Source organism: Hermetia illucens, chromosome 4, assembly GCF_905115235.1.
Source record: "Hermetia illucens chromosome 4, iHerIll2.2.curated.20191125, whole genome shotgun sequence".
NCBI classification, from domain to species: domain Eukaryota; kingdom Metazoa; phylum Arthropoda; class Insecta; order Diptera; family Stratiomyidae; genus Hermetia; species Hermetia illucens.
The window spans coordinates 42,390,425-42,462,513 of record NC_051852.1 but is presented as its reverse complement, the minus strand read 5'-3'; the positions used below and the strand labels follow the sequence as shown (position 1 = coordinate 42,462,513).

General features: G+C 44.0%; 2 protein-coding genes across 2 annotated transcripts; one reads left to right on the top strand and one right to left on the bottom strand.

Annotated features, from left to right (window-relative positions):
* Positions 1 to 1,977: 1,977 nt before the first annotated feature.
* On the top strand, positions 1,978 to 12,324 carry LOC119656099. The gene is made up of 2 exons (XM_038062409.1): positions 1,978 to 2,489; positions 11,332 to 12,324. Exons 1-2 carry the CDS (start codon positions 2,342 to 2,344, stop codon positions 12,201 to 12,203), a joined length of 1,020 nt encoding a protein of 339 aa, XP_037918337.1. The 5' UTR covers positions 1,978 to 2,341; the 3' UTR covers positions 12,204 to 12,324.
* Positions 12,325 to 25,498: 13,174 nt separating this feature from the next.
* Positions 25,499 to 63,927, bottom strand: LOC119653864 (receptor-mediated endocytosis protein 6 homolog). The gene is made up of 11 exons (XM_038058921.1): positions 63,500 to 63,927; positions 47,061 to 47,231; positions 46,841 to 46,993; positions 46,307 to 46,740; positions 45,073 to 46,230; positions 36,776 to 38,692; positions 36,594 to 36,708; positions 35,890 to 36,461; positions 26,707 to 26,877; positions 26,544 to 26,640; positions 25,499 to 26,273 (listed from the first exon to the last, which is right to left on the bottom strand). The coding sequence occupies exons 2-11, from the start codon at positions 47,205 to 47,207 to the stop codon at positions 26,133 to 26,135; spliced, it is 4,905 nt and encodes a 1,634-aa protein (XP_037914849.1). The 5' UTR covers positions 47,208 to 47,231; positions 63,500 to 63,927; the 3' UTR covers positions 25,499 to 26,132.
* Positions 63,928 to 72,089: the final 8,162 nt, after the last annotated feature.

Genomic DNA, 72,089 nt, shown 5'->3' with positions numbered 1-72,089 from the left:
GTCATCTTTCCCAGGTTTCGGTATGAAAACTACCTTAGCCTGTTGCCAAGAAGAAGGCACGTAGCCCAGAGCAAGACATCCTCGAAAAATATTTCTTAGAGGTCGCTCTAAATGCTCCATACCCTCCTTTAGCATTGCCGGATAGATGCCATCCATGCCAGGTGCTTTGAAATGTTCAAAGGACAGTATGGCAGCTCTCACCTTTTCATGGGTAACAACCGCTTTCGCAGTTTTCCAGTTCCCCTTGCAACGCTTGCTTGTTGAAGGGGTTGCAAGAACCGTCAACTCTCCCCCTACCACTTCTCTCACCCGTTCTCCCGGGTGGTGTACTTCCAGGAGGGTCTGTACTGAGTCCAGTCTGGAGCTCGTGAAAGTACCGTCGGATTTTCTAAGAGAATCTAACTTGGCTGACTCATCCCTTTTGAGGACTCTGCACAGCCTTGAAGTCTCTCTTTCGCCTTCCAGTTCCTCACAGTACGCTCTAAAGGAGTCTCGTTTCGAACACCTAACAAGCCTCTTATATTCACGTTGTGAGTTCCTGAAATTTAACCAGTCTTCGTTCTTGTTACTTTTGCAAGCACGATTTAGAAGTCGCCTGGTTGATTTCCTGAGTTTTTGCAGTTCTCGGTTCCACCAAGGAACCGTCTCCTCCGTGTCCTACTAGGGTTTCTAACCGCCAGTACCGTAAACAGTTCCTTTCTCTTTCCTTCAATGGTTGGCTTATTTTCCTGGATGTCCTTTCCGTTGCCAATTAGATCCGCTCACTGGACAAGGGCAAATCGCGTACGTCGATATCCAGCAAGAACAACTGTTTGCAAGCAGTCATTTTCGCATCAAGTGCTATAGTGCACCCCACTTGAGAATGCGCCTGTTATGAGAATGGACGAGTTCATACAGAGGGATGCAGAGGATGCTTGCAACAAACGAAATTTGCTCTCCTTCCGCAAAAGCTCCATTCCTGAAGAGCCCATTCTTAGAAGTTTAGTGCAAACTCCATTGTTGACTATAACATAACTGTCAACACTTTCACCCTAAAAATCACCATAATCATCGATGAATAATTTGGCGGAAAGAAATTAATGAATTCTCTGTGGAATGGATTCTGACTGAGCCAGGTCGAGATAAGACGTTACACAATAGTTATGCAAAAATGAAGAAAACCTCCTACGAAAAAAATTCATTTGGTATTCATGCTGGCTGTGAGCCGTCTCTGATAACAGATCGCGGAATATTTTGCGTTTTCTAGCTGTGCGTCCGCGAATGACTTAGTGCCAAGAACATACGCAAGCAACCTCTTCGCATTTCCGATCGGTAACTAGTTTTGATCTTGATTCTTCTATAATCCGAGGCGGGTGGACAAACATACGCGAGAGATGTCTACATTTTCATATGCAAATTTGTGGTCAGAGGATGTAAATGGGACTCAGATCCGCATGGGTTACGCGTTGGGTACCAAGTCCAGCACATTCAACTCAAGTGCCTGCCCCTTAGTAGACGATCTAAAGGATCAGTTAGAGCTTGGAATTGTTCTTTATGATAATGGGGATGGGGTGAAGGATAGTTGTTCCTGACTCGTCTTACAGGTTTGGACGCTTCTTAATTACTCCGTTGCGAAGTGGTTCTGCTCCGCTTTTCGGTGCACCATCAGTGGGTCTTCGAGATCCGGCTCCGCAGTTTTTTCCAACACTTTGAGGCAATTTACGTAGGCACGACGCCGTATACGGATGGTCCCATTCACTCGGGGCTTGGGGACGTGGGGACAGTAGACTAGTTTGCAAGCTCTCCCGTGCCCATCATGTGCCCCATGGTTGCATCGTAGCGTGTAGGTTCTCACGTCTCCGTGCGCGATCCGCACTTCGACCACTTTAAGTATGATTGCGATTTCGCGTCTTGCTGCCCCCAAAGATGAGGCCCAGAGACGCTAACTGGCTCCACGCGGTTTTGTTGTTTGTCTGCTTTTTTTCTGCCTAATTCCCAGAGAGGAGCACCAACTGGGAGCGTGTCGCCGTTGTGTACGCAAAACGGAACGAAATTGTTTTTTTTGTGCACCAAAAGACGGCGATCGTGCAAAATTCGATCTACGCTTTTTCATACAAGTATAGGGGAATGTTGATGGAAACTACGGTCGTCTGAATACTGTGGGTACCCGGGGGGACGAAAAGTTCGTCTCCATCGATACTCTGCGCTCTGGCGCTTGGGGCTCGACTTAGAATCGTGAGCGAGGTGGGCAATGCATTTGCGTAGCGTCCGCTTTTGCGGTTCGACGAAAGTGAAAATTGTACTGCACAATTACTTTGTTTTGTAAATACGGATTAAGTGTGTTTATTGCGGGCTCAATTCAATGGCTAAGAAGTCGATGAACGATGACAAACTGATTAGCTTGGTGCAGGCTCGGAACGTGATCTACGACAAAACGGATCGATTTTACACGAGCAAGACACATGTCCGGAATGCGTGGAAGGAAATTGCCGTCGAGATGAATACAACAGGTAAGTGGAGTTCTTATCATTTCTTCACCAACAATGGAAGGGACGAAATACCTCTTCCTGGAGCCTGGAAATTTGTTCACCTTGTTCAGGCATGTTGCCGGTACAGGTTCCAAATTTGTCTTGCGAGTGTAAAGGAGAGTGTTAGTCCTTTTTCGATTTGATCTTGAAATGACGCTCCTCGCTGGCATGAAACAATTCGAACTTAGTAACGGCCAGCACGAGAGGCCTGGATCCCAGTTTCCATTTAATTCCAATTGCTTAGTTGCTAGGGCATTACATACGCATGCGTTCCGTCGGTATCGGCTTATTGGGGGTATGCGATTAGTCGCAAGTGAGGCCTACATGACGAATTTTCTTATTCACTTATTTTTGTTAAATATTCTGCCTCTGATTTGGCCGTTCACGATTAAAGTTAGATTAGTCACACTTCACCGAAGATCCCTATTATGCCGCCTTATCAACACTAAATGCTTGGCGGCACGCAATTCATTTGTGATGTGGATTATGTGGATTATTGTGTAGAAAGTAATATCAGGAAAACTGAATGCGTAGTGTTACATATGCCGATGAACAGCACAGCTTTGTGTAAGATTGGTTATCAAATTAAATGTGTAACCTCCTTCCTCATGCTCTGACTGGAGATTTTTTCAATTCCTATTTGGCCAGAGACTATAGGAGTGAAATACGTACAAATTTCGATACTGTGGGAGGTGCATTCAAGATGGAGATACCACTCCGATCTGCACCAAGTGCTCTGCTCTGGGATCGAATCCTAATTTTTGTCTTTCTTTGTTCTGCATGTTCATCATCTGTACATCATTCATTTTAACACAATGCGAAACTGGAGATTATCTTCGATTATGGTGTAGCAATAATAATAGCATAGCCTTCTTAGTGGTTTCAGCAGTTCGTATTTCTGGTCCCCTCTTTTATAAAGAAATCTGTAGTACCTTTCCAGCCATTCAGCCAAATCGGGTTGACAAATTGTCCTAAGTACTGGCCTCGAGAAAGCTTTTCGATGAAGAGTGAACTGTGAGTACCCGAGACACATCGGGACACTATAGAAGCCTCCTGAACTGCCTGCAGTTCTCTGACAATGCGAGCCTGACTCTGCCTAAGTGGTAGTAGCACAACTACTACATCAGGAGCGAGACCATCGGGACATTGGTCGGGTAGTATGCACTGAATCGTTATAAGTACATTGCGTCGACCAGAGGGAAAACTGATCCGTCCATGACTTTCGGGAGTGTAGATCAGACCTCAAGGTGTTGGGATAAGTCCTTTGTCCTTGAGGCTATTCCGGCTCAATCTTAAATCGTATAGATCATATAAAAAAATGAAACCGAGGAGATAGTAGAGAAAGACGAAGAGTTGGCTGCATATTCGTAACGTCCAGTGAAAGAAGTATCAATCCCTAAAATGCACGCGAAGTAATGCGACTGCCGCCGGAAATATAATAACTTCTCTACTATTCAGTGCTCCTATTCCAGAAAGAAGTCGATAGGAGATTGTTGAAGCTAGGCAACTGGCTTTGCAATTAGGCTAAGTTAGAGCCCATCTTTCTGCTAGCTATGCAGTGGAAAGGCTCATTCGGAAATGCACCTTAGTTGTTGAACACTTACAGTCTGCAATCTTCCCTAACATTCATTAGCCGTTAAGGCACCGAAAAAGCGAAAACGAACAGAAAAAAGACAATCCAAATGGCGAAGCAACAAAAGCAAAGCCGAAGACGTGTAGAAAGACTAGGCCACCAGCTCCGCTAATTTAACCGATGGAGCGTAAAATTTTGAGGAAGTCCCCGGTGAAATCCGCCATAAGACCAAGCCCTAGTGAACCAGAAAGGTCTTCCATAGGGAAAACTGAATTCGTCGAATTAGGTCCGAAGACAACAGCCAGGGGCACGTTTTGCGATACGCTCAAGAGACTGCTAGAAGGGAAGACTCTGGTTTCTAGTAGCTTATGTGCCCTCTGGAACGGCGAGATCTGGTATGTTTTACATAAAAGACCTAAGTGGAAGAGGCATTCCGATAGGCATTGTGCCTACGAATTCTCTGAACCAAATTTCTAAATGCGTGAAAATCAGAATTGTTTGTGGTAATATGTAGGATCCGAATATGGGGAACCTTTCAAAGTATTACAGGTGTTCAGACTAAGAGTATATAGTACATTCACAACATGCCGGGGATCTGACAGGAGGACAGCATGCCGTAGATGGCGGCAGGTAGATAACAAATCGAAGGCTCGCAACAAAAAGAGACTTATGTTCTCTATAGGGATTGTGGCGGGGCTGGTGAGAACGTTACATATACTGGCATCTGGGGCAGTCTCTGGTCTTCATGGTGGAATTGGAGACACGTGCTCCGAAGAGCAGCTGTTCAGGAGTTGCTAATGCGGATTCCGATTCTGCAGAAGTAAAAGCTGCAATAGTGCTAATCAGGGAACAGCACCAAGACGAGGACATGCTAGCATCCAGGTTCAACTTCGGATTCGGGCCAAGGAGATTGCTTTGTCTGAATACAATATTTTTGGATAATCTTTTTCAGCATCTATGCAACGGTGAATGAGACGATGCCGGGCTTTCGACGCAGGCTGGAAGTTGAGCACGGAAAGACGGATCTGTTTAGGGGAGGCTTTAGTGCCGGGACACTTGAATGGCCATGCCACGTCCAAAGTGTGGAGGCAACGGCAATATTCCGGCATCCAGGCTGCGAAGAAATCATTTCGGACTTAAGTTTTGCGGCGGAATCTCCGAAGTCGTCGGTGGAGGGATGTCGAGTTCAGGAAGACTTCTTGGCAATCGACGACCAATGCATAATGTTCGAAGTGGTTGAAGCTATCTATTGGGAGAATTGTCGAGGCTCTTGGGACAAGCAGAGAATTGCTGGAAAAATCGTGGCTCTTCGGGAACCTTGTCCACTTAATGCTAAATAAATGGATCACATGGTGTAGCCCTGATTCCCGCGCGTCTTATTCAGATTCATATTAACAGTGTGAATGGTGAAATCGCGGCTACTCGGAAACCATGTTCACTTAATGCGAAACTCATAGACTTGCGCATCCCGTTTAGGTTGATATCAGGAGCGCGTAACCGCCGACAAAAGCCTACTGTTTACCATAAAAGAGCAGGAAGGGACATTCCTTTCTATGAAAAATAATAAACCGTCAGGACCCAATGGTATCTCGATAGTGGTGTAAAAACTTGTGTTTTACCATGGTTGAGCTTACTGCTTGGCGTATTCAACGTTCTTAGGAAAATTGGGTCAAGCGGCAGATAAACTGGGCAGCTTATCGGAACCTTAGGTCCGAAAACTTGATGAAATTTGATTATTTCCTTGCTCGGCTTCTAAGCGGACATTGAGATTGGTAAGGCATGATCTGCTGACTTCGTATTCTGCAATAGACTGGTAGACGATGTCAATCGCACTTGTTGTTCTTGTGGAACATGGGTTGGATTCATCGACAACCTCATGCAGACACAGGAGACCTTTCTCTGGATAACATTTTCAGAGATGCTGTGGAGCGTAGACAGATGGAGCCGTGTTCGACATTATGTTCGAGTTCTTGTACCGTCGAAAAAGATTGAGCTCACCCGATGGAGGGACCGAATGGTAGGGCTCTTCATCTTATCTCCCGCTGATGAAAGATATTCCTGATTTGAATGCTTCCTAAGGCGACCGAGACGGAAGCAATGTGTCAAACAATTTCAGGCTAGTCCTCTGATGACGGAAGGTGGTTATTTCGGAATCCGACGGCTTAACTTTGCGAAAGTATACAAATGCATCCTCGCACACACGAAAGAAAGTTTGATTCAAGTAGAGTTGTACAGTTTCTGGTCCATAGAACGTTTGATGTGCTGCACAGCACTTAATCCTTATCAGTCGACTTTTTCAATAGTACAGACTAGCAATAGGAGGAGCGAATTGAACTTTGCGAAACCCTTAGAGTTACCGCACTACCCCCCGATATTCCCTTATCACTCATTCGCAAATCAAGTTACACTTCATTCTGTTAGACAAGGCTGTAGTCCTCTAGAAAGCAGGCATCTTTCGTTCACCTATTCAATGAGAGGTACTGCATTTATATATCAACGCCAGTGTGATTTTCTTTTAATTTACCCCCTCTGGTAATGAATTAGGTTCACCTGAATCGGTGCCGCTTCTCTTGGTCGAGAGTTTGATCTGGGTGAAGTTAAAAAGTTGTCAAACCACGGTTTAGCGTGTTAAGCCATTATAGTTTCCGGGCTTTAGGCCGTTTCCAGCCAATTTTAGTGAGTCATCAGCGCGGATAACTTAGCCGTACTAGTGAAGGCATTTCTCTCAGAAAAATCTATACTGTACTGTAATGTAATATTTTCTTCATTATCGTAAGCAGCGTTTATTACCTATGGTCGTAGTAAGAGTAGTACTGCAGTAGACTTTGGATTTACGACCTTGGATATACTACGCGATTGTGCAGAGGGGCGAAGCAGCATGTGACAGAAGTAACTGTAGACCGAAATCAATTTGTATTCAGAATAAAATCGAGGGGATGAAACTTTTGTTGTAAATTGATAAACATTTCGTTTTCTTCCTTCGCTTAGCACAGATTTGTGGTTCTGTTGGTGTACATCTTGAATCCCAATCCTCTCGCCTCCTTGTCCAAATAAAAAGCCACTTCGCTATCGTCTGTGTTTCGGCGAGGAAACAAACTGATATCAACAGCCTAGATGAGGCACCTGGCGCCCGTTGAATTCTTCCGCGATTTTTCGATTAAGGACCAAGGACGACAATTACAAATGGAAGCGGCGATAGAATGCAGACCTGCCGGATTCCACTTTGGATTTAAAATTCTTTTGAGATTTTACCTCGATGAAGCGCGTGACGTTTTGCATCATCATATGTCACACTGATAATTAATAACAGTGTTGTCGGACTGTCCCTTCAAATGCGCTTCTTGCTGGCACTGTTAAAAATCTTCCTGACATCAATAATTAAACGAGAAGGATTTAAAATGTATGTATTGCTATACAATCATTTAAAAAGTGTTATAGTAAGGTCAGCACAGGAGTATTAAGATCGGAAAATAGCCTATTCTCTGCCAGTTAGGTGTTCCTTCAAGTTTTTCACGATTCTTTCAATCATTACCCTTGCGACGGAAGGGAATACGCAAATACTCCTCCAACTATCATACTTAAGATCTTCTCTCCTCTTCCACCCCCTAGGAAAGGTCTCAACTTTCCACGATTTTAAGCTGAATGAATGAAGCTATTCTGTAAAGTTTGCTGGGGCTCTAAATCAATCCCCAAGACTTTACTTCCCTTCAGGTCGTCGATTTCAGTGAATATTTGCAAACCAAATTATGCCATTGGATTTATGATGATGAAATTTCAACTGATATTCTACGATCAAAAACCGTCGCGAAAAGCTCCTTGCACCTCTTAGGCTGCCCATTATCGTGAACGTCTATCATCTTCTACCCTCCTTTACGCTTTACCGCGTTATCTAGTTTTAGCGTGTCGTGCTCACCTGTATTCACACTAATCATTGGAGCATTCAGCCTCCACTATTTCGCAGTCAGACAGATTTTTTGAAACCCCCTTGTGATCATAAGATCATGTCTTTTCATCATATGTTCGGTTCCCACCTACTATGGCATAATGCTAGGGACAAAATACTCCACAGTAAAATGGTGCTGATTCTTGAAGAAACTGCAAGCAAACTGGACGATTAGGATTTGAAAAACAAATGCTTGGACATTACAAAAGCTGTGAATCAAACTGACATGGAGAGCGATCTTCTAATCTCTCGTTTGGCGAAAATCCCCCAACTTAATATTCAGAGCTTAAATCAAATAAATCTAATATTGAATATTTTGAATAATTAGGACATTTTAACGTACACATTAAAACAGACACCGCTTTCGAAATACCTGATTATTGTATGCATATTGCCCTCCCAATGTCTCGAAAAACGATTTCGTAAAGATTTCAACAAGTTGTTTCTTTTACGAAAAGTACAACCATGTGTTCATTACGGATGACTTCAATGCAAGATCCAAGAGTTTCTGTGGTTATATCACACAACTGCTCCTAACTCCGCCTATAGATTTCTGAACAGTGACAAATCCCCCTTTATCAACCTTGAAAAAACGTAAAGGCTCGGTAATGGACATAACACTCACCAACTCACCTTCTAGCTTCCGACGCTTGCGTCGCACAAGATGGAAAAGCTGAAGTTTACGGGCGAGCTATTTGCCATATATCACGCCATAATTAAGGCCCTCAGAATGGGCAGTAACAAGGGTACCATAATCTCGAATTTTCTGCATGCCTGTAAAATCCTAAAACAATCACATCACATTATTTCGCAAATCGAATCCATACACTTATTTTCCACCCCATTTTCACTGGGGTGAGAGACCCTATCCTTAAATCGACTTCGTTTTTTTTGTTACTTGTTGGATGGCTTTACTTATTTGTAGTTGCAGTTTCTAGTCAACCATAAATCGAGAGCTATCCCAAAAACAAGAAGAAAATGTTGACCGTGCAGGTCCGCTAGTACCTAAGTTCAGCTTCCTTTTTCCTTTAGGTCTTTAGGATAGCTCTACTCTCATCGACGATCACAGCCGTACATTACAAACTTGGGAACTTGCACTGTTGCACTTAGACTGTTGGTAGCGTTAAAATCAATAGGCATACATTTACGTACACAGTGTTAGACTGCGGGACGGAGGCACGTCCAATTTGACTAATTTATTTATCAGCGGAATATTAATCGAAAAAAAACGGGAAAAACTAGAAACGCTGATGACGGTATTCACGCCAAATCATCGGAAGCTATTCGGTGTCGTTAAGCCAGACGACCTCTACTTTGGCTTGCAAGCGAAGATGGAGGTGGAGTTTTAGGCTTGGATTGCCAGCAGGTTAACGACGCGAGAAGGAGAAGGTGGTCATATTGAGATGTCTCCCAGCACATCAAGTCCCAAACACGAAGGAGTATCTATCGGCAACGTCATCGTTGGAGTTGGAGGATTAGCATCTTTTCCGACTACCGGCATATACACGGAGGAGAAGCAAAATTACGGGTGCTCGGAGTACCTGCCAAAATCCAGATCAAGATTCTTTCTTTTCTGGCATCAGCAAGGAATGGTGCCAGTTCATAGAATTATTGACAGCCTTTATAGGCATCAATCTCTCCTTTTGAGAAATGCAAAAGTTGCAGTACTTGCTGGGATACCTGCAAGGAGGAGCGAAAGGTACCGTATGCCACCCGTAGCTGTCTAGAAGCAACTATGAGTCTACGCTCCTGATATTGAAAGAACGGTTTTCTAATAATCGAAAAGCTGCAATTCCTGATTTAAAAAACTTGGTTACAAATCTGCTAAGGACATGAAAACGATGTATAATATAATACGGAACTGCTTGGCTCGGTTTAGAAACCTGGGGTAGACGATATCTCTTTGGGACCCAATGATAATCCGTGTCATAATGAGAAAGTTCAATAACGATACTCTTGCTGTTTTAAAGAACACATCGAAGGTAGCAAGGAGCTACCTCCTGTGGGTAAATTACAAAAGATTCTTCCTGGAGAGGTATAAGCTGCTTTTGTCCATCCAAATCCAACCTTCATCAGCTCAGCGTACGAAGAAAAAACCTTAGCGTCACAAATGAAAGGTGCATACATTTCAAATGACGAACTCAGGAAGCTATCCAAGGAAGAAAGAAACTACTCGGTAAAGTAGCGCACTTATGGAAGTGCAAGAGCAAAGTGCGATGTTTGGAGTGCAATAGAGAACATCATACCATGCGACGATATCATGACCATCTGATTGTGCACGAAATCCGGCTCAAAAGGTTGCGGCGGACGAGTCACTTAATCTGTATGGATGAGGATGATCCAGCCCGGAAAGTCTATAAGGGCAATATCTATGGTAGAAAAAGACGACGAGGTCGACCTGCCTGAGATGAGAGGATGACGTAGGCCAGGATGCCAGACAGTTTTTAGGGATATTGAATTGGGTGAACCTCGGCGCAGAACCGACATGTCAGGAGTTCCTTACTAAGGTATTCCTAGACCGGATACCGATTATTGCGCCGTTGACGATGATGTTACCATGCAACGCCTTGAAAAAGCAGTAAGTACGAATTCAGCCCGTCAGCTACCGGGGAAATCAGGCACCATATCCGTACTGCTAGCAACTGCTTTTGTAACGGCGAAGGGGCCAACTGGCAAGAGTTCAGTACTTCGAGCTTTGGTCGATCCTAATTCCCAGACACCATTTATCGCGTTAGCTGTGGCAAACAAGTTAGATTTGAAGTACCTGGCATCGGTGGTGTGCGACTGTCAGGGAAACCGCCGTGCTCAAGATTAAGCCAAATTTTGCATCCAACTTTAAGCTAGCGATTGAGGCTTATGTGTTTCCGGCGCTAACAACCTTACTAAAGAATGAAGACATGAGCGAAAACTGAGCGGAATGGATGAGAAAGTTACAGCTTGTTGACCTGAGATATAACTTTAAGGCAGCCATTGATTGGGTGCTGGGAGCTGAAGTATTTGAAGAGATAGCGAAGCCACGAACCAAGAAATCATTAATGCCCAGAAGAGGAATTTAGGCAGGCTTTTCTCGGGCAAAGTCCCTATCGGGTCATCTGAAATCACGACGTGTAAATCTAATATATCCACGGCGAAGTTAATCAATTAGGATGGATTGTCTTTTGGAATGGACTAAGTTTCACTTGGGAAACGGGCATATACATATTCCATGAGCTTCATGGATATAATCAAATTATATTTCAAAATCAGATACTCTTCCGTAGCTTTTCATGAAGTTATACCTAATAACGCATCTGATTCCTATTTTTCAGCTATGGCCTGCCAAAAACGATGGCGGTACTTACGCGACTACTTCGTTCGTCAACTGCATACGCTTCCTGAATCCAAACTGGCTGACATTAACTCATCAACTAATAATGGTAAAAAGAAGACTCTTTGGTTCCTATACGATCGCCTGAAATTTCTCGCCCCTTTCTCATCCACACGTCGAGGACGGTCCAAACTTGAAAACCAAGATCCTAGCCAAGAATTTCAAGCACCACAATCAGTAGCACTGTTGAGCAACAGTGCCAATTCACTCTCCAGCAATAACTCCGGGCAAAACTCCTATGAACTAAACTACCTCCAGTTGTTGCAATATCAGCAGCAGCTTGGTGACTACCTGCGATCATCCGATGCTGACGCCGATAATGCACTTTCAGATAGAAGTATTCAGGAAATGATCGTAGATGTGGACCAGTATGACGACGAAGATGAGCAGGAAGAACAGGTGGAGGGCGAAGAGGATGAGGAAGCGGTTGCTGGAATTCAACAAACAGCAAGGTCAGTCGCAAATTCACTAGAAGACAGCACAACTCCTTCTCTATCTACATCGAATCATATACATAAGCACTGTCGATCAGATGGATACAATGAGTTGTTGGATCTCTTAAGGACGCAACGGCATGAAATGGAACTAGACGAACACGAGCATTTTTTCAAAAGTCTTCTAGCAAGCGTACGGAAAATCGACGAGGATCACATCATGTCGTTCCGGACCGAAGTAATGCAGATCGTGACGAAATATTTGTATATGAATAGCAGCGGTAATGCCGTGAGAGCGAGGGAGGAACCATCGCAGATTGTAGTGATTGAGACTGACCAATTGCATTGGAGAAAGAATTTAAGGAAATATAAGGTTTGAAAGATGCCTCAAGTCCAAATTTTGGTGATTTACTTAAGCATAAGATATTAGGATGATCTCTCTTGAAATACGTATTGGTTTATACATTCCTACGTTGTTGTGAAGAAAAAACAGAATAAAATCGATAATCAGTTTGTAGATAAGGTGTTTCAACTAACATCTTGTAAGACACTTTGACTTAAAAGTTTACATAAATGTGGTTAGTCCTGAAGGTTAATAATAATAATAATCGTTGGCGCAACAATCCATATTGGATCTAGGCCTTGAAGTGTGTTAGAGCACTTCATTCAAGACCGTTACGGTACACTGCAGTAGACTGTAGGAGGCAATGTGGTCAGCATTGCGCTCGCCCGAGATTATTACCCTGATTTGACTCAGGTACTCATTCACAGCTGAGTCGACTGGTATCCGAGGTCAAATCACGATACAAATTCCACTGTCACCAGTGAGATTTGAACCGCGACCTTCCGTACGATAGCCTAGTGCTCTAACCACTCAGCTACCCGGACACCCATCCTGAAGGTTGTTACTAGGAAATTAGATCTGCTACAAAACTCAAACGATGCAATAAATGATCCTTCAGACTGTGCCTTCAGTATACACAGTCCTGTATGAGTGGTGTGCAGTTTATGGCTGCACAGCCCTTCACTTGCTAGTTGAGGAAGTGAGTAAATGGTGCTTAGTAATTATGAGACTTACGGGTTTCCACTCGAATGAATTCGTTGCCTGGCCTTTTCGAGATGGACCTATGTGGAGAGTGTTAAAATTATACAATTGGATCATTTTCTCGGATTTTCTAACAGGCTCAATTCATCACTCCCACCTTATGGGAGATACTTGCCCCAGGTCTTGAGTTGACTCTAACGTTTTTGAACTATTTAGAAATGGAAGTGAAAGTAATCATCGTCATCAAAGGCGCAACAACCGGTATCCGGTCTAGGCCTGCTTTAATAAGGAACTCCAGACATCCCGGTTTTGTGCCGAGGTCCATCAATTCGATATCCTTAAAAGCTGTCTGGCGTCCTGACTTACGCCATCACTCCATCTCAGGCAGCGTCTGCCTCGTCTTCTTTTTCTACCATAGGTATTGCCCCTATAGACTTTCCGGGCTGAATCATCCTCATCCATACGGATTAACTGACCCGCCCACCGGGGGGCCAAAAATTCTTCGGAGGATTCTTTCCTCGAACGCGGCCGCGAGTTCGCAAGTGAAGTGAAAAAATAACACAAAAATAAAAGGGTTATCGCGGAACTTATTCTGGTGGGTAAAACTAATGGTTTTTTCTAAATGGAAAAAAAATATTTATATATCATTTGATGAAGTCCACAGGCAGTTCATTGCAAAGAGTTAAAACAGAGACCCTCTAAGCCTTTGTAGCTACAAAGGATGATAATTCCATAACTATCGAAGGACACTCTCTTCCATGATCAAAATGCTATCAGACTTTCGAAGTAAACCTCGGAGAAAGTGAAGAGACGATTGTAGTACAAAAATGTAGTGGGTGGAGTGACTGCATGATAATTGCGCCTACCATTCTCTAGTAGAGGCAAAGCGTCTGCAGCAGGAGGTCCTTTTAACCTGTTGCTTAAAGCAAAATCTCTGTAAGCGCAAGGGAGGTGGTTCCTCGTGAAAAACGGTAACATACACTGAAAAAGTGGAAAATTTCTTGGGGAACGAGGGGTGGACTGTGCGGCTAATCTGCGACTTAAGTCCTTGGTTGAACCGGAAACATGGTGAGATTATTTCCTTACTTAGCTTCGCTGCGGTCGTGGAGGTTTTCAGTCTTACCTGCATAAAATTGGGAGGGCCCTTGTATTACGCTCGCATCTTTTTTCTCTTGAAGAAGATTGAGATTCGCCGGCGGAGGGACCGGATAACCAGTATTGCTTGAATTAATAATTCCCTTTCGCCTGTCCCCTTCCGTTGGTGAAAAAAAATCCCAAACATGAAGGCTTCCTAATGGCGAAGGGTGGGAGGACTAGCACAAAGTAATGTGTGAAACGGCTCCAGGCTAGTTCTTTAATAACAGGGATGTGTTTAGTTGGTAGTTCGAAGGCGTACCGTTGCTTTGCCCAAGATTCAGTGCGTAGATGCATTTGCCCACCCTACCCAAAAAAAATTGGCCTGTGTAGTTAGAAGAACTGTCCGGTCGAAGCGGGAACCTGGAGTAGACTATTTCCGTTGGTCACACGTTGTATTGTGACGAAAATCGCTTTGGAAAATTACGTGTGACGTCAAAGTAAACCGTAGTTATGACAATTAGCCAAGACGCCAAAACTGTATAAGAGTAAAGCGAATATTTTGTTACGATAATTGTTAACAGATGACTCTAATGTCGGTAGAAAGATCTTGTCGCAAAGTAGATTTCTGGTAAAATGTTTACATGCCTTTTTGGAATGTCCCGCGAGGTATAAAAGGGCCGGAAATCCGCCCACAAATTCATTCAGTATCTCGACGCACAGTTTTCAAGACCCAGTTCAGTCGTAGCAGCAGCCACGTGCAGACGTGGCTCCCCGGAACTAAGAATTAAAATATCGCCGACTGAGCACCCAGCAACCAGAGCCGACTTCGGTCGGCAGGAAGCCGCAACCAACATTGGGGACTTCTACGAAATCCAACACTATCGACCGACGTTAATCGGACAGTTACGTCCATAGTGTTTAACGTATGTACCTGTCGTGAGACTTAATCCTACGGTCCTCTTCAGACACGGATTGATTTTGTGACCACAATCAGAGCCCCACTGAGACAAGCAACAACGGTACCAGTCTATACCAAGTGCATGGCTTAGCATTCATACTGGTGGATGCAAGAATTACCTAAATCTCTACCGAACTATGGAGTACGTTATCCGTGTTGATACGCAACACCACGCCGAGGCCCGAAGGTCTCTTCTTGCTTGAGCACAACCACCATGAAACTCCCACTAGGGGGGCCAACCGCAAGTAACCGAGCTGTCCTCACATACAACAGGAGTTCACCCGAAGTATGTGAGTCCAGGGGCTTTCCCGGTTCCCATAGTACCAGTATACCCCTGATAAGGTTTCGTGACCAATTTACCACTTCAGATGAGTCCCCGTGCAGACTCGGGTCTGATCGGATTTGGAGCATTCGCCTACAGCATCACGGCCGGCAAGCCAAAGTGAGTACAGCGTCTCCCGGTGCCACCACTATGGAGGTTCTCCTCGGCTACTTGGTTTTGGTATGGCCGATAGGGTTGCCGCCCCATCTTCCTCACCGCCACCGCTGAGCACCCGTTAGCCGGACAGGTAATTTTTACGTAAATTATTTTTTTTACCTAGGATGTCGAGCTGGGTGACAGTGAAACGTAAGAAGCGCGCTACCGCGCCGCCTGAAGATGAGGCCACGGAGGACATCGACACCGTGGAGAAAGAGGAGCAACGAACAACGAACGCTACAGACCGGAACGATCCGGCAGTGACGATCCAGTTCCTGATGGCGCACATCCAACGCCAGAACCTGACGATCCTGGAACTTCGAAAGCAGGTGAACGAAATGGAGAGCGCACGGACTACTCCATCTACTTCTCAGCCCGACTACAACACACCGTGCACTTCCAAGACTACGTCAGCGAACACCGCCGCCGCGAGTACCGCCGACAACAGCATCACCACGACGAAGCAGCACCCGCATCAAGCAATAAGAAAGTGCGAATTCCGCCCATCATCCTGTGTGAGGACGAGGCAGTACTGCCCGCCATTATCTCAGCAGAGCACCTCGAGTCGCTCCCGGATAAGTATACATTGACGAAAAGTGGCGCTAAAACCGAAGTGCTCTTGAACTCACTAAGTGACTTCAACGAGACACGAGACTATCTTGCAAGAAAGGAGAAGAGCTTCTTCTCGTACACCCCGAAGAGCTCGAAACCGGTGAATATGGTTATCCGGGGCTTGCACCGATTCCATCCGAGAACCGACGTTATGACGACTATCGCGCAGGCCGACCTATCCGAGGCCACAGACGTCAGGGAGTACGCGACGCTCTCTACGAGAAAATCGTTCGCTCGACCTCTGGCTCATAACGTTCAAACCAGGGTTCAACACGGCGAAGCTCGCCCGTGTAAAGACACTCCTTAACACGCTCGTTAAATTCGACCCTGTTCGAAACAGGGAGGCGACGCAGTGTAAGAACTGCCAGCGGATCGGCCACGCTGCGATCAATTGCAGCATGCCCTATAGGTGTGAAGTGACGCACTTCACACGCGCCAGGCAAATGCCTTAAAACGCAGAAAGAAAAACCCGCCTGCAATAATTGTGGTTCAACAAAACATCCGGCCAATTATAGGAAATGTTCCGCCTTCTTAGGGTTCAAGAACGGCGCAGGAAACCATCAATCTTCGAAAGTAAGCCCTGGCGTCTCCTACGCACAGGCCATCCACGGCATCCCTTTAAGGAAAAGCCAGCAGACGCCTGCTCAGACACCAGCCTCAAATGCACATGAGGTCATTAGCAGCAAGGCGCAGGAGCTCTTTAGGTGCAGCCTGCCGCAACTCAGTCGCCAACTGAAAACCTTTTTACCAGCCCAGTCCAGTTCAAAGGACATCTGGGAACATAGGCTCCAAATGATTGCTTTTGTGGCGTCAATCTGCAAAGATTGAATCTCCATTAGCAGTCTACTGACGGCTCCTGAGCGGAAATTAATTGCCTGGCTTTACCCTGGTAAGCAAGTAGTTTTTAAGGACTTTTAATCGTAAGAGGTTTTAATTGTCTTTCTTCTTTTCCTTTTTTTCCTTTAGGTTATATGTGATATGTATTCTTAATTAGTCTAGTCTGTCAACTTTTTCCTCATTAGTTTATGACTTAGGTAAGGTTTAGCTCGTTAAGTCTTCTTTCTTGTCTTCTTTTAATCACCTTCTGTGTTTGTAACTCTGTTAGGCTAAGTTTTATATCAATAAAAAATTGTGTTTCCCACAAATTCAGTCTGGTTCCAGGGTTAGAACAGATCGCGTCGGGTATGAATACGCCTCGAATTACTCTAGTTAAAGAATTGTTCTATAATTAATTATATAGTACGGTTGTATAATTTAGTGTTTAATAAACGCTTGTATTAAAGTTATAGAACTGGTTTTTGTTTAGTGCTACGCGATCCAGTGATACGAGCCTACGTAAAGCAAGTAATGTACTCGTACCCATCACGTACGAGTAATTAAGAACGTACCAATTGGTGACGGCGACGGGATTACGTAAAGGAAATCGTAGCAATTGGTGACAGCGGCAGAAGTACGTAAAAGCAAATTTCGTAACAATTGGTGACAGCGGTGGGATTGCGTAAGCCAGCATGGTCAAATTCGAGAGCTTGAAAGTGGAGCAGCTGAAAAGGGAGCGGTTAGCGTTAGAACTCCCTACGACGGGAACTAAAGCAGAACTGCAGAAGAGACTTCACGAAGCTTTGGCGTCGTGAGGTATTAACGTCGAGGAGCGTGAATTCCAGTGTGAGCCTACGTCGTCTGTTGAGAATCGCAAGGAAGCAGCTGGAACGATCGCGATGAACAAGCAGCTCTAAGCTATGTATAGAATGCAATAAGAAGAATTTAGAAAGCAACAAGAAGAATCTAGAAAGCAACAAGAAGAATCTAGAAAGGAACAAGAAAAGTCTAGAAAGCAACTAGAAGAATTTGCAAGACGGCAAGAGAAGGAAACACAAGACGAAAGGCTGGCAAACTTTATGGAAGAATTTACAAGACGATAAGATGAAAAACAAAGTAAATTTATGAAAGAACGCGGATGCAATGTCAAGACGACCGTGTGATGTGGAGTGTAAGTTCTCTAGCCGTGCAGAAGGAAAAGACGAAATCATCGATACTCGTCTACTAAAGGATTTACCCGATGAAGAATGGACTAAGGAGTAGATACGAAAAGACCAGAAACATGATTCTGATCTAGCCATAATAATAGAGTTCAAGGAAAAAAAACAGCCTATCTGAGAAGAAATTTCAAATGAAAGTCCAACCGCAAAGGCTTAGTGGGCTCAATGGCAGAGCCTCCACTTGGAAGATGGATGTCTTTATAGTGTCTGGGAAAGCGAGGATGAAGAAACTTTACAAAATCTGATCGTCGTTCCAAAGGTGAAAATAAATGAAATTATTAAGGAATACCACAATGGAACAAGCGGTGGACACCTGGGTGTAACCAAAACCGTTGAGAAAATTAAGCGTCGATTTTATTGGATTGGATGCCGATAATCCGCGCCCGATTGGATAGGAACATGCGTGCAATGTATATCCGCAAAAGGACCGCAAACATGAAGTCGGGGAACCCTACGGAAATATAACATAGGAGCACCATTCGAGCGCATTGCCATGGATATAGTCGGGCGATTTCCAGCGAGCACTAAGGACAATAATTATGTTTTTAGTAAATGACCGGAAGTATGTATATCCAATACCCAATCAGGAGGCAAAACCGAGCGCGGACGTATTTGTGGAAAATTGGGTATGCCGGTTTGGGGTTCCATTAGAATTACACACAGCCCAGGGAAGAAACTTTGAATCGGAGTTATTCAAGAATGTATGTGAATCATTAGGAATCCGGAAGACCCGAACAACGCCAATGCATCCACAATCAGACGGAATGATGGAAAGATTAGTCGAACACTGGAAGAACATCTTAAGAAGTTCGTCGACAAGGATAAGAGAAACTGGGACGAGGCAATACCACTACTTTTGATGGCATATCGATCGGCAATTCATGACACAATGTTAAATACTCCAGCAAAGACGTTCTTCGGGTTTGATTTGCGGCTTCTAGCGGAGCTGAAATTCTAGTATCACTTTTAAATTGTGCATGCAGAACAGTGGAAAAAAAGCAGAAGCTGATCTTACTGACCGCACCACTTTATATAGCTCTATTTACCCATTAAACACTATGAATGAGATGATGGTGAATTTAAAGGCGCCCTTGGATTATGCTTGCCAGAAGACGCTAGCTAGGACAACACCAGGTGGATAGTGGCATCACGGGAATAATTCCTATAGATCTTTCAGCAATTGAGGGCAATGTATTCAGAAGAGAGAGAAGAGCAGGATATTGCAAGTACATCGAATAAAGGTACTCGCAATATCCGAAATCACACTAGACTGGTATTGCAGATGGCAGCAATTGTGGAAAAGCTTGGTGAAAACCGTGATTCCAAGTAATGATAAATAGATTGTGAAAAAGCTAACCAATTACCAGCTGACAGATTTCCTGAATATGGTGATTATGGGAAGTATTTGCAATAAACCGACCCACTCAGGAACCTCGACCACAGAATGCTCTGTCGTCCAAGATTGTGTACATCCGACCTCGGAATCGGATTGATGAAATACTGTAATCAGAGAAAATCTGAACCACGGGGGGACAACCACTATGAAAAAACAGATGTAAATCAGAGTTTCCCCATAAAGTATAAGATATAAATAATAGCCTTATACTAAGAGAAAGCAGATTATGGAAAACCATACGATTTGAGTTTGAAGAGGAGTAAGGAGTGCTCGCTGGTATTAAAGCTGCTTCTTTACAGCGAGATTTCCAAAGTAAGACGTTTAGGTAGCGTAACTTTACTTTGTTGTGCAGGGAAATAATATAGGCATGGAGCGCACCAAAAACACCTCTAAATCCAAATCGGCAGATAGTACATAGGCTGGCTTTCGCTCTAGGTTCTAGTGTATTGAAATTAACATAGTTAAAAAGAAAGAGCACTTGGGAGAAACTTTTAGTTGTTGTTACTACTGCATTGAGATAAAATCTCAAAAGAATTTGAAGTCCACTGCGGAGTTCGCCGGGGTTCAATTTGGGAAAACTATTTTCTTCCCATAGGTGACGTTTTTCATGCTGCCTTGGCTGGGAGATTTGGTGGGGTCCAATGGTCTATGACATCTTTTTTTAAATACTTTCACTACAATAACGAAATTCGCTTGATTATGGAGCTGGGATTAGGGTTTGAATTAGAAATCAACAAAATTGAAATTTTCAGTCTAAAGGATCATCGTATTCGCGTCGAACAATTTTTATATTCAGAAGGCGTTTTGCCGGACGACGGACTGAACTTGTCTGATTTCACTGTTTTGTTCGTAATCTGCGGCTATGTCACATCGGTTGTTTCGCGACAATGGTCTCCTTGTATTATTATATGAGAACTGGGAACAGTACATGGAAAGTGATCGCCAGAGTTGCTTGAAAACTCCAGCGCTCAAACACGCTTCAAGGTCCAATTTAAGCGCCAACGATTATTGATATTATGTTATGATCAAATACGATGGGACGATGGTTAAACAACCATATTGCGATAGAGATACTGGTTGAGTACCTTTTTCGAAGGCTGTAATCCTCGAATTTTGTTACGCAGGTTCGTTTAGCTCAGAAATTAAGCATTTTGTCCTGGCATGACGGAATGTCAAACCAGTTTGAGAGAAAAGCGAAAATATAAAACCTGCGAGCGAAAAGCAGATAATTGCGAAATTTTCGCAGGACTTATTGTTTAAATTCTGAAGAATGATAAACAAGATGGGAAACCGGAAGCTTGACGCTTCAGGTATAAAAGGTTTTGTGTTTTCCTATGTGAGGAGCATAACGTAGTTCTCCATTGGCTTATAGCAGGTTACTGCCATTGCCAGAACTCAGCGATTTAAATATCTCGCGTCAACGCTATCAGCCAATGGAGAACTGCGTAATGAAGTTGTTTCACGCATTAATGCAACCTGGATGAAGTGGCATTCCCCAACTGGTGTTCTTTGTGATCAACGTGTCACCGCACGTCCCAAATCTAAAATTTAGTGCAATGTCGTCCGTCTGCGTAGTTCTGAGTGTTGGCCGACTATAAAGGACAATGAACGGCGTCTTGCGGTAATAGGGACGAAGATGTTGCATTGCACTGGTGGCGTGACACGTTTTGATTACGTCTGAAATGAGAATATCCGCGATCGATATGGGTTTGCACCGATCGTGGAAAAACTGCAAGACAGGCGTTTTCGATGGTGTGGTCACGTAATTCACGCTAACGAGAATTCAACAACCAGTATTGATCAGAACATCGAAAGCAATGGTAAGCAACCAAAAAGCCGGCCAAAACAATGGTGGCTTGATACGCTGGATGGGGATTTAAAGGTCTCGCGATTACATCCTGATGAGGCATTTGATAAAATAAAATGACGAAACCGATCATCACGAGCCGACCCCGCTTGTGAACTGAAGGCTGAAGGAAAAGAAAAAGATGTGAGGAGCGACGAGTGCACGACAGCTCCGTGTAATATAGCTAAAAATTCCATTGCCCTCTATTTTCAAGAAAGCGATTTAAATAAATCATTTGATGGAAAGCCCTGTGTTGATAATGGTCACCCTCATACGCTTCACGCTCTGAGTTTAATATTATTAGCGAATGAAAAAAATTTAACCAGCATCAAATATAAAAAAGGGTTAGGGAGAATTAGATTCTTTTTGAATGGAATTTTAATATTTCACTGGAATTTTAATTGTTCTCGTTAATTATGACGTCAGCATCTTATTTGTATCGCTTAAGATGCTGTTAATTAGCACGAAATTGATAAGTTTGAACTTCTATAATTTTGACACTAATAGTTGGATTTTCATGGAACTTGGCACGTGTATGCACGAGACTGTCCCCTATGCCGGTGCACCTAGGATGAGCTTAAGGGGAGTCTTTTAGTCAATTTCTAAAAGTTGATAATGTACTATTAGTAAATTTTTTGAGCAGATACCGGAATGGGACATCTCTCAAAGATTAGATTTCACATAAGTGTTTTACCAAAACCTTAAAAAGGGCTGCAGATAAATAGATTCTTCATAAATGTGATTTTAATATTCCACGCGAATGTCAATGCATCTGATTTGCATGGCTTTGGAAGCAGTAAACTCGCGCGAGATTGCTAAGTTTGAACTGCTATAACTTTGACGTTAATTGCCTGATTTCCATGAAATTTAGCACATATATACGAAATATTATCACCTATGCTGGTACAAACTTTGGAAGTGCTAGGATGAATTTATATTATATTTTGAGGTCTAGATTTCATCTAGGCGCACCACCCTGATTTTTTTCGGATTTTTGGGTTGGGTAGTTTCCGAAAATGAGTCCTGTCTCACTTGAAGTGCGTACATTTTGGCTCCTTACTCACGCACTTCACAATTTATACCAAAACGTTTCATTTGATACCCTACACAACTACATCCGGTGGAAAAAATGTTTGAATCCCCCTTTGCATGTATGGGGAGCCCTCCTTTAAACTCCACCTAAATTTATGTCACCAAATTTCGTTCGGATCGGTTTAGCCGTTTTGGAGAAAAATGCGTGTGACAGACAGACAGGCAGACATTGAATCGATTTTAATAAGGTTTTGTTTTACACAAAACCTTAAAAATGAGCCCCCTTCAACTAACAGGATCAAGTGGAACTCGAAAACCAGGGTGTCCTTTATTAATACTAATAGATCCATTGCTTGTTTTTATTTAAATAACGATAAAAGGCTGCAGTCACTTAATGAATCTTAAGGACACCGCTTTACGGAAGAGTTAACAAGTGCACCAGGTGTCTGTGGACTTTCAAAAAATTGACAGGGAAAAATTATACCACATATTGTAACGCCGTTGGGCAGCTCTGAAAAAGACGGTTGGAATTATACGCAGATTCCTTGTATCGAGAAATAGGTTGAGCAAAAGCACGTAGAAGTATCTGAGTGAAATTACGCGCTATTTTTAGGGATTAAATTATTTGAAATAATAAAAGCTTGCTTTTTCTATTGGCTAGTGCTATTTATTGGTCTTTCAAATACCGATATTTCGGGAACCACTTATGCCCTTCATCAGTGCATATACCAAAACATAAGAAGTATAAGGTTGGCATATGGAAGAGTACAAGAGAAAGCGGACGAGAATACGAGAGGAGGGAAATTACTACTGACGAAACAGTGGGATTCCTACAACCTCCGAAAAGTAAAAAGAGTCCTTCGCGGAAAAAAAATCCTGACCTGATTGTCACCGATATCCCGTGAAAGAGTAAATTTGACCTGAAGTTGAACAGAGTGGAACAAAACATGAATTGTTAGAGATGGAGCCAGAAATGTTTTAAGTAGCAATGTGCAAAAGCAGGCACCAACCTTTGGCATAAAGGTTGATGAAAGAGAGCTATTAATTCACAAATACAAGAGCGAAAATCTTAGAGGGAATAATGTACAATAGGCTTTGTTGAATTTAATCTTCAGTCGAAGTTACTGATACGGTTGCGTGAACAGGTGTAGGCGCTAGACGATCAGAAGATTTCAACAACAGTGAGAGGAGTCGGACCCACAAGTTCATTCAATAGATCCGCGACTTGACTGAAGGACGAATTGCCCCCAATTTTGTAATGCCGAAGGAGCACGCACTTTTCTATTGTTCAAAGTTCCAAGGGGAGTGGGGCAATTTGCGCAATATGTTGAATGCAATGGCAATTTAATACTGAATTGGGGAAATGCTTCTCCCCGTCAGAGGAGAAGTGGCTGGCGGTAAACTTCTCAATTAAGGTAAGAGCCGGACCTCGGGAACGCTCCCTAAGATAGTTTGCTGAGACTCGATATGGCCGAAGAGGCACGGTTCATCGGTTATGCAGACGACGATGTTGCGACACTTGGTGCCGGACGCACTGTTGAACAGGCACAAAGCAGACTTGGCATATCGATGCGACGGGTAAGCGGATGGATGACTGCTCATGGTTTCAGTCTTGTGCTGGAAAAAAAAACGAAGTAGTCATCTTGACCGAAAAAAGAATCTCGACCCTGCGTCCTATACCGATTGGTGAGTTGACTATAGAGTCAAAACCAGCGGTTAAATACTTTGGTTTAATGCCCGACTCGAAGATGAGCTTCTTCGAGCAAATCAAAGCAGCAGCGGATGGGGCTCTAGCTGGAGTCTCGGCCCTGAGTCGGCTAATGGCGAATGCTGGGGGCCCTAATATCTACTAGGAGACGACTCCTTATGGGAGCAACGCAGACGGTTGCGGTCTATGTCGCGGAGGTATGGACTGATGCCCTTGACAAGGAGGTGCGTCGTAAGCGCCTTGCTCAAGTGCAGAGATGTGGAGCTTTGCGGGTGGCGTCTGCATATGGCACTACCTCAGATTCGGCTGTGATGGTGATCGCGGGAGTGACCCTCTTTCCCTCCCTGCCAAGGAGGGTAAAGCTATCTACCGCCATAAGGGCGAAAAGTTAAGACTTATCAAGTGGTAACCCTCTTGGCAAAATGAGCCAAGGGGCTGATGGACTTCGCGGCTCATCAACAATGTAGACCCATGGCTGAACCGAACGCACGGTGAGATTGATTACTTTCTTACCCAACTTCTAAGCGCACATGGAGGTGTTCAGTTTTACCTGCACAGGATTGGGAAGGCGCGATCTCCTGATTGTGTTTTCTGCAATGGAGTGGCGGACGACGCTGAACAGACCTTTTTCTCTTGCGAAGCTTGATGCTATCTCTAGACATTATTGTCAGGCAGCTGGAGTCGTTTTGCGCATTATCTTGGGACTCTTCTTATTGCGAGGAAGATTGAACTCGACCGGCGGAGGGACCGGATAGCAAGGGGTTCCCTAAACTAATAACTCCCTTCCTCCCCTCCCCTTCCGTCAGTGAAAGGGATTCACTGTTTTGAAGGTTCCTAAAGCCGAGAGAGCGGGAGGGCTAGCCCGAAGTAATGTGTCAAACGGTTTCAGGCTAGTTCTCTGATGAGAGGGAGGTGTTTAGTTGGTAGCCCGACAGCGTACTGTGCCGGAGTCCAACACTCTGTGCGTAAACGCATTCACCTACCCTACTCAAAAAAAAAGTAAAGAAATTTAGTGACGTAATACTTGATCACTCCACGAAAACGCGAAACGTGAAACCTGTCCCATGAAGTGATACCTAATAGTAGTTTCGAGACAAAAGTAGGAAACTGGTAAAGGGTGGGTTCAAATCTCCCACTGCTGCGCTCATGTTTATAGATCTCCTTAGATTTTCACACCTTCATGCGGTGTAATAATTGAAAATATCCACAATGATGTAACTTTGTAAATTCAAGAGGGCTATTCATGTTTAAAAAATGAAGGACATAAGCGTTGGACGTTCGATTATGCCCGGCTGGTGAAAAAAAAAACAAAATAGTTAGGGAGGAGCTGAGTCTGAGAGTGTACATTTGCTAACCAGAAATGAGGCACTGACGCATGTGATTATTGTTCCGAACCAACTCGAAGTAGTGCTTACAAAAAGCCAAGGCTCACGACGAGCTAAAACGCTGTGTAGATGAAATATCAATCACAACACGGGAATTATTTAATATTTTCCTTTTATTTTTATTTATTGTAAATAAATATTTCATCTCTATATTTCTCTCTATTAATTATTATTTGATTTTAAGCCTAAATATTACCATCGGTTTGCTTCCGTTTAATAAGAATTATAATTTTTGTAAAGTATATATATAAGCAATTTCCACTTCAATAATTGAATGTTTTTCGGTAAAAAAATGTTTGACGCAGTTTCACACTTTTTCCAACATCCTTCCTCGTTTCTATTGCTTCTTTCTCTACGACATTCTAGTAGGTCGCTTCCCTTGATATTCTCACTCATATTTTTTTAAACTCTGTGTATAATGCCTGAATCTGCAGCTTCCCTTTGAAGCTGTTTAAAGTCTTTTCCGTGACTACTGAGTCTTGTGTGGATTCTACTCCACTCTCTTTTCAATCTGCTCTCTAATGCTGTGCCATTGTGAATGATAATATGAATTATTGTAATTATTAAATATATATATCTCGAATATTATTACTGAAAAGCCTTCGAGTAATAATTAAAAAAATTAATTACAAAAAATAGTTTTCAATTTCTCTCTCTCTTCCTCTGCTTCATACGAATAAGTTGTTCCGTTTGTTTGTTTTCCTTCTTTTTGCTTTTCTAGTTTCACTTTCTAACTTAATCTAAATAATCCATTGTTTTAATGAATTGTACAGCCGAACAGAATTGTGTCCAATTGAATTCCTCCTGACCAACAAGTTTGCCGTCGATGAAGCAGCCCACGTATTGTATGGTTGATAGTAAATAGGGTGGATTAGCCTGAAAGTGACAATTATTTTGTAACATATTAAGTATGAGACCCGGAACTAGTTTTCCCAATTATTATTAGGTAGCATAAGCGGGTTAGTTCTTTCCTATAGTCGATAGTCTTCGAAAAGGCTTGTATACGACCAAAAGGAAGAGAGAATGAGGAGAGGGGGAGAAAGGACAGCATCATAAACAAAGCGAAAGGTTTTCACTCCTCGTCTAGTTGAAGCCGATATCAGGTGAATCAAACTCAAACGCAAAAGGAAAGCAAAGCAAACTTACCTTAATTATAACATAAATTAGAACTGGAAGTAAATCATCTGCAGCCGGTATGCGATCACATCCGATTTGCAAGAGATTAACAATACTAGAAATGCATCTGGAAGAGGAAGTTAAATTTAATTAGAGATATCCGTTAAAGTTACGTGTATTGGTGTAAATTTACCTCACAACACATTGTAGTTTTTCACGTGGAGTCTTATATGCTGAAATATAAGAAATTTGTTGTTGAGCAAAAGGCCACGGGGCTTCCGTAAGATATTCTTCGGATATACGAAGTGCTGCATGCGTTGGTGTGATGATTTGTTGGAGTTTACGAATGTGATTGTGGAGAACTCTGAAATTACAAACAAAAATTTGACATCAAGTCACTAATTGGGCTAGTTGGGAGTTCAAAATGCCTCGTCTGAGTCCCCATAGAACTGCGGACGTCAGAATATTTCCGTGAAGTTCGTTTCAAATTTGTAACAGGGTACGCTGTTCGGCTCTGAGGAGCAGTGATACGATAACAAATTCTGCGTTGTACTTAGAAAGTTCACAATTATGGTAAAATATTTTCATCAATTCTGCCAAATAGAACAAGTTTTTGTAGGAGGGGCGGGAAGAAGTAGTCGACAAACATCACACCGGCTTCATCAACTTTCGAAAATAACCAGAATGTAGCGTATGTGCTGATCGAGCCAAGTTCAGGATAAAAACCATTTTCATTGTCTTTTTTGACGTTAGAGACATTCTTAACTACGAGTTCGTACCGTAAAAAGAGGGTTGTACCATCTAAGCGGGATCAAGGACGCGTAAAAACTTCATCACGATAATGCGCCAAGCGACATTGTTTTTGTTGTCAATTAATTCCAATTCAGGACCCATGCCTCATTGGTTCCCTAGTCCCTTTTTCACCCAATTTGTTGTACCAGATTTGCCACTCACAACATTATTGTGGGGAGAATGCTCATGTTTAAGCCAGGAAGGATTTAACAAATGGAACATTCTTTTCGACCAAACGAATTCAGCGTTTAAAAATTGTCGTATGGTTTATGGGAAAAAATAACAGAATTATCGAGTCTGCCCCTGTACATTCTGGACATCGTTCCATCCAATCGTTTTTTTATGGAGCATATCCTAACTATGCGTTCCTAGCGGTAGAATAGTTTATTATATGCATTATTTTATTTGGGCGTCAGCCACCCCTACGGGTCCTCATTTGCGGTTCGCTGTAAAGCGCTTCAGCTCCCCTACAAGACTTGCCGATACGGCTGCACTCCTCTACTATTCTGCGACAAGCGCTTTTGGGGCGACCTACTCGTTGGCTATCTTGGGAGATTAGCTTTCATTCCATGGCATGGCATGGCAATGGAGTTATAACCCCCTTCCCTTAATATGTTATCTATCCACTGCCACTCCCGTCATCCGATCAGAGAACCTTGGTTTTGTCGGTATTTATCTTCAATCCAGTTCTACTTGTCTCCTTTTCCAAATCCAGAGCCAGTTGGCGAATGTCATCAGCGTCGTTGAGGTGTTTTAGGAAAGATGTCATAGTCGATTGAACTCCTTCATGTCCTTCGGACAAGGCAGCATGAAGAATGTCATCGATAGCAACAAGCAATAGAATTGATGACAAGATGCAACACTGGTGGACTCCGCTTTGGGGCTTAAATTCCTCTGCTTTGATGCAGTCCGTAACCTTTTGCGCCATTATATGTCGCTCTGATAATAGCCATTAGTTTTTTCGGGATGCCCATCCTGGGTAGATCACATCACATACACTCCCGGCTCACCCTGACGAAAGCTTTCTCGAAATCGATGAAGAGCAGATAAAGCAAAGACCTAAACTCCACTGTTCTAGAATTATTCGTAGGATGTTGATGTGGTCAATTCAGGAGGATCCGAAACGGAAGCCAGTCTCCTCTTCTTGATCAAGCTCTCGAGATATTCGTTCTAGGATTATTTTAGCTATCATCTTTGAGACGGCAGGGAGCACGCATATAGCCCTCCAGTTATCAGACTCAAAATAGGTGCCCTTCTTTGGAATGTTAACGACCATCCCTATCGAACGTTAACGTCCATCACAGAACCATCGACAAGTTTTCGATTTGCGATCTGCAGCATCATCCGTTTCCTTGACCAGCGTAATAACTAATTCCTATCCAATTTTTCATGGCGCAGAGTTTGTTCCGGAGATTTCGCACGGTATCGAGGTAGAGTCTTCAACCGTTGAGTAAGTTAGCTCTCCCACTGTTGTGCGACAGCTGGATTATTCAAGTGGTCGATGTTGAACTTGGGAGGTCGTAGCTGTTCAACCTTGCGAGAACTGGCGGGTGCAACTCGCAAGCGAATGTAAGCGGTCATTAGATAGTGATCCCTTTCGAGGCCGATATCAGCGCCTCTCTTGTTACACACATCCAGAAGACAACTCCTAAATCTACTGCTGACCGCATAGTTGTCAATTTGGTTGTTTGTACTTTGTCGGTAACCCGTTAGGGAGTTCCGTCCCCACGTACTCGAGGAGGGCGATCAGACCCGAGTCTGCAAGGAACTCATCTGAAGTGGCTCTGCCACGAAGCCTCACCGGAGGTTATCTGGTACCATGGGAACCGGGATGGCCCTCTGCGAACATATGTTCCAGGAGAAATCCTGGAGGATGTGCTCTCGGCCCGGTTATTTGCGGTTAGCCCCTTAGTGGCAGTTTCATGGTGGTTGTGGTTATGCCTACATCGCGGGCGGAGCTCCTCGGAGCTCGAGCGTGGAGTTGCACTGTACAACTCGGGTGCCGTACTTCTTAGTTGCGGCAGAGGTGTTAGATAGACCTCGCATCCACTGATATGAATGCTGAGCCTGCACTCAGTATAAACCAGGACCGCTGTGCCTGGATGGCGGGGCTCTGATAGAAGTCCCAAAATCAATCCGTGTCCGAAGAGGACCGTGGGATTAAGCCTTCACGGCAGGTACTCACGTTAAACCCCCAGGACTTTCGTGTACTTTGTCGGTCAGTTGGAAGCCAACTAACCTTATGGCAAGCTGTGTGATCGAACAATGTGCCACCAATAAGGAGGCGGTGAAAGCTGCAGAAACCACAAACCTCCCACCATAAGCGTTACGGTCACCAAGACCCTGCTTCTTGATCACATGTCCAAGCAAGGTGTTGTAAGAGCCCACCTTAGCGTCCAGATCATTCATCTTGATCACAATGTTACCTTCAGGAAGCCTCTTCTGAATTGCGTCTAATTGCTCGTAGAAAGCATCCACCTCCAATATATCGGAAATCTCCCTTGGTGCATAGCATTGTACAATTTTAATGCTTCTTAACCTGAACCGGAATCTTGCAGCCAGAAACCGGTTCTGGGGTCAAGATAACGCGCCTTGCGGTAGTCGTTAGAAGCAATCCCACACCGGATTCGTGTCTGTTACCACTCAGCATTCTAGACTAAAAAGTACAATGCCGCAAGAGCCAGAGGAGAGGAGTACTCTACAGAGTCCCACCATCTTAGGCCCAGAAATCCACCTTATATCGATGGATTTCCCACTCAAGTTGGAGAACGCTAGCATTTTGGGGACCCTCGATGCCGTTGTCATGAACCCATTATAGTTAATTTTCGATAGACAAAGGTCTTCGACGTGAGATCAGCCCTATGCGAGGCATTGTTGACGTTTCGATAGCAGTAAAGCTTCAAAATTTGCAGGTTGCTAGCCCACATTCCCCCCATTCCCAATTTCTATAACTTTAACGACAATGAGGAAACACTTGGAATGCATTCTTAAGCTCCAACTCAAAACCATTGAAAAGCTATCGGCAAAAGAATTGTGGAGTTAAAAGCAGTAAGTGGCGTTCCATCGGATGGAACCCATTCAGCTACATTTTCAATTCGTTTTCAAGCTAAACAGTAACAACTGTTCCAGGTGACAAAAGATTTAATGCACGATACAACGATTTCATGTAACGCTTTGTTTCCCATTTAACACGACGTTTTAAGTTTTGATCATCTTCAAAATAGCGATCGAAGAGTGGTACATATATGCAGAATCGGGTACCTGTCTTGTTTCCTAACATTCCTACATTATGAGCGAAATGAGTCTCTTCCTGCGCTTTTTTGTGTTCTTTTTCGTTCCAACGTGTTGACGAACACCCACTTGGATTTTTATGCGCTAGGCGAAAATTAAATGGAGTAAAGTAAATAAACTCAGTTGGCTTTGTCGCTCGTAAAATACAATTACCAAATTCTGAAGGGAGAAGCGAGAGACCTATCTAAATGAACGGGCATTGTATCTGTTAGGATTCTTGTTTCCAAAATCCATCGCCAGGTAAAGAAAATTCATTTTTTGTGTACAGCTCAGTTTAGTTGATTATTCAGTTTTTTTTAGAAGCTTATTAAAACAGTTCATTATACATGCCAGTTTGCCCTTTATAGTCCTTTCCTGCGAAACATCCCGAAAGATCGACTTTGACGGGATGGTCTTCCATCCGCTTTGTAATTAGGTGCTCGGCAGTTGACTAAGCATGTTTATAAATCGGAAAAGCCCAAACATAAGCTTCATGGGAGAATATTACGTTTTGTGATTCTTGGTTGATGGTTACTTTTGCTTGCACGAGTCTTGCTTCGATGTACCCTTCGTTCAACTATTTTCTTATGATTATTGTATTGCTCTAGAATGGGGTCACACTTTCAGGTTACGACTTTCAGTTGCAGGTCACTAACAGAATTTTGTGATTTGAAATATCTTCAAAGGCGCAACAACCGGTATCCAGTCTAGGCCTGCCTTAAGATACTCCAAACATCCCGGTTTTACACAGAAGTCAACCAATTCGATATCCCTAAAACCTGTCTGGCGTCCTGGCCTAGGTCATAGCTCCATATGAGGCAGGGTCTGCCTCATCTTCTTCTTCTACCATAGATATTCTGTACGGTATCAAGTGATCCGCCCACCGTAATCTATTGAGCCGGATTTTGTCCACAACCAGACGGTCATGGTATTGTTCGTAGATTTCGCCGTTATATAGGCTACGAAATCGTCCTTCCGCATGTAGGGGGCCAACAATTCTGCGGAGGATTCTTTTCTCGAAAGCGACCAAGAGTTCGCAATTGTTCTTGCTAAGAACCCAAATTCATCGCCTTGTACAGTAAGAGTTTTGACTCTATGATGAGATGTTTTGAGCGGAACAGTTTTTGTAAGCTGAAATAGGCTTTGTTGGCTGCTGGTTGGAATTCTCGACTTTAAGAGAAATTATTAATGATCTGAAAGTTGGTTTTTGGTGCCGACGTTGCCAGCATATATTTTATCTTGCCTTCATTAATGTGCAGCCCGAGATTTTGCGCCGCCTGCTCGATCTGGATGAACGTAGACTGTACATCTCGGGTTATTCTTCCCATTATGTCAATATCGTCAGCGTAGGTCAGTAGTTGAGTGGACTTGAAGGGAATGACACAGAAATTGGTCAGGGTTAGCCAAGTCAGTCTTATTAATTTCGTCGGGATACCGAATTCAAGGCTGTGTATAGTGGTGGTCAAAGGGTGGTTAGGTCCCAGGGCGAAACGTGGATTGATACACACGATGGACCATAAAACCTGGGAAACGCCTGCTGAACCAACACCAACCGCTCTCTACCAAACCCTATCTCCATCTCCACGTGGTGACCGCTGGGACCTCTTTCTTGACGAAAAGCTGCAGACGGAGAAGAATGAAGGCGAGTCTCCCCCGCCTAAAAACGGGACAAATTTTACCAACTGGTTCTCCAGGTTGGGGGTTGAGTAGGGCTGGCAACCCTACACGGAAAACAATTTGTTACGAAGCCATAACAGGAGCCCCGGACTGGACTGATAACGCAACGACGAACCCGGCAACGACTACGGAATAACGATTTGCGCATTTGCTCATGATGTAACAGCGTTGCAGGAGATGCGTTGGACAGGGACTGGTTTCCTGGAGAAGAGTCACTACACCATATATTATAAACCAAGTGCTCAGAGTAGTGTTCTCAGTCAGCCAAAAAATGAAACCTGCTGTTATCGGCTTTGAAAACATAAACGAATTGCACGAACTGTTTCTTCTATAATTGGTGGTGGCAGTATTTGTCCGTCGTCTTCAGTTGACGGGGTCTCCAACTCTGGCTGTTGAGCGGTTCATCAAAATACTCAACCCATCGCTCCAATATGCACATTTTGTTGGAAATCCGATTTTCTTTTTTGTCTAGACAGGATTGAGGTGTGTAAGGCCTCATCCTGCTGATTTGTTTGTAAAACTTTCGCGCCTGGTGCCGGTGCTCCTTGTATCAATGATAACGTTCTTCAGGTGGTTGTGAAAATCATTTTTCTATTCTTCCTCTCCAGGACCTCTGTTGACTGCGGTTTTTGCCACAACCACTTCCCCTTTATAGATGTCACGGTGGATTATGTTGTGGATGACCTCAGTGTTAACTGTTACCTGATTGTCAGAGGGGATATTCCGACTCTGCAGCCTCCTCTGTGGAAGCGTGAACGTTAATGAGGCTTATATTTTTTAATTTGTCTTACAAGCGCCGAGTGTATAAGCTTTTGCTTATGTTTTCAAAGCTGATAACAGCAGGTTTTATTTTTTGGCTGACTGAGAACACTACTCGAAACGCATGGTTTATCATATATGGAGTAGTGGCTCTTCCCCACGAAACCGGTCGCTGTTCAGCGCATCTCTTGTAACGCTGTTACATCAGCCTTATATTGGGACAGGGTAGATGAAAAAAATAAACTACTCCTTTTGTTTCGGAAGGCTAGGATTAGTTTGTGTTGTGCTGTGCCATATTGCACCTAAATTATTCAACTAGGTTATATTAATATATCCTCACTGTATAAGTGTGGGTTAGTTTAGTATAATATGCGGGGCCTCCTCATTGTATTAGATTTTCAGTATAAACACTCAACGTAAGCAAGTGTTTTCTTTCCTGTTTTTCGTTTTGATGTCATTCTGCTTCAGGATATCGACCGTTTCGATTCACCATCCAGCCCCAGCATTAATTTACTGTCTACGGTATATCGCTACTTCCATAGAAGGATTAGTTGTTTAATTCTTCAATCCAATTTCTAGACTACGATCTATACATGATGATTGGATTCTCTTTCTTGCAAGTACACTTTTTTCATTGCCGTCAATACCTTAATGCCCTGCTATCCACTTCAGTACCAGTTAGTTTTTAGTTACCAGGATCGTTAGCGGTGCCAACATGTCATGTTTAGGAGTCACTCTACGTATCCCTGCTCCTGCTCTGCTGACAAATTGTAGCTATTTCTCGGGCATTCAGGTCATAGCTTGGTGTTGTTTATAGCGTTACCTTGTGGCAGCGTCTTATTCATTGCGGTTCGAGAATGGGATGTAGAGGAATTGAAAGTGAACCAAATGATACAAGCAAGTGAGTCTAAGCAGCGGAGTTCTAAAATTGGAATTCGAGTATAGCGTATTTCATATAAGGAGCTTAGTGGGAGATCTTCAAATGAATACTAATATATATTACAGTATGATATCGTTCAACCAGAGTTGTTTTTATTTAAAACCCTGCACAGAAGTTTCAACTGACAGGATCCCGATAGGACTTGTGGGTATCATTAATGTTTTGAGATCGACTACACAAAGAGTGCAGTCGGTATGGTCGTTCGCTTTTCACACGGCTAAGTTAGCTTACGTCGTTTCCGACAAGATACCTCATGGCATTTAGGATAAATAGTAACAAATTTTACCACAACGACGAAAAATTCAGTTTGAGAAATAAGTCAAGTGTGTTTGTGGTTTTGCAGAGGAATTCCCTGACGACCGTGAGCAGCTCTGTCGCAACTCAACTTTTAACGCTTCCGCTGATTATTGACTCTCATAGAATGGACTATGATAACTAATAAATTTATCGAAGAGCAGTGTTCGACCAATTCCCGTGACTATTACCGGTATGCGATATGGTGAAGTTCCAAAGGCGGCGATTAATTAGTCTATAAATTTCGCATTGACTACTCGAATATAGTAGGGCTGCTTCTAGTGATGCCATTTAGGCATGGCTTGACAGCCTTATCAACATCAATATCATCCTAATTAACAACAAGTAATACGGATTCTATGCGCTCGACCGGTGACTTAATAACACTTCTAACGGAAAAATGGAATCATTGTCTTCATAATCACGGCGAGGCCAAAGTGGTTGCCCTCGATAATTCGGAGGCTTTTGACAGAGCATGGCACCCTGCCATCCTAGCTAAACTTCGCGCATTTGGTCTTGATTACAAGCTCGTCCAATGGATTGAAAGCTTTCCAAATGGTCGTTCCATTCGAGTTGTATTGGACGGTGTTGAATCAGAACTTGAATCCCAAAATGCCAGGGTACCTCAAGGTTCTGTTCTGTCATCCACCCTCTTTCTCATCTTTATTAATGACCTCTTAATTAGCATTTTCAATCCAATTCACAGCTTTACTAATGACAGCATCTTTGACTTTGCGTTTTCATTTGATTCGCTGGCTGACTCTCATCGTAGAACATTGCGTGTCAGCCCGGAGCGCATTGTGTTCAGTTCAATGCTTCTAAAACCCTATGCTCTCCCATTTCGAATAAACTATGTGCTCCCCACTCTCTACAATCTATTTTTGTCGATGGTGGGAATATTCCCGACACACCCTCACTCAACATACTGGGTGTCTCTCTATCATCTCTAGTAAGCTCAGCTGGACCGACCAAATCTTCGGCATTGCGAAAAATCCGATGAAATGTTTGGGGTTTCTGAATCGTTGAAAAAATGTTTTTCACCATTCGCCCTAGCGCAGATCTACAAGACTCACGTTAGATCTAGACTAGAATACAACTCCCACATTTGGGCGGGTGCAGGTATAACGGCACTGTTTGCTCTTGATAAAGTTCTTTTAAACTTGGTAATGTGAGCATTACATCACAACTTGAGCCCGTTGAACATAAAGGAAATGCTGGATGTATTCCTCCTCCTCTTCTATCGTTATTATAACGGTCACTGTTTTCCCAGGAAATATCAGGACGTATCACTGGTCGAGCCTCTCCCAAACGCAACACCCGGCTAAGCAGCCGCTCCCATCTCCATACTTTAAGAGTCAGTGCTAGGCGCACCGTGAAATACCACGAATCCTTCTTATCGCGAACTCTTTAAATGTGGAACAGACTGCCATCTTCTGTCTCAACCTGCCATCTTTTTTCTGTCTGACTGCAACCTACAGATGTTTAGTGAAGGACTGCATCGTCACTTCCTTCACGTTCAACCCTTTCACCATTCCAACCCCTAACTTCCTTCCTCCTAGCCAAGGCTGTGCTATAGCTTTGTAGTATCAAAGGGCCCCCTGAGCTTTGGCATCAATCATAAAAAAAACAATACAGGATACTTACTCATCTCTCGAAATATCTCCATCATCATTCGGAAACATCACATGACGATACAATCGTTGCAGCAAGATCCGTTCAATTGATATCTTCGCATCGCACAACTGCCAGTCGGCCATGCCAAACAGAATCCCGTCCATTTTCAAATCTTCCATCAATTTCCCCATGAACTCGTCCAGCAAATCGATCTTCTCGTCCACCACAGTCAGGGCGCAGAACTCATCTTGGAATTTCACAATAATCGGTTCACGTTTCTCCAAAAACATTCGAACACATACGGAAATCAAGTGTCGATTGCACATTTTACGTTCACGCAATAAACGATCTTCAAACTGTTCGACATTTTTTATAATCGAAAGTAGTTTCTGTCGATATCGCATTAAATATTGCAAATAGCTCTGACGCTTGAGAATATCACTTTGGAGTTCTTTGATAAGTTTCTGATGTTGAACACGATCGAGAGTATTTAGGCAGCGAATTGCTTCGGATACATTCGAGATTTGTTGGAAATTGTGGAGATTGATTGCTTGGGCCAGTTGGATTTGTAGATAGATGAGCAGCGGGGAGGCGTTTGAGTACTGAAAGTAAAGAAAATAAATTGATTTTATTTAAATTTTAAATACCAATTGAGGAGTAGGAGCAACTGCACCCTTTACGTCTCAGTAAACATAAAATTTGAAACTAAGAGCACAAAATGATCAATAACTTACCGTAGTATGTCGGAAATCACCCGTGTGTAAATCAGTTGAGGAGAGTACTTTGCGCATCTTCTTTTTCGCATGCAAGAATGCAAAAGTCTTGTCCGTTAAAATGCCTGACGGGAGCCTGCAAAAGTGAGTAAAAAAGACATTGAACTTACGAACAAATAACCTCTATCATTTCTAGTAGCTACCTCGTATCAATATCTGATGAATTCTTACGATTCACCGAGCAGCTTCCTCCCGTCGACTCCGAGTTAGTAGTCTCACTCGATGTCGACACTTTCCGCCTATACTTCGCCAAAATATCTTCTTCACCGAATCCATTGTCACCATTGCGCGGTCTACCATTCAATTCACATTCGGCGGCATCTAAATTGCCATTAACAACAAATGAAATATTTCGTGAGAATTCATCTTGGCTCAGTCTTCCTTTATTGCTGCGACGACTCTTGAATCCTTGTTTGATTTTATTGAAAAATCCCGTTCCCGACCCATTGCTCAGTCGAACTGTTTGTTCGTTCAATCGACGTATGTGGGAATTACGTTCAGATTTATCAGCGGACGAATCAAAACTGATGCTTTTTGGAATGGCACCGGTAGATTTAGACGGTTTAGGTCCTGTTCCAAGAGCAGGCTCTTTGGGGGATGTGTTGTTAACTGTTCTGTTCAAATTCAATTCCTGGGTTCGTTGGATTAGGAGCATCTCATCGAGAGCATTTTGTTGATTTTTGAAATCATCGGTCATGGGAATATCCGCATTGGCAATGGTCATTCGTTGATTTGAGTTTTTCTTGATGATTTCGTGATTTTCATAGTTCAAACTTTGTTGCCTTCGTGGGTTCAGGTCCGAATTCGCTCTGAACTCCAGAATTCCATTTCTACGTCCATCGAAGGTGGCATTTCGTTGTTCTGATGATTGTCGTCGATGAATTACCGATTCTTCACTAAATTGCTCGTATACACTTGGAAAGTTTTCTAGATCTTCAATGTTCGCTGGTTCGTTTGTTTTCTTATCCCCACCAACAGCGCCGTCCTCTTGAAAATCACAGAAATCAATTAAATCTTTATTTGACTTCTCAGCTTTGATTTTCTGTCCGTAACAGTCTTCTAGATTTAGACTTTGATTCGAAATACTGCTCTCTGCAGAATTTTGTCGTCGCATTCGGTTGCTTCCACCAGTGGAGGCTGTTAGGAATGATACACGTTCAGATGTACTTTTGTAATTCTGTTGGAACGAATTTTCCCCGCTTCGAGTTGAACTTCTAGCGAGTGAGACTGCAGGGTTGGGGGCTGGAATATCAGCGTTAGTTTCATCGTAAACGAATGGGGACTGGTTCGGCCTAGAACCGTATCCAGGCGAGTCAGGAGTTCGGAAATTGGCATTTGAACTACGTGGAGCGAAGAAGGGTGAATCAGGGGCGTTGCTTGGACGACCAGTTCCCTCCTGGTCCTGACTGTTGTCACCTTCTGACTTCACAGTTATGCTTATATTGTCATCTGTGTCAACTTCAGCAAGTTTCTCAGAATCACTAGCCAATACATCAGTACTCCATGCGGACTCAGATCTGGTTTCCGAGGTATCCAAAAAGCTGCTACGTATTTGTCCTTGTTGAGCACTGGATAAAGGATCAAAATTATTGTCTCCTGGCAGTACAACAGCTGACGGGATTAGAGGAGTTGAGAAATTACGATCTCTTTCTATTGCATCGACGGTTTCAGAGTCGCTGGCCAACACGTCCGTGCTCCAAGTGTCCGAAATTATGGATATTGTCTCGTCCACTTCGATCAGTTTCTTGATTTCAAACTTACAAAACTTGTCTTCGATGTCTGAACGGGTTTTGTTGATGATCTTCGCCATTTGAGGTGTTGGGATCTGATTGGCAAGGTTTTCACCTTCTGTAACTTGCGAGGAGGGAGTGTCGCGACCTGAAATATTCGGTGTTCCTCGTCCCGACACATTAGCTGAAACCATATCCGATAGATTGTCGTTTTGATCGTTTTCTTCGAGTTCAAGCGAACTAGTGACTGAATGATTGCTTGGTGCTTCACTTACAGCTTCTAAGTTGTCTGAATTACCAATGGAGGCATCGTCGTGTGATACGGAAAATCTGTTTAATGTGGAGAAAGTGGGAACTTGAATTTCATGAGATTCAAATTATATTTTAAATTATAAGGAAATCTTCGGTAGATAAGCGGTGAAGGCGGAAGTCGGGAGGCCCGCCATTGGCTATGCTAGTGCGGCATTCGTCCCACCATATCGCCGAAATCATTTCCCTGGCAAATACTCGCTTGTGAAGAGCATCGAAGACCTAGTCGTCAGGCAGATGTGCGAGAAATGGAGTGTGAAGCTCGTGTTGACGCTTTCGACCAGGTCATATACTGGTGGACTGCGAGACGAAGGACACTGCAGAATGACTTAAGATCACAGTCCCTAAATTGTTACACTGGGAACGACCAGCATTGTTTACATGTGCTGGCAATGACATACGAGGGATATAAATAGTGGCAATGTATCTTCTTAAAGCAACAGCATTGGAGTTGGAGGGTATTATAGGCCTCCTAATTTTTCAAAATGATGCCCTCCTTACACGATTATGGAGAGTCTTCAGAAGCAAGGCGGAAGGCAAAGTCAATCAGAGTAGATGTTTGATCTCTGGAGATAAACAAATGATACATTGTGGCTTTCCAAGGTTCATTGTAAGCGGAGGGAAGAATTCGGGAGGTAATCATGACATCGGGCTACTTCCCAGGAGACAAAATTCGGATTCCACCGGAGCTAGTCGCTAGACTGGTGAAGTTCTGCGATAAGAAAACACTAGCATTTCTCCTTAATTGCAATGCCAACCCCCGTCACGGAGTCTAGGAAAGCAGCAGCACTAATCGTAGAGGCGAGTACCTTCGTGAATTTATTCGTAGCAAAAATTTAGAAATATATAACATTCGTGGCCAGTACTAGACATAATTCTAGAGAATACTCTGATGAGCGGGGTGGTTAAGAATTGGAGGTTGTCAGATGTTGAGGGCGAATTGGGACTACTATGCAAGTTTTCTGAGCAACAACATGGTTAATTTACAAAGAAGCGAACTGGAACTGGAAACAGGCAAGCTGTCCGGCTAAGGCAGTCAAGGCATCAAGGGATGCACCCTGTTGGAATAGGAACCTAGCTAGAATGAGAACAGAGATTCGAAAACTCTTCAACCGGGCAAAACAAAACAGAACAGCTTCAGGGAATTCTATGAAGAGATGGAACAAACCCCAAAAGTATCCAGGCTATACAAACCTACTGTCATAGGCAGGGCAATATGTTGTTTCTGTCTGAAATAGAAAGATGGGATATTTACCGAGAATGAGGACAAAGTATATTTGCTTTTCAGAATTCATTTCCCACGGTACTACCCTATGGCGGAAGGCGACAAAATCTTAGCTGATACCCGAACAAGAAACGGAAGGGGTAAAAAGGAGAATTGGAAACTAACAAAAGAGGTCTGCTCGGAAGCTTGGATAAGGAGGGCAGTGGGAATCTCGAAACCGTTCAAATCTCGGAGTAGATGTCTAGTAATCATCTTAGAGTCTTTTCTAAGGGTGGTAAGGGGCAGCATAGCCTTCGCATATATACCAAAAGTGGTCTTCATTTTAAAAACGAATAAAAAGGATAATTTCCACCCTAAATATTTTAGAGCAATTTCCCAATCTCGATCGAATACGAAACGATGGAGAAGGTCATAGACAACCATATTAGATCTAACGTTCTAACCCATAATCCCCTACATCAGTGCCAAGACGCTTACCGGGCAGGACCGTCAACCGAAACTGCCCTGTATTAGCTGATGGATGTATTAACATACGTGATGCAATAGAGATAAAAGAAACGGCACTATGTGCGTTTTTAAACATCGATAGAGCGTTCGATGACATATCGCATGGAGTATCAGTGAGGCTGGGAGCTGCCTAAATCGAAGGAAAATTGATATTCTTTCTAGGCGGTACCCCGGATTTCTAATACTAAAGGTTGACATGGTAACGAGGTTTTATTTCATTACGAAGTTTGAAAAACTTTGGATGTGGTATACGACTTAAATCAACAACTGATAACCTGGTACACTGACGGAAACTTCACAGCAGTAGGAGTAGGCGCCGTGATTATCGGTTCAAGGAAAACGTACTTTGAACCAATGGGTTAGCACACCAGTATATTCCAGGCGGAAATATACACCACATACAGATGTACCTTCTTTAACCTAAAAAGGAGCTATAGGAGGCAGGACATTGCTATTCTAACTGGCACTTAAGTTTAACCAAGTGAACTTCAAATCGGCATGGCAATGCCTTGCGATACTGAACAGGTAAAGTCTGGATATACTGAGTTCGAGGACATGTTGGGTTAGAAGCCAATGAGACCGCGTGCGAACTGGTCGAGAAGGGAACAAGGACGCCTCTAAATGGGCCAGAATCTTTCAGTGAAATCGGAAACGGTTTCATGATTACGACATTGAATAATGAAGAGGAACTGCTGAGGTAAATATACCGGGCGAATTTACCAGGAGCAGAGCATTCGAGGTTGCTCATTGAGGGATACGAACCCAAGCGTTTAAAGAACTTTAAACCCCACCAAGAAGAGCCTTTGGATTAAAGTGATTACTGCCGACTAAATTACCGCCCAGGGAAGCTAGAGATATCCTTGGAAAATGTGTACAGGCTGTGTGGAGAGTGACAAATCACAATACATGTTCTGGGACTTTTGCAAAGTAGATTGAGGCACATGGGAGAATACTTAATATCAGATGCCAGAAAACTTATTAAAATTGCTGCCGGTTATAGGCTTACTGCCTCACACATCTGAGGCAGGAGAAACATCGATTGAGGATGCCGTCCACCGTGGATCACAGATTCCTTTTGTGGGCTAAGCATCCAATTTCAAAAAAACAGAAGACTTAATAGATTTACAAATAAAATATGAGTGTAAATTGTATTTTAGACAGAAAGCCGTTGAATCTGCAAATCGTGTTTCTTTAAAAAATTCATGGGTTTCTCTCCAGTTGGCGGTGAGGCAGCATCTCATGAGTTGTTTCGGAGGCGCGATTTCTCGGTTCCGGAAAATGAGCGTTATCCAGAATGCTTGTCAAATTGTTTTCATTCTCGACCGATTACAGAAACAACATTTATATGACGACATTTCCATTTTTTAACAAAACTCGGGAGAAAGGTGCTTCCTTTGTGATCAACTATTGATGGTCTGGTAGGTCACCTTACCTTTAATTGGGCAAGAATATCTCCCAATATTGAAATATTCTAAAGTTTTTCACGCCAAATTTAACAATGCTTATAATACTGGCATTAGATAACCTTTGGTGGAGTGATACTTAACACCCGTTTCACAGGCCTAACTACACTGAGCAATTAGCGCGCCCGACCGGACATGCTAGCAACTAAGCCAGTGTGCGACTTGCCTTTTGGATGCACCACCAAACGGAGAAAACGGGCGAGCATGATCGAGAAGCGGGATTCTTCTCAATACGGCTTAACTTCTCATGCTTACCACTTCTAATCGTTTAGATGATATACATTTCTTTTATTAGTTCTTTCAATTGAGTCCGTACAGTTTTACACAATTAAATTAAAATTCACATGTGTAGATTCAAAACGTCGTTAAATAATATTCGGACTTGGTGACCTCGTCCTCGACAAGAGAGAGAGAGCTTGCAGAGACCGGATTGTTGTGCCTGCTATGGCAGGCCGTTTCCAAGTTCAAGCCGTCTCCGCCATCTCGTCACGCACAGTCAGCGATCGACACCTTTAGGGACCTTGTAGTCAGCACCCACGTTCTGTTGGGGATTATGTTTTGACGTCCGCTAGTCGACCAAGGTCGAGTATCCCGCCGGTGTTACTCTCGGCCCTTAGTTTCAGCCAGCCCATTGAAAAGTGAAACTCGGCCAGTCATTTTTTTAGCTTCTTTTTCTTATGTGCCTTTTGCAAAGTGCCAAGCTAAGTTTCAATAGTTGGCCATGAAAAAAAGTGTTATGAGTTTTCTAATTTTTAGTTTTGCCAATGAATTAGCACTAGCACGATAGAAAAATTGAGTTCATTTTTAATTTGCTTACCCGGACATACTGAAATAGGTCTTTTAGAATTTTTTAACTATATTTGGTTAAAGTTCTTAAACTACTAAAAGAATGAATATATTTTTTTTGAGAGATCCTAAGTCCATATCTACGTGATGTTGGAACGGATCGAATGGAGAGTAACTTACTCTCAGGTTTTATGATCCACGCACCCCTCGTTTGGGGCATAGTACCCAAGTATACGAAAGAAAGACGACTAACGGTTTCGTCCAGAGTAGAGGCAATTCAGTGTCAGTGAATCCTAAAGCCATCCACAAAAAAGCCTTGTGTAATACATATAAGGGGGACATACATGTCGCAATAATCGCAGCTAACAGAGGTTCTGGAGATGAAGCATCGACAAATGATCTACACGCATCTGAAGATGCTGATATGGCCACAAACATAGCCCCAGTTGTAAAAAACTCTAAAGGGTTGGTTCAACGATAAATGTAAGCTAGCAACGGAACGGAAGAATGCTGCATATCAGGCAATGTTGCATTCATAATGATCGTGAGTACACGCAGAGGCCTCTCACGAACTCCGTAGAGTGGGGAAGCGACTTTACCGACAGAAAAAGGAAGCCTGCTCATCCTGCCCAGATACTTACCTTGATACTTTGATGAATAGCGGTGAGTTGGATATCCCACCAACTGAAAACAATGGGCAAATGATGCGAACAAGCATGGAAAAAGCAGACTGTGCAATTCCGCCGCTAGGAGCCGATGGAATTGCAACCGAACTGGTTGAATATGGAGGCGAAAAATTACACCAAGCATTAGCATTAATGCTAAACAGGCTTCACTCCAGGAAAATCAGCAACAGCTGAGATCTTCTCTCTTCGGAAAGCGATGGAAAAACTGTTAGAATACGGCCACCTTCTCACCAATTTCAAGGCCGCCTATGGTTGCTTAGCCAGGGTAAAACTGTATACTGATTTGACTGACTAGGCAGACCCTGTCCAATGTGCGAGGCCAGACAAATTTAGCAAGATCGCTCTTGACACCATGCAACATTAAGAACGGTCTAAGATAAGGGGCCCTGTCATGCATTCTCTTTAACCTGGCCTTGGAAAAAGTGACCCGTGATGCAGATGTCAATGCAAGAGGCACCATCCTTTTCAAGTCCACCAAACTTCTGGCCTATGCTGCCAATATTAACATCATGAGAAGAACAACTCGTGATGTACAGTCAACGTTCATCCAGATGGAGCAGGCGGCACGGGATCTTGGGCTGCACATTAATGAAGGCAAGACGAAGTATATGGTGGCAACGTCAGCACCAAAAAGCAAAAAAAAAAAAAACCAACAACATCAAATGACACTAGTCAAACGAGAACAATGAAGACTACAACTTTGAAACCGTTGATAATTTTTCCTATCTAGGGACGAAAATCACAACCGATAATAGCTACGACGGTGAAATCCGTGCACGGTTGTCGGCTGCGAACAGAGCCTATTGCAGCTTACAAAAAGTTGAAATGTTTTACCATAGGGTCAAAGCTCTTACAATATAAGACAATGATCTTGCCAGTTCTTATATAGTTCTCGGAGAGCTGGATTCTTAGCAAGAAAAATTGCGAACTCTTGGCCGCGTTCGGGAGAAGAATCCTCCGAAGAATTTTTGGCCCCTATATGAGAACGGACGATTCCGCAGCCTCTATGAGCGATACCAATAGCGTCTGGTTGTGGAAAAAATTCGGCTCAATAGGTTGCGGTGGGCGAGTCACTTAATCCGTATACATGAGGACGATCAAGCCTGAAAAGTCTATAAGGGCAATATCTATGGTAGAAAAAGGTCAGGACGCTAGACAGCTTTTAGGGATATCGAATTGGTGGAGCTCCGCACAAAACCGGGATATCAGGAATTGCTTACTAAGGCATGCCTACACCAATGATGATGACGATGATTCATAAACACAACCAATCAGAGAAAACGGACATCAGTACATTGTAGTTCTCTCCAGCATCAAATGCTTACCAAATATTGTCACCGCCCTCGCGAATTATGCGCAATTTCGAAGTATGGTTGGCTCAGCTGTTGCTTTTGCCTGGAATGTAGCATAAAACAATCTGAAAATCTATGCATATTCTTGGGAATTAAAGGCAAACTTGGTAACCCACACAAGTTGGTGTATAGAAGAAGAATGGTAACTATGTGGACTGAAAATTTCACGAACCACCTTCAACGGTACTCAAACATTGTATGGATTCAATGTGCTACAATTCAATACGAAAAGTGAAATATTCTCAGTTATCCTTGGTCACAATATTAACAGGGAAGCCACAGAAAAGGTGAAACGGCGAAGGGAGCAAAATGCTCGAGCAATAGAAGCTCATTTCAATGTTCATGTTTCTAATTTTCCTATTAATTGCAAGAATCTACTCACCTTCCAGGCTTATTATGTGACGGTCTCAGCACAGTCCCAAGTCCATCATACGCTTCCTCGACCTTATCCAACTTTTCAATATTTTCCTCCGTCAAAACAATCGGATCCACTGCAATTTCCTCGCCAATGCAATTCATCTTCAATACATCAGCCTCCGTCAACAGCTGAAACTTATTCTCATCCCCAAATGAAACCGAAAATGCCAAAACTTGCTCATTTTCATCCAAGATCCCGCCGTAATGGTTGTTATTCATGCTGATCGCGCCAACGTGATGATGATTGTGGCTGAAACCATTCAAACCGGCATCATTTCCATTTTGATAGCCATGCGAGACTCCTGGTAGGTCGTCTGATTCGAATGAACCCGTTATATTCAAACTCATCGTCTTAACGAGCTTGTTCTTTGTAGACTTGCCCAAATTCAGAAGGCTCTGCTTTGTACGACTGTTGGTTGTATCAGAAGTCGTGTGACCAGGTGAAGAGTTCATGTCCCCGTTTAGCATTGATTCCAGCTTATCTGGAAGTTGATCTAAAATTTTTCCGAGCTTGCGACGGTCATCGCCAGAAATATTGAGCTCATCATTATCGAGAACGTTTCTAAGGAAGTCGACGAACGTATTGAGCTCGCCTTGCGTCACCAACACATGAGATCGTTCAAAGTCGCCTTGTTGCGATTGAATTGCCACCACACCGATACTCACATCATTGTCGCTTATCAACAACTGGTCCAGAAGATTGGCTACGGCATTTGATTCGAATTTCCTGTATATTTCTAGATATTTCGGATCGGGGTCTGTATATTTCTTAAGTGCCATCATTTGAAGGATTTGGCCAATCTGAATAAGATTAGCGCGAGCTTGCTCTGACACGGGAGCGTCTGAAATGCCAAAGATATCGGGACTTACGACTGCGGGACATATGAAATTTGTGAAAACCATGTCGGTGATGATTTCGTTGATGTCCTTGTCCACTACGTGTGCCAGTTTTAACAGGTGACACATTGTTTGGACAAGCCAGCGCAGCGTCGATGGGAATAGTGACCAGTTTTGTGTGAGATTCTCAATGAAATAGTTCGCGAGGTAAAAAAGCTGGTTGATGGTTTCCTCGCGATATTTTCGAACGTTCTCTTCGTACTCCGGAGTGTTTTCTTCGCCGAATCTGAATAGTGAGAATTAGGTGGTTTATATTTCATGCATAGATGGGATGAACTTGCAAATGTTCAGCTAACACTTACCGTCTCAGGCGCTCCCTACTTGAAAGGTTCATGATCGCTTTATTTGGGTCCATGTCCAGCATGGTTTCGCTTTCGATCAGTACTTTCATGACAGGACTATGCAGAGCAGCCGTCAGGAATATCTTCGCTGAAAATAACGACTCATGCAAGCGATTGTACAATCGAGAAAAAGCTGATGATCCCGATCGCAGCATTCTCCTTGGATTCTCCGAAACGACGATTTGTGCTATTAGCGATTCGAGCAGCTTCAGGATCATTTCAATATCTTTGGAATGGATGGAGTTCCCATAGAGGCCGGTAGCGATGGTATGTACAACTGAATTGAGTATGTCGCTGGTCATTTTCGGTATTCGATCGACAACCGATAGGCATTGCGCTAGGAGATATGGAGAACGATGCAGGTAGTGAAAGAGTTCCGTGTAGGCGATGACATGCTGAGGAAGGAGAAGTTATTTTTCGATAAAATAGAAAAATCCATCATAGCCTTTGTTATCTATTTCATATGCCCAACCAAAAAATAAACTCCATGCTTACCTGATATTTAATGCTTTTCGCCTTATACGCATCAACAAATTTTGTATTTTCTAAACGATTAGCTCGTTGGCAGCATATTGAAGGTCCTGTGTCGGGGCGAGATATGATCAAGTCGTTCAAGTTTTGTCTTTGTTGAGCGCATATCCATGCAATCTATTGCAAATAAGAAAAGGAAATCCATTTAGCGTTAGGGATTTCCGTTTGATCTCAGTTCTCTTACCTCTGCAACTGTTGAGGAGTTTCGGGACAAATTCTCAATGAGGTTTTCAAACGTGCTCTGTTCATTTTGGATGAAAAGTTGCTCTTGTCGGAGTGTATGTGCTAATTCGATGATTTGTAGTAGGTTCCCATCGTTGTATGATTGCATTTTGAATGTTGGCTAAAGCTTGTCCTGAAATTCCATAAAAATAAATATTGGAATGAGAAAATATCTTCTAGACTGAATTGTAAAGGACGACGTGGTTAGGAAAAAGAATGGAAGATTCTTTAGGATTTAATTAATCAGCCGAAGCACGGTGCAATTAATAGTTGTCTTATTCAAAAACGTTAAGTGAACTCGTATCAAGAAATATATATATGGTTGCCACTTACCCCTTGATGGGGTATAGCGTGTCAACTGCACCTACGCACTATCATTCGCGGTTCGTTGAAATGCGCTTCAGCTCTCCCAGGACTTCCCTAGATTCTCGTATTCCCATCTACTATTCGCTAAGTGCTTTGGGAGCGACCTACTTATCAGCCACTTCGGGATAGTGTGCTTTAATGCATGGCGTAGCCAGCAATGCAATTATCGATCCTCCTTAATGTCTGACCTATCCACTGCCACTTCCGCCTACCGATCATACCGCGTACGGGTGCAAATCAAGTTCTTCGTTTGAAACAGTATCAGGCTAGAATACACCACGAAGGCTTAGAGCTTTCAAGTGACAGTGGGGATCAGTTTCCATGTGCTGATTCCATACAGCAATACAGAAAGAATAATACCACAGGAAAGTCGCAATTGACCTTGATGTGGAGATAACTGCATTTCCGGATTTTAGAAAAGGCAGCGAATGCGGATCTAGCGCTGTTCATGGCCAACGTCGGCAAAAACCACGCTTCTTAGATATAAAAATTGATTGGCATCTTCGATGTTCTGGCTATTAATGCAGATAGAGAGGGTACGGCGATCCATTGGACTGAGGACTTTGGTTTTGTTGGTGCTTAGTTTCACTCTTACTTTACTTGCATCTCTTTTTAAATCCAGAGCCATTTGAGGTGCTTATAGAAGGATGTCATAATCCAGCGAAATTCTACACATCTAAAGGACAAGGCAGCATGAAGAACGTCGCCGATAACAAGAAGAAATAATATCGGTGACAAGATGCAACTCTGCGGACTCCACATTCGACCTCAAATTTCTCTGAGGTTTTACCTCGTTTTAGCACGTAACATTTTGCGCTACCATATGTCGCTCTGATAATAGATATGTATTAGTGTCTCCGGAATGCCCTTTCTGCGTAGAACCCGCCCTAATCACGCGATCGAAAGCGTTCTTGAAATTGATGAAATGAAGATCTATACTCCGCACACTGTCCAAAAATGATCCGAATGGTGTTAATAATTTAGGAGGATCGGAGCGGAAACCAACCTCCTCTATGTCGATAAAACTTCCCAGATGTTTCAGGGTTATTTTGGAGGCGGCATTGAGCACGGAGAGACCCCTCCAATTGTTACATTCAAAACCGGTGCCCTTTTTCTGGGAAAGGTCTTGGATGCCCGGGAGTTTGACTCCGTTTGAGTGCATTGATGGCCGAATTGATTTCTTTTCTGTTTGAAGGACCAGTCCATATTTGCACGTTGTTGAGAGTAGCTATTTCATCAACAAAAGGCGGAACCTTACCGAATGTGGTGCAGTTAGGGGGCGTTTCTTCTAACTCTTCAGCTGCGTGTCATCGTGGATGAGATTTGCGACTACGTGCTAGTTTTTTCATGATACGGTATACCATACACTACGGGGTTTCGTATGATATCCGAACTCGAGCGGGTCACGCTTCCCTTCCGTTCATCGATCCGCTCCTATGATTCCGCATTCAGTTAGATCTTATGATGCCCTTCGGGACGTGGCCAATGATTTACGTAAGACTTGAGAAAAGACCATTTTTGATGGCGGCCCAATCCTCATCCATATTTTCAGGTGGGTTACTCAGGGTATCTGCCGTCCGCTCAGCGAGATAGCTCTCACGCGTTCGAGCAACAGCCGGATCATACAGGCGGCCGGTGTTGAACTTGGGAGGTCGCAGCTCTCCAACCTTGCGAGAAGTGGCGGGCGCAGCGAATGTAAGCGACCATCATATGATGATTCCTCTCGAGGCCGATGTCAGTGCCTCTCTTAGTAAGTACTTTCAGAAGATAACTCCTAAATAAACTACTAATCACAAAATGGTCCATCTATATGTTCTTACGATGTTGGTCAGTTGCAATCCAACTGAATTTATAGCCAGCTATATGATCAGAAAATGTGACACCAATGACGAGTCGATGGCAGCTGCAGAAATGCAGAAATCTCCCATGATTATCGGTTCAGCCACCAAGAGTGTCTTTATACATCACATGTTTGAGCCAGGAATTGCCAGAACCCACTCTGTCATTCCGACCACCCATCTCGGTCACAATGTAACCTTTAGAAAGCCTCTCCTTAACTGCGTGTAATTGCTTGTAGGAAGCATCCTTCTTCACTATATCGGAAGTCTCCGTTGGTGCATTGCACTGTACAATTGTGATGCTCCTTAACCTGGATCGTAACCTTGCAGTCAGAATCCTGCTAACTAGCTCCCAGTTCAAAAATGTGCGCCTTACGGTAGACGTCGGAGACAAACCGACATCGAATTCGCGTCTGTTACCGCTTGACTGTTCAAGGTACAAAAACACATTGTCAGAAGTTTGGCAAGAAGGAGGAAAGGACTTTTCAGAGTCCCACCATCTTACTTCGTTTAGGGCCAGAAATGGCACGAAAATCTAATTGGAATTGGGTCTTGGAGCGTGTTAGAGCATTTCGTTCAACACCGTAATTGTCCTGTAGTGTACAATTATAAGAGGCAATGTAGACAGCATTTCTTTCATCTGTGATTATTACCCCGATTCGACTCTGTTACTCATTCATAACTGAGTCAACTGACATCTAGTCAGGATAAAAATCCCCCTATCAGCAGTGAGATTTGAACCGCGACCTTCCGCTGTGATAGCCTAGTTCTCTAACCACCAAGCTGTCTGATCACAGGTCCAGAATGCCCAGCTAATATCGTTGGAATTCTCGCTCGGGTAGGCAAAAACGAGTATTCTGAGGGCCATCTGGTCATGGAGTCTACGCCCATTTAAAAAACCAATTTGAGTCCTAATACGATAGCGAAAAGTGACAATATGTCCGTTTTACAACAAGGAGAGGGGGTCTCGCCAAATGGGATTACTTGCAACCAAACTGACTACGTACTAATCGAACTTTGCCACCTCTCGATCTTGATGAATGTCAGAACGTATAGAATGGCGAATATGGACTTGGATCACTACCTCGTTGGCATGGCGCTCCGGACTAAAATAACACCACTTCGAATCCGAATTCGATGCCGCTATGACCGCCTGGAGATAAAGTATCGACGATCGATTTTCACAACTACCTGAACACCGTTATCATTGGTACAGGTGATCGGATGCTTACAGGGAGCAACCGCACCAGGTGCGAAAGTTTTACTAACAAGCCAGCAGGATGGAGCCTTACACACTTCGATGCTCATCTTATCGGGAGGAGGAGGGAAATCTGATATCTTAACGTATGGGCATATTGGAGGGATGAGGTGAGTATTTTGACGAACCACCAGAATATCGGCGAATGGGAGGTCCGGCCGGTTGAAGACGACGTACAAATGCTCCCACCGCTAACCATGGAAGAAACAATCCGAGCATCTCATCGACTTAGGAGTCGGCAGGAGCCGATGGAATTACAGCCGAATTGGTTAAATATGGAGGCGATCAATTATACCAAGCGTTTCATTAACTTATACTCAAGGTGTGGGATAGCGAACTAATATTTGATAACTGGCTAAGAGGCCTTATCTGTCCCGTAGATAAAAAGCGGGATATTAGGACGTGCAGCAATTACAGAGGTAGCATGCTTCTGAGTGCCATCTAAGAGATATTCTCCGCTATTTTGTTAGGCCCGATAGCCCTATACGCCTAGAAAATCATGAGCAATACCAAAGAGGTCTTATTCTAGGCCATCAGTTGCATCATTTCTTCATCGACTTCAAAGTCGCCGATGCAAAACTGTATTCGATCATGGGAGGATTTGGCAGACCTTGCCTCAGATGGAGGTATGACGTAGGGAATGTTCAGACTGCTATTAGGGATGTGAAATTGGTGGACTTTGGAGCAAAGCCGTGACATTTGGAGTTCCTTACTTATGCAGGCATAGACCGGACACTGCACTGTTGATGTTGATGATTAACTGAGCTGAAAACTTTATTAAATAAATACTTTGCTCTGCTTCTGCGGTAGTCTTGGCTCTATTCAGAGTTACGTCGACATAGAGACCTCTTTTGGCATTGATAAAGTCATCCGCCCGTTGTAGATTTGCATGTAACTGAATGTTGTCACTGTTGCTGATGTTATCTCAAAGGGGGGGGGGGATTCTTTCGCCTGCTGCTACCGAGAAAGCATTTGCCTCACTTAAAACAGAATTTTTTGTTCAGATAATAAAAGATTGATCCAATGTAGACAATGCCATACACCTTAACTCTCTGTCCCAGATTGCATAACTCTTTAAGTCGACGATCCGTGTCTACCAAAGAAAGGATACTAATCACAATGTTGCTTCAATCAAACTTTGTATACTATGCAAAATCGTCTAGGCTAGTAGATGGGGCTGCAAGTTTCCCCAATCAAATGACGATGTGATAGTCGAGTCGAGTCGATTGAGGTGTCAACTCCGCGATCTCGGCCTCGTACCTCTGGTTCGAATCTCAGTCGCCAGCTGTCCAACAGGATAGGAAAAATACCTATGAGCCTGGGGTGGGATTCAAATGAGTATGAGTGTTATAAAAAATATAAAAAATCAAACAAACAAGCGGGATCCCATACCTCACATAAATTGGCCCATCAGGCGGAGGCAAATCTCCACAATACAGAGAGCCAGGTGATTACATCCAAGACGGGAGAAGTTGGGAAATCAAGCAGCGGAGACACGGTTAACATTAGACTACTGCGAAAAGTGGTACGTTTGGCGTTAGCATACCGACATCAGGAGGAAGATAATTCTCAGTGGCGCAATAGTTGAATAGTATCTGTGCTATCGGAAGGAAGGTGTGAAACCAGAAGAGGCCTTTAACAAGGTCCAGGACAGACCTAAGCCTTCTACATCAGAGCCAAAAAAGCAGGGAGCAACAGAGATCAGTCCACAAAAAAGGAATATTCAAAAGAAATCTAAACCCGTGCCCAAGAGAAAGGAAATCCCGAGGAGGTCAGGGATGAAGGTAGGAGCGATAAGACCTGTCGTGAACTACGCTAATGCGGTAAAGAGCATTTGATTGGCCATATTGCTGAAAGTATTTTCGTGGCGAGTATTCCGTCGTGAGCAAAAAATTAATTGAGGACCTCAGCGTCACAGAGATGTGAGGGATGGAATAAAGAGTCAATTTTCACCGGATTTCGACCAGGTCTTATACTGGTAGCCTGCGCGGCAGAGGAAACGGCGAACTGAAGTAGGACTATCCCCAAATTGCCAGGATGAAAGGGAATGGAACTGTCGAAATGTGCTGGGGATGATAGAGCACACATGGTAACGGTTTACCGTGCCAAACCCGCAGCGAAGGGAAGTTTGTACGCCTCAAAACATAGATCTCAACACACGGTTATGAAAAGTCTTTAGAAGTAAGGAATAGGCAAAGACAAACTCCTCACGACGGGGGTAGATGACTGATCCTTGGCGGCAATTAAATGTCGTAGCTGCCTCGTCAATTACAGATTTGGTAGTATACCAAGAGAAGCTGGCTGAACTAGACTTTTTGGGGCTCAAGTCGGACAGCGAACAGTGTCGGAGGAAGACTTTACACTCCGACATTGGAGATGAGTTACAAGCACTAACGGAGCCGATGGACAGTACTAAAATAGCAGTAATTACAAGGGGAAGGATGACATTGGAATAGTGATGGTTCGGAAGTCCTGGGTGGGGTCCTGGGTTTTCTTGCGAAGGAACAAGAGCTTTCATTATTCTTAAATGTAATTTAAAATATATTAGGTGTACAAATAAGTTTCCGCGGTTTTTTATAAAAAATTAGGAATTTATTGTGAAGGAACAGTACATTATGTTTTATTTAAAGTATTTTCCATCATTTGCCACTACTTTTCCCCATCTTTCTGGCAACATTCGGATACCCCGTCGAAAAAACTCTTCATCTTTTGACGCTATCCACAAATCTACCCAATTTTTGGTGTCTTCATATGATGTGAAGCGCTGCTCAGACAGACCATGTGCCATCGACCGGAACAGGTGATAATCGGAAGGGGCTAAGTCTGGTGAATACGGCGGGTGGGGTAAAACTTCCCAGTTGAGTGTTTCCAAGTATGTTTTTACCGGCGCCGCAACATGTGGACGAGCATTATCGTGTAAAAGAATAATTTTGTCGTGTCTGGAGTAGTAATGGGCGCGTTTTTCCTTAAGTGCCCGACTCAATCTCATCAATTGTGTTCGGTAGAGAGCTCCAGTAATGGTTTCGCTTGGTTTCAGCAATTCATAATACACGACACCAAGCTGATCCCACCAAATACACAGCATAAGTTTTTTTCCATGAATATTCGGCTTAGCTGTCGATGTTGATGGTTCGCCGGGCTTAACCCATGACTTTCTCTTCTTTGGATTATCGTAGTGAATCCATTTTTCGTCACCAGTGACTATACGATGCAAAAAACTCTTTTTTTTATTCCTGGCAAGCAGCATTTCACTCATGCATAATCGGCGTTCAACGTCTCTCGGCTTTAGTTCATATGGAACCCAATTTCCTTGTTTTTTAATCATTCCTAACGATTTTAAACGATGTGAAATTGCTTGTTGAGTCACTTGTAATGTAAGTGCAAGTTCTTTTTGCGTTTGGGACGAATCTTCCTCCAATAGTACTTCTAATTCCATGTCTTCGTACACTTTCGGCCTTCCACTGCGTTCTTTGTCCTTCACGTAAAACTCACCGTTCTTAAACTTTTGAAACCATTCCTGACAACTTCTCTCACTTAAAGCAGCTTCACCATATGCTTCTAGAAGCAATCGATGCGCCTCAGCTGCAGATTTTTTCAAATTAAAGAAGTAAATCAAAAGTTCCCGCAAATGATGCTTATTCGGCACAAAACTTGACATTTTTGCACGAAAAAAATTACGTGATGCTGATACGGAATCACTAGTACTTTAAGGTTATGGTGTTGCCGGATGACGAAACTTGGGATATTACGTTTTACATCTGACAATTTCTCCATAACCTTCTGGTGGGGCAATCTTTTGACAAACCGCGAAAACTTATTTGTACACCTAATATGTTTCAGAGTCCCTGACAAGAGACCTTGTGGCCAAGTCTCACTGGAAGCCGGGGAGAGCGCTCGAGAGGCAGCCGTGGCATAGTGCTACATCTCAGAAGGCGACATCCAGCATACAAGCCAGGGAGCTACCCAAACTCCAAAGACGGAGAAGAGGACATGCCCAATGGCATACTTAGAGGTCCATCTGTGGTTAACCCCCTCTACCTGCACATGCAGATGCAGACAAGGACAGTGATATTCTTTCTAGACGGTACCTCGAATATCTGGTAGCAAGAGAGCACTTCGATAAGAGGTTTGAAACATGTTGGAGTAGCAGGGCACCGAAGTCATTGGTAACAGAGAAGTGTATTTGGAATCATTGGGTAAGCACACTAGCATATTTCGGACGGAAATATACGCCATACACAAAACTACAGGGGGCTGAACGTTGCTACTCTGACTGATAGCCAAGCGGCGATCAAGGCACTTAGTTCCAACCGGGTGACCTCTAAAGTCTAGGCTCGGACTAGCAATGGACGAACCGGCTAAAAAGGGAGCAGGAATGCCTCTATACGGGTCAGGGCCCTTCTGTGGAATCGGAAAGGGATTCGTGGCTATAATATCAAAAAATAAAAAGGAACGGCTGAGGGAACTGTACTAGGTGAGCCTACCAGGAATAGAACAGTCCAGCGTGCTTATTGGTGGATACAAACGCAAGTGCACAAAGGACTGTTTAAACCTTGCCAAAAAGAGCCTCCAGATTATAGTGCGCGGATTACATCGTCATCGCTGTCATCGGTTGTGATTTTCAACCCGCGCAGATCTTTGGGCTAGGATTGATTCCCCGATAGTCAGCGTAGAAATTTAGCCCAACTGTATTACTACGATGATTGTGTAGTTAGGATGATAGTGATGCATTTCTAGGGGTTATAAAAATGGAAGTTGAAGTTACCACAAAATTAGGTTTAGGCTTTTGCCACAAAGAATACTTCATGATCGGTTCAGCGGAGAGTCCTTTGCAGTAGTGGTTGGGGCGGTGGAACATGCCTAGGATGTTGGGTTGTACTCATGGAAAACACTGACTTCTGCGACGTTGTAGCAAGCTAACGTTGCTGAGGTTGCTTAAGGTAAGGACGTTGATATCTAATTTGTTTTGCGTAACGACAATATAGAATCCGCAAAAAATACAAAAGAATTCGTTTCTAGAAAGGCATGAGATTTCTCGAATATAACAAGAGGAATGAGTCAATTTTAATGAGGTTTTATTTAAAAATTCCCTAACAGGGGTGATGGGAATAGAGCATTTAGCGATAGACAATGACTACTCAAACGTGTCCACTTGTTCGCTTCTTATCTTATTTGATTTACGTAATATTGTCTTCGCTTGAGCTCTTTCCTCGCATTATTCATTGAATTTCAAGAAAAATTAAAGAACTTAAAGAATTTCACTGCCAACAATTATTCACATTTAACATTGTTCCGCAATCTGCCCGAAGAACATCGCTCTTCTATTAATCCGCCCCAAGTTTTCATGAAATGACTAAGTCACATGAGCGAATGCTACTATTATCTCTCCATCGAATTGTTTACGTCCCGGCGGTGCCGGTCGCAAGAGGTAATACGCAAATATACGTACGTAATTCTGTAAGGCTCGAAATATTCAATTCGATATGAACTCATCGCTTCAAGTGTAGAGCACAATGATAAGTTACTGTTGTAACAGCGGACAGAGCCCGTTTTTAATCTCACACGTCTCCACTATCAAAATAAACTACAATGACCGAGTAATTAGCACTTTGTAGTTGTTTGGTGGCTCAAACTTTCCAGATATCAGTAGCAATAGCGTTACATAAATCAGTTCCTATAAATGGGGCGCAATCTTCAGTTGATTTAAGTTTTTGGCTGTAAATGAGGGTCGGCAAACTTAGCGGTCGCTTCTGATTAGATATGGAGAAATCAAGGAGTGAGTTTTCGCTATTTCTTGGGGGTAAGATAAGTCGATTGGTAGGAAAGCTATAAAATACGCAGTTTAGCAATGACCCACTGCCTTATTCGGACGAGGAGTGTTGGAATTGCAAGTATCAATAAGATAACAAGAATAAGAATAGATAATGTTTGCAGAGTACGAATTCGTTTCTGTTAGAATTGATTGGGGGTTATACGAAGAAAAAGAGAGAACCGGCGTCCAAAAAGAACTTGCAGGGACTGATTTTGCCAATAAGACGGCAGAAGTGTTGACCCCACAAAACCAGGGGAAAATGTTAGTCAAACGGAAAATAAACCTAGTTCTTATGGAACATATGCCTCATACCTTATCACTCATACATGAAGAATTGTTTGTGGGAACTCCTTATCGACAGGTTCCCTTCTCCCTCTTATTTCCCCTGTGGGGAATTTAACCTCTCCATGCTCAACTGGTCTAATCATTCTAGTTTTCCAATTCCTTCTACCAGCCTCTCCCAATCCTCCCTTCGACTCTCCTCCCTTATGAGTACTTGTTTTGCCCTGCAATTCAGCACCATCAAAAACTCCTTGGATCTCTTCCTTTTAAAACCCACAGATGTTGGTCAATATCGATGCTCACCACCCAAAGAAAGCTCTTTAGTTGGTATATCGATTGGCGAAGGCTTTCGACAGTGTGCGCATATCAGGCTAATCGAAGTCCTACGTCCTACCTTATCAGTGTGCTCATCTGAGGGTGCCAATACCTCAGAGCCTATATATAAGAATAAAATAAGCGCATTGAATATATTCGTTATCCCTTCACTGGCTTATGCATTTGGAATATTGCCCTGGGTGAAGACCGATCTGGAAGACGTCCAGCGACGGATACGGATTACTATGTCCAAATTCCGAGTGCATCACCCCAATTCTGCCGTGGCGTGGATGAGCCTGCATCGTAGCTTCAGAGGCAGGAGTGTGGTCGATATGGCGGCACAACATCATCGCCAAATCGACTTGCTACGCTCTTATTTTTAAGCAAAGAGTCGAGTCCCTTGCATGCGGTTGTTTGTAAGGAAGACTCTGAGCTGGATTCACTTAACTTGAAGGAGCGGAGTAAAGTCAAATAATGAAAGTCGAGAAAGACCGTTGCAGAATGTATGGTTCGGCGTTAGAGACGTTGGACCATCTCATTTTTGGCTGCACTGTAATGGTATCAGTGCAGCATACGAACAGGCACAATACTATATGTAAGGTGATTCACCAAAACCTTGCATATAAGGCTAATTACGGGAACATGGCCGGTTTACCGGTGTAAGCCGCAGGCAGTATTCGATAGCTCTGCTTACAGCATACCACATACCAGCCAACAAGACTGAAGTGCTGTTAGTTGAAAAGACGGATCGCTCCGCGTATATTATTGATGTTGCTCCCCCATAATAGTAACATTCAACGGAAATAGGTGAAGAAGGTGAACTATGAGCCACTGGCTCGAGAAATCAAAGAAATTAGGGGTGTTGAGCGAGTGATTATTGTTCCCATAATTTTGTCAGCTACAAGTCACACGGTCTGGCTCAAACTATGCAAAGATGTACCGCTCTGCTTACATGTTCCATGTTGCGGGGAGTTCTCTTCTCTTAGGTCCCTTCTTTTCCCACTTGTCTACCTTGTTACCCAACTTAGTTTATTACAGAGATCCATTAAAATATTCGCCTGAAGCAAGTACTAGCGAAATGTTTTTGGCTTACAAACTCGATATTCTTATAACCCCACCCACTCTTAGCCTTTGGGTAACTCCACTACCAAATAACCTATAACAATCGTCCGACCTACTCTGTTCGTACTTCTCTTCCTTGTTTACTTCCTCGACCACTGCGTCCTCTAAGCCTATTCTAGTTGCACACTATTTCGTCTCTTTCGCCATTCCCCTTCTTACCCACTCCTTAGTTGATTTCCTCATTGGTAATATTGGTATGAATGTCGGACCTGGTTCCGATGGGCTTCCTTACCTCTTCCTTGTTAATTTCTTCCCTACCACTGTGTATAATCTTCAACAAAAGTCTCAAACTCTACTTTCCTCATCTTTGGGAAGAGGCCCTTTTTATTGGTACCGTCAAAAGCGTAGATCCTATTCTAGCTGTGAACTATCCATCCGTCTACTATCTCTCTTTTCTCCTTTTGTTTCAAAATCCTCGAGATATACTCCAACGACTTACTGACCTGGTAATTCGATTACCTCATATTGAAAGAAGAGCATGGCTTTGTTGTTCTCCAAAGCCTTTGATGCCTTTGACCACAATATACTCCTCTCGAAATTCTTTCTACTTAGCTCATCCTCGTCAATCATCTCATGACTTTCCTGATATCTAGCAAACCGTCCCTTCATGGATATTCATCCCCTTCCTTCTCTCCTTACTTTGTTGTTCCACAAGGTTCTATACTTGGCACCCTACTATTCCTATTTTTTATGAATCTTCTCATAGTCGACCTATTTGCTTTTGTTTCGTACTGGGATAATCTGGCCCGTTGGTGCTTGGTTAACAAACTGATACTAAATGTCAGTAAATGCCACTAGTGTTCTTCGATGAGAAATTTCGTTTCAATTCCGAGCTCCCGAGCTCTTTACACTGTACAACGCCAATTCGCGCGGACCCTTTTCTTCAAAAAGAACTTTCCCTGTGTGGCCTATACTTTCCGGCTTCGTACACCCAATCTCCCTTCCCTGCTACAACGCCACATTTCGCTTGATATGTGTACTTTTTTGAAGCTCTGTAATTACCCGATAGACTGCTCCGTCAACTTCAATAGTATATTCCGCATAGCCGGCAACATCCAAACTATCATTACCAATGAATTTCATGCAAAAAAAGCCATGTCGGCTTGATATTTTAATGGCAAATATTGGGATACACCAGGTTGGCCAAGACCGATTTTCGACTTTGTTCGTGACCATGAATGAGACTTGGATCTATCAGTTCGATTCAGAGACCAAATAGCGGTCTATTTTTCGCGATCGACCGTCATTACTGACAGAGAAAATTCAATACTTGAAGCTCTGGAGGAAATGTTGTCTGTTCTTTTCGATGTGGAGCTAATATTGATGTTGATTTGTTGATATAGTTCCTACTACACGAAGCAGATAGAAAGGTTGTGGGACAAAATCATGGAGATAAGGCAATGCAAACTTAGCCTTCACCGGTACAAGCACTTCCACATAGAATGGAAGTAAAGTTGGTTCCCATTCGCAAAATTGGCTTTAAACTTACAGGCAGATCGTTCCACGGTGGGAAGACAATAGCACCTGCGGTGAAAATAAGAGCCAGGCTATTAGTAGAAGCTCGACGATATTGCGATCCCCATCAATGTTCCAGGTAGAGAAATGTTAAGGAAGCTCCCAGGAAAATCCTAAATATAGAGGACCGGTCCTAACAGGATACTAAGCAGAGGAGCAAGGATTTGGATATGAGCGAATCATTTGTCACCCTGCGTTGTTCAAAGTCATAAAGTCACGATGTCCACTAGGTTATTAAGAATATAGTCAGGGTCATTAGAGATTACAGGACAGAAAAAACGCCACAAAAAAAAACCAATTAACTCCGATCATCAGAGAAGAAGTAGGTGGTGGACTAGAACGATAACAACACAATACGCAGGGACACTGGGTTTTGGCTTCTGACTCTATATATATCGTTGGCATTGGATAGTGGATTCCGTTATATGGCACAGCCAGTAACAGACGTTCCGTTGATTAGGTTCATCGTTTATGATTATAATGAGTCAGAATACTCCGATGATGCAGCGGAGCCAGGTATTACTAAAGGCTTGAAGCTTTCAAGTAACAGTGATGGGATGGGCGCTTTCCGTATGCTGCTTCGATATGGTTAGCAGCACAGAGAGAACATTGATCGAAACCTCACTCAACTTAATGTTTGTGTTGAGGTATCTACATTTCCGAATTTTAGGCAAAACAGAGAAAACGGATCTCAGGCTATTAATGCGTCGAGTAATATCCACTTCAGTGCCGCCGTCTGCAAGATGCGTTCAATTTCTGTTGACACTGTTGCTCTCTGTTAATCAAGGTGTTCTTTGATATGTACAAGGACTCCTTTGACTATTGGCGTTTTAATTACCACATCTTACCTGCAGTTCTTCTTATGGCAAGGAATGTCTGCTTGCCTTTGTGTATTACATGTTTGTGATGTTTGTTTCAGTTGAGTTTTGTATGCAGTATCACTCCCAGATACATGGCTTCTTTTGATAGCATGAACTGTTCTTTGAAAAGAGATGGGAGCTTAAATTTATTGTTCTTTATATCACTGGTGCAGGTTACGAGATTAGTTTATTTGGGGCTTATCATAAGGTTTTCCCGATCAAATCAGCCTTCCATTAAATGCAAACCTGGTTGAACAAGCTTGGAAACACTGACATCATCAGCGTATATCTGGTTAATAATGCCACACAGCTTTCAGGAATATCGAATTGGAAACGGGATGTTTACATGTCCTATACTAAGATACCCCTAGATCGAATACCGATTGTTACGCCGTTGATGATGATGAAATGACGCTCTGGTAATAGTTGTTACTTTGTATGGAACCCCCCTTCTTTGTAGGGGACGTTAGATAAACTTCCTCTTGACACTGTCGGAAGCCTCTTGAAATTGATTAAAGTTATCCGCAGGGTGATTATCTGGTCAATGCAGGAGAATCCAGAACGGACACTAGCCTGCTTATTGTCTGCCGGTCAAGTCTTCGAGGTATCCTTGATACGTTTTAGCAATTATCTTTGCGACTTATTAACTATTATTTTTGGGTGGCTGGTCTGATTGTGCTTCAGGTTAAGGTTGTATGATTCGGCAAGCCCTCGCATGACCTCTTCGCGGTAGTTGTTGAAAACCATTTTAGGATGAACCAGGAGTGCGTATAGCCAGGCTGGGAGTAGGGTACCTTCAGTTTCAAATAAAACCCTTATTTGGTGGTCGGACTAAACAGGGTGAACATTCTTCCTGAACTATTCATGGGATCAAAAAATGGACTCAATTAAAAAAAAACCGACGATATAAGAAGAGGTGATGATGCCAGGTAAGTGGACGGCATCCAGCCGGGAGGCAGTAGTCGTCGAGGGCGTACAGTCGGTGCCAGCCGAATGCACCGCTGTGCAGAAACCAATGGCAAAGACCTCTCAGAGCGAGGCCACAGATGGACTATTGGTTTCCTGGTTTCCAGCTTTAATCCATTGCCGTTGAACTCAGTGTATGAAGGGGAGTGAGCGAGGAGGCGGACTTTTCAGGTGGAACTCTGCTGTTGGCACTCCTTCTATGGGGACGATATGTGAGCCACTTGCGACTGGTAACGATGGAATTTGCTTGCACTGCTCAGTAACGGCGGACTGCAGATAGCGACGGTTCAGCATCTGTGCCAAGTCAAGGAGGATTTGATCCACTTATAGCAAAACCCGATCGCAAGAGCGCTTGTTCTAGACGGGTACAAATGCATACAGGATTACGGCAGTTTGCACGGGGCACTGGCCTATAGGGGGCCATTCAGCCAGATTCGGCATACAATACACTAGAGGAGGGGAAAGTCCTCTGGATTTCCTTTGCGATTGTCCAGTTCTAGTTAAAGCCAGGCTACGTGCACTAGGTAAACCGTTCTTTGCAGATTGGAATAGCTGCTTCCGTTCATTAATGCGACGGGCTGGCTCTGAAGATCTCAGCCGGCTGGACTCTGCCCCCTTGTTCTTACCACAGCTGCCATTGTCTTAGGACTTTGTGGCATCAACACGGTGGACCGCAATGTTAATTGGGATCCTCAGAGCGACCGCTGAAACCTATCTACATACCCATGATTAAACAACTGTACGCTAAACAGTATTGCTCACTACTTTGGTCAAGTTTGAATTTTCAACCACATGCCTGGAGGGATGATGAAGTTATGGAGAATGAGAGAGAAGGTGCCACCTCTTCAAAGCCAATGAAAACACGTGGCGGTTATCCATCCAATATCCCCACTTTGAGGGGTCATTCTCACTCCCTCCGTAGATGGGGTTGAAAATTTAACCTTTACCAATAATTTGAGCCATATTCCTCTAGGAACAGAGTCCGTAGTGTGTGTATCCACTGACAGCGCATTAGTCTGACCGCAGAGAGTGTTGCATCGCAGCAGAATTTACGTGAAATATGAAAACAATCCAACCAGGTCAGGGAAGAAGCCATTTAACCAGAGTCGATATCATCTCTGAGGAACTCTGGCTAACAATAATCCTGAATGGAACCTGAAGGAAACTGGAAGAAGATGGACTGAAGCTGGTTGCAGATGATGCGATGATGCTGATATATTTTCCAGGGTTACATGTGAGGCTTTGAAAATGGAACAAAATCCGAACATCGCTGAGCTAAGTCTCAAGACTAAAGCAAACCTGACCAAATAACATTAAGACAAACTTGTGGAGTAGCCTCAGTAGGAACAGCTGTTTTGTGTGGGTTCAACCTCGACGCTTTCTAACAGTACAGAAAGTGATAGACGAAGCTGGTTGTGAACTCAACGAATTGCAAAAGTAGCTTGTGACTCGAGGGACGCCTAATTTGGCTCGAACATTGACGAGCAGAATTACTGAGGTTGTGTCGAAGTTAAATAGGACAAAACGCTCCCAACCGCGACTCCGATAACCCTTTCGTGGCAGTCACCCTGCTGATCTCCTTGTCATCACCCAAACAACTGACCAGCAATTATCAGCCAGCGCCAGTTGCAAGTCACTCGCAACGACCTTCCATGTGGAGCCAACGTTCGGGCGTCGAGTGTTATCGCCAATTCGCTGAACAGTTACAAGCCCCAGAATCGCCGCCGACCACGGAAAGTGGGTTGAGATTTACGCGCGGGCAGCACTCGCTCCGCGATAAAAACGCCCCTGTCGTAACGGAGTTCTGCGTGAGGTTGCAGCAATCCCGGAAGTCGGTGAATTGAGAGTTGTGCGCGATGCAATTGGTATCACCGCGATCCCCAAAGCGCACAAAGCATTCGCACGGGGATCAGTGCAGCGCGGCTCAGGCACACAAAGCGGCCGAGCCAAATGGCCTTGGCTGTGCTCACGACCCGAATTGCGAGCACAACAATTTGCGTCAATTGGTCGATTCCCACGGCTGCAATATAAACAAATGAGGCGAGTTCGGTGCGCCCCGGTACTAACCTGGTCTCAACAGGAACTCCCAGCATCCGTGGGGGCAGCGTAGGATTCGTCACGGGCGCCTTGGAGCTGTTTTGACATTGACGGCCAGTTCGGTCCCGCGGGGAGCTGCGGCGGAGCTTGCTTGGGGTCTGCGACGACGAGTGTTGTGGGCGAGCGGGCGCGGGGCCACGGCGGGTTGCAATCCAAACTCGATGACTGGCACTGGGTCGCCTCTCGGACGAAGTGAAAACTTGCCGCACTGCACTTTTCCCGCCGCGATTTTTCACGGTTTCACTGCACCTCACGGAACCCGAGTCGCCACTGCACAATTTCCAAGTAGTTTCAGGCACGCAGTCACTGTTTCCTGGCCGTAGTTCAACGCGAAAATTCCGTTCCGCACTCGACGCACTCGACCACGACAGTCATTTTTGACAATTGACAATGGAATGGATGAGTCGCGAATGCAATGCTAGTTGTAATGATTAGCGGGCAGATGGCAGCGCGAGCGGTGCGAGTGGAAGCGACTGGAAGGCGACGGTGAGCTGGGTGTGTGTGCGTGTGTGTACGTTCCAATGTCAGTTTTTGTTGATTGGGAAATGCCTCATTCATAAAAGTGTTTAGAGTACGAGAATTACGCGCGTGGGTGGCATGACTGGATGTTTGTTTACTCAAGCGATGACGTCTGTAGTTGGGAGTGGGAAGCGAATTGGATTTGATTGAATTGGAAGATTCTGTCGAGGAAGGCGGGATCCAATTTAAATTTATCGGAATTATTGTTACGTTTTGAATCGTTTCTCTGTTTTTGCACCTCAAGAATGGTTAAATTAAAAATTATCATCAAATGGGAATAGGTTCCAAAGTGTGTGCTGTAGTCTTGAACAATTGCTGACGATATGTGTTTGGAGGTAGACGGGGAGCCCAATAGATGGTGAGAACAGTCACTAATTACAAAATGTGGAAGCGGCACCTATTAACTTGAATAAATCGAAAAGTAGGAAGAGGATTATTGCGGGAGAACTATTGAATGGTGCAGGCTTGAGCTAAAAGCGCCCAAGAATGTGGTGGTAATGCGAGGGTGAGGTTCACACTTGAAACGACAGACTCCTATATTGCAGGAGGAGCCAAATGACCGGGACTTAAAAAGGTGTTGATTGCGATGAGAAAATGTAGTTAATTCGCTTAAACGACAATCTTGACGGGTCGGATAGAATTGACTTGCGAAGAAGAAGGCCTTGATCCAACATGGATTGTTGCGCCAACGATTATTATTATTATTAGTTGTAAATTGGCATTGTACCCTTTACAAACCTTGAAGGAAATATATGAGCCACGGATACGATTGCTGGAGCGGTGATACGGGTGCGTCAAATTTTACGTAGGCATTGCCTTTTTTTGGGAGTAGGGTCGGTATTGAATTTACGTCCAGAATATTGGCCTTTCGCAACAGTACATCTTCGGGCTACTAACTGAACACCTGAACTAGTTTGGAACCGTTTAACACATTACTCGGGGCTAGCCTTCCCACTCTCCCGGCCTCGGGAGCCTTCAAGTCAGGGAATTCCTTTCAGCAGCGAGAGGGGGAGAGAGAAAGAAAGGAGTTGTTAGTTTAGGGAATCTCTTGCCATTCGGTGCCTCCGCCGGTCGAGCTCAAACTAAAATTCGTAACAAAAAGAACCCGAACATAATGCGTAACACGATTCCAGCGTTCTTCAGTAATTTTCTGACTACGTTGTCTGGAGAGAGCTCCCATGTGGCTGCATAAAGTGGCTGACGGAAGCCGTCTCACTTTTCACACGAGAAAATGTTGTTTTCGGCTTCGGTCGTCACTCCATTGCAGAACAAACAATCAGGAGATTGCCTTCACAATCTTATGCAGGTAAGACTAAAAACTTCCATCTCCTCTTAGAAGTTGGGTGATGAAGTAATCAATTTCACCATGCGTTTGGTTCAGCCGCGGACCTAAATTGAAGATGAGCCGCACAGACCATCTGCCTCTTAAGTAATTTTGCCAAGAGAGTTTCCACTCGATAAGTGTGCGTTGACGATCATCACGGGCAACCACCTGCTGTAAATCTTTGCCCTTGCGACTGCAGATAACTAAAAAACGCCTCTTTAGCAAATAGGGCAACGGAGAACACTCTCATTATTAGTATTACGGCCTGCTCTGAGGCAGTGCGGTACGCAGACGCCATCTGTAAAACTCCCCGTCTCTGCATTTGGGCAAGGCGCTTACGATGCATCTCCTTATCAAGGGTATCAGCCACGCCCTAGAGCAGAACGAACTGCATTGCTCCTATAAGAAGACGTCTCCTGGTAGTACATGAAAGTCCTGGGGGGGTTTGACGTGAGTACCTGCCGTCTAGGCATAATCCCACGGTCCTCTTCGGACATGGATTGATTTTGGGACCACAATCAGAGCATAGCCATGCAAGCACAGCGGTCCTGGTTTATACTGGGTGCAGGCTCAGCATTCATACCAGTGAATCCCAGGCCTATCTAACACCTCTGCCGCAACTAAGGGGTACGGCACTCGAGTTGTACAGCGCAACTCCACGTTTGAGCTCCGAGGAGCTCTGCCCGCGATGCAGGCATAACCACAATCACCATGAACTCCCACTAGGGGGCCAACCGCAAATAACCGGGCCGAGAACACATCCTCCAGGAATTCTCCTGGAGCATATGCTCTCAGAGGGTCATCCCGGTTCCCATGGTACCAGATAACCTCCGGTGAGGCTTCGTGGCAGAGTCACTTCAGATGAGTCCTTTGCAGACTCGGGTCTGATCGCCCTCCTCCTGGTAGATACATCATCATCATCATCATCAACGTCGCAACAACCGGTATCTGGTCTAGGCCTGCCTTAGTAAGAAACTCCAAACACTCCGGTTTTGCACCGAAGTCCACGAATTCGATATCCCTGAAAACTGTCTGGCGTCCTGACCTACGCCATCGCTAGATCTTAGGCAGGGTCTGCCTCGTCTTCTTTTCTACCATAGATATTGCCTTTAATGCCCTTCCGGGCTGGATCATCCTCATCCATACGAATTAGGTGACCCGTCCACCGTAACCTATTGAGCCGGATTTTATCCACAACCAGCCGGTCGTGGTATCACTCATAGATTTCGTCGTTATGTAGGCTACGGAATTGTCTATCCTCATGTAGGGGGAAACAATTTTCGGAGGATTCTTCTCTCGAACGCGGGCAAGAGTTCACAATTTTTCTTGGTAAAAACCCAAGTTTCCGAGGAACACATGAGGACTCGCAAGATCATTGCCTTGTACAGTAAGAGCTTTGACTCTATGGTGAGACGTTTCGAGTGGGACAGCTTTTGTAAGTTGAAATAGGCTCTGTTAGCTGCCAACAACTGTGCACGGATTCCAACACCGTAGTTGACATCGGTTTGCGATTTTCGAAACTAGATAGGAGAAATTATCAAATTACCTCAGAGTGGTAGTCTCCTCTCTTTATTGTTTTTGTTCGACCCAGCGCGATTCGATGTTGTTCGTTCTTTGGTTTTTGGCGCTTACATTGCCACCATGTACTTCGTCTTGCCTTCGTTAATGTGCAGCCTGAGATGCCTGCTCGATATGGACGAAGGTAAACTGTAAATATCGGGTTGTTCTTCCCATATTGTCAATATCCCCAGTGTAAGCCAGTAGTTGAGTGGACTTGAAGAGGATGGTTCCTCTCGCATTTACGTCTGGATTGCGAATCACTTACTCCAGGGCCAGGTTAAAGAGGACGCATGATAGGGCATCCCCTTGTCTTAGACCGTTTTTGATGTTGAATGATCTCGAGAGTGATCCTGCTATTTTTATCTGGCCTCGCACATTGGTCAGGGTCAGCCTAGTCAGTCTTATCAATTTTGTCGGGATACCAAATTCTTCCATGGCAACTGATGGTCATATTCCAACAGTTTTTCCATCGCTTGCCACAGAGAGAAAAGCTGCTCTGTTGCTGATTTGCCTGGAGTGAAGCCTCTTTGATGCGAGCCAATGATGTTCTGGGTATGTGGGGCTATCCGGCCTAGTAAGATAGCGAAGAATATCTTATAGGTGGTACTTAGCAACGTGATACTTCTAAAATTGCTGCACTGTGTGATATCTCCCTTTTTATGTATGTTTTTTCGATGCTTGGTGGTGGCAGCATTTGTCCATCGTCTTTAGATGCCGGGACCTCCAACTCGCCGATATTTTGGCTGTTGAGTAGTTCATCAAAATATTCAATCCATCGCTCCAATATGCCCATTCTGTCGGAAATCAGATTTCCCTCTTTGTCTCGACAGGATGAGCATCGAGGTGTATAAAGCTTCATCTTGCTGACTTGTTGGTAAAACTTCCGCGCCTGGTGCGGTTGCTCTCAGTACTTTTCAAGTTCACAGACCTGTTGGTTCTCCCAGGCTTCCTTTTTCCGTCTGTGAAGTCGTTTCTTTGCTTGACGGAGTTCGTGATAAGTCTCTGCGCGTGCCCGCGTTCTTTGAGAATGCAACATTACTCGGTATGCGGCACTCTTCCGTTCCGTTGCTAGCTTCCATTCATCGTCAAACCAGCCGTTCCGACATTTTTTGCTGCTGGGGCCAAATATGTTTGTGGCCGTATTTATGATAACATTCTTCAGGAGATTGTGAAGATCATTTGTTGATGCTTCATCTCCAGGATCTCTGTTGACTGCGGCTATTGGGGCATCCATTTCTCTCTTATAGGTGTTGCGGAGGATTGTGTTGTGTATGGCTTCAGTGTTAACTCTCACCTGATTGTCAGAGGGGATTCTGGGTGGTGTTGTTATTCGAGCTCGGAGCACTATGCCAACGAGATAGTGATCCGAGTCTATATTGGCCCCCCTATATGTTCTGACATTCTTCAAGGCTGAGAGGTGGCGGCGTTCGATCAACACGTGGTTAATTTGGTTGAAAGTGGTCCAGTCTGGAGAGGCCCACGTATGTTTGTGGACCGCTTTCTGCGCAAACCAGGTACTTCCAACAACCATTTCGTGTGACCATGCTAATTGAATAATCCGGAGTCCGTTATCATTTGTATTTTCGTGTAAGCTATGGGAGCCAACGTATCGCCTGAATATAGGCTCCTTCCCTACTTGGCTGTTAAAATCCCCAAGTATGATTTTGATATCATATCTGGGACAGGCTTCGAGGGTTCGTTCTACTGCCTCGTAGAAGGTATCCTTCTCCGACTCTGCAGTCTTCTCTGTAGGGGCGTGGACGTTATTGAGGTTTGTATTTCTAAACTTGCCTCGCAAGCGCAGAGTGCATAGTCGTTCACTTATATTTTCAAAACCGATAACAGCAGGTTTCATTTTTTGGCTGAATAAGAAACCTTCTCCGAGCACATGGTTTACTGGATAGCCACTATAATATATGGTGTAGTGACTCTTCTTCAGAAAACCGGTCCCTGGCCAACGCATCTCTTGCAATGCTGTTACATTAGCCTTATATTGGGGCAGGGTACCGGCTAGCTGCTGAGCAGCATGCGGTCTGCACAGGGAGCGCATGTTCCATGAGAAAAGTCTTTATTCCGTTGTTGTTGCGGGGTTCGTCGTTTTAAAGTCCATCCTGTCCTAGGTTCCTTCTGTATCTTCGTAACATCGTTTTTTCGTGTAGGGTTGTCAGTCCTACCCAATCACCAACCTGGAGGATCAGTTGGTACAAGTTATTGCGTTTTCAGACGCGGGAGACTCGCCTTCATACTTTTCCGTCTGCAGTTTTTCATTAAGAACACCCAGCGATCATCAAGTGGAGGTGGAGATAGGGTTTTGGTAGTAGAGTTGTAGAGCTGTTGGCGTTGGTTCAGCAGGCGTTCTCCAGGTTTTATGTTTCATCGTGGGTACTAATCCACGTTTCAACCTGGGACCTATACTACCCTTTGACCGCAATACAGGACCCTCAATGTTCGCCATTACCTGATCCAAGGCCAAGACTCCAGCTGTAGCCGTGTTCGCTGCTGCTTTGATTTGCTAGAAGAAATCCATCTTCAAGTCTAGCATTAAACCAAAGTATTTAACTGCTGGTTTTGACTTCACAGTCAACTTGCCAATCGATGTGGCCACAGGGTCTGGATTCTCTTTCTAGTCAAGATGATTACTTCGGTTTTTCCCAGCGTAGGGCTAAATCCATTAGCAGCCATCCATCCGCTTACTCGTCGCATCAATATGCAAGTCTGAGCCGCAGTGTCGTCTGCATAAGTGACCAGGCGCAACTCTATTGGCATGTCGAGTCTTGCAGAGTGAAGCGTTCCAGAGGTTTGTCTCTAGGGTGGATCCCGTTGCTACTCTGAACATGATCTCCATCCTCCTCTGGCCCTCTAGTGTCTCATAGATGGGAAGCGGTCTTTCTGATAATCCTTCAATATCCGTAAGAGATAGCTCGGCACGTGGAATGTGTCTAGCATATCTGTCCATCTTACGGAATTGAAGGCGTTTCGGACAGTAGAGAGAGTGGCGGCTGTGTTCCTCGCTCGATGAATAGCATCCACGAAATTAATAACAGCATCAACCGTGGACCTCTCTGTTCTGAACCTGAACTAATTGGCAGTTGGACTATTCGCCTGCTGCATCACGGCCAGAAAACCAAAGTGAATGCAGCGTTTTCTGATGCCACCACTATGGAGGTTCTCCTCGGCTACTTGTATTTGGTTTGGCCGACAGGGTTGCTGTCCCTTCTTCGTCACCGCCACCTCAGAGTACTAAATTCCAGTAACAAGGACAAATGCCCTCCTTCAGGCAAACTTTGAACGCCCTGAGCAGTACACAGCATGTATGGCCGTTGGCGGATCATCAGTTTTTAAATTTCCACCGGGATACCATCAGGACCATACCTTCTTGGTTTTCATGGTGATAGTTGCTTCTTCGAGCTCTTCTATTGTCAAAAGGGGATAGTCCTCGACGTTTTTCGCACTGTTGACATTAACCCATATGGGGTTCCTGGGGAATATTGCCCGTACAATGCAGTCCATCTGGTCGGTACTTAATATGCAGGGCACCCGATTTTCCGAGTGACAAGTTTATAGGCAACTAGGTTTTGCCAGCCGCAAGCTTTCCTGTTATTTATCGCACTGCAGAGTGCTCTTTTTGCAGAACTATACTTTGCCTTTACGGCGTATATCCCCTTGCGCGGCGCGTAAACATTGTGACACTTCTTCCGTAAGTGGGCCAAACCAGTACATAGAAGACTTGTCACGGCTAGGGGCACGGAAGCCTTACACGCTGTCGTTGTCAGGTTCATCACTTAATTTACTAGTGTCATCTGCAACGCCACCACCCTCGAAGTGCCTTCCAGCACGATTCTGCCTGTTTCAAGAGCTTCAACGAATCTCTCGATGTTTACCCTAGCGACGTTCTATATACAGGAGGAGTGCTGGCTTGATGTATGCCGACAAATTGAGTCAAACGTGATGTACTGGGGGTCACTTAGCGAGAGATTCCGGCGCGAAAGTTGATGCTTGCTCCACAGTTTGGGCGCCGAAACGTTGGCGGGGATCTGGTGTTTTAAACTACGAGTCCCGTTATCTCTTGAGTCTGGGTAAATCATGGCCCATTCAATGGCCCTAGCACTACTAGGATTGGCTCTTCCGTGCTCGAAACAGAGTCCTCCAGAGCATCAAGCTGACAGCGAAAGTCGGGCATCGTGTCATTCGGCGTGAGGTAAACGCTAAAATACGTTATCCCTAAACACTGAATCCCGACAAAGCCATTCCTTTGGGCTTGGGCAAGACTACGAAGTCGAACCCGAACCCAGATGGCAGCGGTGTCCAGTAAGTTGGGATGCCTGTATTGCTCGCTGATTAGCACTAGATCAGGTTTCACCTCCGCATTGAACTGCGCTAGCAACTCTTGAGTGGTTGCACTGTGGTGAATGTTAATTTGTAGAATGCGGATCATGCTAGTCGCGTCCTAGTGGTTCCCAGTTCCTCCATAAAGATTGGACACTGTTCTGAATCCGCAGTATGTGCAATGATTTCATCAGACACACCACGATCCTTGCAGAGAACGCAGTTTTCGCTTTCGTTGCAGGTCTTTGCTTGGTGACCTGCCTGACCGTATCTGCGGCCTGTTGTTGGGTCCCTTGCAAGTTGCTGACTTGCGTCCATAGTCCGGTCTCCTGTCGGGTTCCTTGCAAGTGGCTGACGTATGTTTATAGTCCAGACATCTGTAGCATTTGGTGGGGGTTATCTGTATTCGTACCCTGCATTCTACCCATCCAATTTTTCGTGTTTCATTGGTAAGAAATTTCCTCACATATTGCTTGGGGACGTTCACTACAACGAGTTTTTTGCTTCAAGCACTCACAGAAGTGACACCTATCCGGGCATTGGTTACTTCTGGACATTCCCGCTTTATGGCCTCCACCTCAACATTTTCTTTGAGGCAGTCAATATCTCGGATTTCTAGAGAACAGATACGCTCTTGACTAGAAACGAGAGCCTTCTCCGCCAGTAGCCCCATTACCAGTTTGGGGAGCATGCTTTTGCTACTCGTCTTTGGGCCTAGTTCGACGAGGACTCCGCCATCCATCGTTTTTCGCATAGAAGACACTTATGCTCCATTGTTTTCAGGTTTCATCTTGTAGTGGATTTTACTGAGGATGTCGGCAAATGTCTTTC

Coding starts and splice junctions, on each gene's coding strand:
- LOC119656099 (XM_038062409.1), top strand. CDS start 2,342: ATGGCTAAGAAGTCGATGAACGATGACAAACTGATTAGCTTGGTGCAG. Junction 2,490..11,331: donor CGTCGAGATGAATACAACAG/GTAAGTGGAGTT, acceptor CCTATTTTTCAG/CTATGGCCTGCCAAAAACGA.
- LOC119653864 (XM_038058921.1), bottom strand. CDS start 47,207: ATGCAATCATACAACGATGGGAACCTACTACAAATCATCGAATTAGCA. Junction 26,641..26,706: donor AAACTACAATGTGTTGTGAG/GTAAATTTACAC, acceptor TTCCTCTTCCAG/ATGCATTTCTAGTATTGTTA. Junction 26,274..26,543: donor TAATTTATGTTATAATTAAG/GTAAGTTTGCTT, acceptor TGTCACTTTCAG/GCTAATCCACCCTATTTACT.